The 62,765-nt window shown below is 43.2% G+C and overlaps 3 long non-coding RNA genes across 12 annotated transcripts in view; all 3 read right to left on the reverse strand.

Annotated features, from left to right (window-relative positions):
* The window catches only part of LOC135418595 (uncharacterized), a 50,841-nt gene extending 39,634 nt beyond the window's left edge, over positions 1-11,207 (reverse strand). Inside the window, exons 1-3 of one of the 6 annotated variants that reach the window (XR_010432560.1) lie at positions 10,950-11,207; positions 4,611-5,294; positions 1-208 (exon numbers count right to left, since the gene is read on the reverse strand). The exon at positions 1-208 is cut by the window's left edge and continues 1,823 nt beyond it. This is a non-coding gene — a long non-coding RNA (uncharacterized LOC135418595). Of the gene's footprint in view, positions 209-4,610 lie in introns of all 6 variants that reach the window. The other 5 variants (XR_010432556.1, XR_010432559.1, XR_010432558.1 and 2 more) reach the window with 5 other exon arrangements.
* A 16,031-nt stretch (positions 11,208-27,238) lies between these two features.
* On the reverse strand, positions 27,239-55,073 carry LOC135418596 (uncharacterized). Of its 5 annotated transcripts, none has more exons than XR_010432566.1 (5): positions 54,813-55,073; positions 47,717-47,827; positions 44,552-44,665; positions 32,947-33,028; positions 27,239-28,980 (listed from the first exon to the last, which is right to left on the reverse strand). It is a non-coding gene; the product is annotated as an uncharacterized LOC135418596 (long non-coding RNA). The 5 variants fall into 5 exon arrangements; XR_010432564.1 differs by having other exon boundaries at positions 31,323-33,028; XR_010432565.1 differs by lacking the exon at positions 27,239-28,980 and adding an exon at positions 28,987-31,554.
* Positions 55,074-57,060: 1,987 nt separating this feature from the next.
* On the reverse strand, positions 57,061-59,486 carry LOC135418546 (uncharacterized). The gene is made up of 2 exons (XR_010432510.1): positions 58,917-59,486; positions 57,061-57,359 (listed from the first exon to the last, which is right to left on the reverse strand). It is a non-coding gene; the product is annotated as an uncharacterized LOC135418546 (long non-coding RNA).
* Between the last annotated feature and the right edge of the window lie 3,279 nt (positions 59,487-62,765).

Below are 62,765 nucleotides of genomic sequence, written 5' to 3' on the forward strand. Positions count from 1 at the left end.
TCCAGCTTCTTTCCCTGCTGCAGGTGTTCTTCAGGAGCCTGGAATGATGCAGCTGGCATTTGATTTGGCTTTTTAAATATCACATGTCGCATTACTGTTGTTTGGATGTTTTTCATGTTAATGTTTTCATCTTTGTTTCAGATACTTTGAAGATTTTTTGAAGTACAATGCCCACAAGACAAGCTTTATCTCCAGCATAATTTTACTTCTGTCAGAAAAGAAAATATAAAATAATAAAACCAAATACAAATAAATCTTATGGGTTTGACTTCTGAGCTTAATATCCCCGAGGGAATGTGTGATTGAGGGTTTTTCACATATTGTAAGCCAGGGATTGGACTCAGCATCTGTGGTCAGCAACACAACTGTCTTAGAGGACAATTCTGGTAATTCCTTCTGTGGTGGGTGTAGTTCTAAGCTGATATGAAGAGCTGATTTATCAAAGACCTCTGAATTTTATACTTAGCATAATTCCCAAGGGAGTTTTTGTCGTGTAAAGGATCCCATTTCCACCCAGCTGTACATTCTCATCAGCAGTGAGAGTTCTAATGAGTCCACAGGTAAATAGGAACTCCCTCAAGGATGTCTCCAACCACAGTCTTGGACCTGCCACTTAATTCAAGACACACATCAAGATTTAGGCAACTCTCAGTGTTTTAGGATTCCATCATCTCCTTCTCTGACCTTCCTTCTGATGATGGTCTGGTACTCAAATGGCACAAAATTCTGTAGCATCAGACCTTTAAAATGGGCTTTAAAATAAATATTCATTGAAAAATCACATCTAGCAATAAAAGATTCTTCCCCCAGAGGGTGGGTGGGCACTGCCCAGGCTCCCCAGGGCAGTGGGCACAGCCCCAAGGCTGCCAGAGCTCCAGGAGGGTTTGGACAACGCTCTGAGGGACAGGGTGGGATTGTTGGGGTGTCTGTGCAGGGCCAGGAGCTGGATTGGCTGATCCTTGTGTGTCCCTTCCAGCTCAGGATATTCTGTGATTCTATGAATACAGAAAAGGAAGGCAGATGGTTTTGGTTTGGGTTTTTTTCCAAAATTTCTCTACAAGAATAGAGAAAATCAACAGTGATTCTAAATGTTGCAAATGGTTTTAAAGCCTATACTCGAAGGACAGCACAAAGAAATCTTTCCCTCTCCAGGAAATGCCTTACCTGGATGGCTCAGGATGCTTTACAGCCCCCAGTGAGCAGTGCTGAGGAGCAGGACGTGCTGAGGCTGCAGAGGAAAACAGCAAAGCAGCTCAAGGGTCAGAGGTGCCCAAACCACAGGCAGCCTGGGATCCTGAGCCGTGCTCTGACCTTCCCCAGGGGCACATCCTGCTCCTGAATATGTCCTTCATGGTAGTAATCTGCCTCAAAAAGCTTCAGTTGCACCTCCACACCCACCCCAAAAGCTGGATCCGAGCTGGGTGGGCACCATCCTCCCACCTCTGCCCAGAGAGCAGGAGCTCAACCCAACTCCCCATAACTCATCCCATCTCACCTGTCCAGAGCAAACCAGACCTCAGACAGGACTGGAAATATTTCCTGTATAGGGACCTACCCTTTAACAGAGAGCAGGGTTAGATGGGATATTGGGAAGGAATCTTTCCCTGGGAGGGTGGGGAGACCCTGGCACAGGTTCCCAGAGAAGCTGTGGCTGCCCCTGGATCCCTGGAAGTGTCCAAGGCCAGGATGGAGCAGCCTGGGCCAGTGGAAGGTGTCCCTGCTAGGAATTTCTTGGAAGGAGTAAAAATAGGCAACAGTTTCATTCTCTGCTCTCACGGTAGAAGAGGTTGCACAAAATCAATAGTTTTATTAAAAAGCACAAATAAACCTGCCACAAAAGCCTTCCCTTCCCCATCCAGGTAAATTGTAAGTCATGGAAGAGGGATGTTGCCTGGTGTTTCCCTAAGCCTACACTGATAATTGCTTAAATAAGAAGGAGCTAAAACTCTTTAGAAGAGGTTTTCTCTTCTCCTGATTTTAATTTTAAAGGGTAAATTAAAAGTCAATATTCACATCTAGCAGCACGACAAACATTTTGGTGTGTGCAGAGCCTGGAAAGATTCTCAGTGGGCTGCAGCACACAGGATTTGCCTTTCAGATGAGGATTTTGTGGTTGTTGGAATATATAGCCTTTAATAGAGTTAGAAACACTGCTTAAATTATTTGTCAGTCACGATTAGCCCTGACACAACCATGCAATCAACAAGCTAACAAGTTCAGCATCTTCAGAGCTGCATTATACTCAGGCTGTGTAAGCAATATAAGTAATACCTTGCCTGAATACCTTCATTAAAGGTGAAACAGTCAAACTTTCATTTTTATCTATTACAGACTCCATTTAGCCAAGCTCATTTACAAACCCACTTGTGTTACTTCTAATAACACCAGAAATAAGTTCATGTTCAGTAAAAGCCAGCAACCACTGCAGGCAAGTAACTGAGGGTGGGAAAAGTGGTTTTATTCTAATCTAAAGCCTTGTCTGAGGTTATAACAGTCCATTAAATCAATTAGGTCCCTCTTTGTCAAGAAAGATCTGAACTTAGGCCTGCTCTGGAGGGCAGCAAGAGCATCAGGCTTTGTGTGAATTCTGAGTGCTTTGGTCACCTGCACAGTGAGTGGCAAAAAATGAATTGCTGAAGGGACCCAACCTCTTAACTGTAACTACATAATACCTTCAGAGAAAAAAACAAATGAGAAAATAATAAAACAGCATTGTGAGCGCAGAGGAATCACACTCAGTTAGTCCTCACAAAGACTTATTAAGCAAAGAAGCAAGGTCAGGTGGGCTTTCACTGACCAGAACAATAGCAGGAAACTAAAATCCACCCAGCAGCAGAGCTCAAGGCTGGTGGCAACACAAAGACAGCATTATGTGCTAATAAATTGCCAGGGCAACCAATTATTTCCTGGCACAGAGAGGAGAGATTGCAGCGAGCTCTGAGATTTCAGGCCTCTTGAATTTCGTGATAAGAGCTAAACAAAGCTCCACAAGCAGTAAGTGCATGTGGAGAACTGCCAGTGATCCAGCAAAACCACCAACTTTGGGCTTCCCACGCTGAAGAAGCTGCAAACAACAATGCTGATATGCTGTGCCAAAATCATCACACTGGTCACTGTGTGGCCAGGGATGGATTTGGGGTTTCTGGAATAAAAGAGCTGCTCAGAGTCATTACAGAATCACAGAATCATGGAATGGTTTGGGTGAGAAGGGACATTAAAGCTCATCCAATCCCACCCCTGCCATGGGCAGGGACACCTTCCACTAGCCCAGGGTGCTCCAAGCCCCGTCCAGCCTGGCCTTGGACACTTCCAGGGATCCAGGGGCAGCCACAGCTTCTCTGGGCAACCTGTGCCAGGGCCTCCCTACCCTCACAGCCAACAATTCCCTCCCAATATCCCACCTAACTCTACTCTCTGTCAGTTTAAAACCATTCCCCTACTCCTACCACTCCATGACCTTGAATAAAATCCCTCTCCAGCCTCTTTGTTCTCTGTGCAGTGACTCTGCTTCCTGCACAGCACCAGGTGCCCCTTTGGAGTTGCTGGGACCTGCTGGTCTGAGCACCCACCACATCCCCTGCCACGAGCAGCTCTCCAAAAAGTCATCTACAGCACCCAAGGCATCTTCCAAGCCATCTGTGACCCTGAGCTGTTGGTTCCATCCAAGTCAAAGGGAGGTGATTGCCCCTGTTCAGTTGCCTCCCCCCAGCTCTCCATCGTATGAAACCCCCCACACCGTGGTGCTCCCTCTCCCAAGGGAACAGCTCCTCCCACAGCCAGGGACAACTGAGCCCTGCCAGAAGACAAGGCAGAAGTTACAGCTTGAAACTCCTTGGGGTCATCTCTGTCACAGCCTTCAGAAGTATTGCTGAGAAGGTTTATAAACCTGCTATTAAAGTGCTCTTTTCCTCTGCAAAGCAAATCTTCCAACGACACCCAGGGGTTCCACATCTCATGTTTCACGGAACGAGTTTGCTCAGTCTGCGAGCGAAAGAAACATTTTCACAGTGCTGGACACACAGAGCAGCAAAAAGTGATGAGCACTGCAGCTCTCTGCCTCCTGTCACTGTCAGAAAGCAGTTCTGTGCAGTACCAAAGCTCTGCCTTTCTGCACACTCTTCTGGTTTTTGTCCTTATCACCTTTCTACTTCCCTCTGTGGACGTAAAGACACAAAGGCTGCACTTGGTCCTGTGCTCTTCTGACAGGACATTGCCACAAAAATAGACTAAAGCTCCCCTCTCCCAGCCAGAAATAAAGGAATCTCCTAAAAAAAAAAAAAAAAAAAAAAAAAAAAAAAAAAAAAGACAACTAAAAAAACCCCAGTGACTTCTCAAGTACTTTTTATGTGGTTCTGTCTAGTTTCGTGCCTTGAAAATACTTCCAGCTCTGCCCATGCTTCCAGCATCCCTCAAGCCGCAAAGTGCACCCAGTTCTGGTGTAATTTTTCCCAGATGCATTTGGATTGTCCCTGTTTCTCCTCATTCCCCAAAACTGATGTGACAAATCCACTGCACCTTGCAGTGCCTCGGCTTTATTTGCATCTCAGTGGGTCTGCACAGCTCATAGTGGCCACCAGCCCTTTCAAGAGAGGCTGCAGAGTTGTGCTGACCTTTAAAAGTCTCAGCTGAACACAGCCCTGGATGTGATGAGACACAGGAAAACACTCCAGTCCTTCCTCTCCACCTTCTGGGTCCTCCTTGAGGTCATATGAAGCAACAACGAGTTACCAAAACACCTTCTCCTTTTTTACCCCCAAAGAGGGTCCTGAGTGCCATTAGAAGCAAAAGAAAGAAATCACTGTTTAATAGGCTGGAATTGCCTCCAAGACCCTAAATCAAAAGCTCTGTGGGACACAAATAACTTGGAGAGAGTCTCCAGGGACCTGCGGGGTGTTCCAGCTGGGAGCTCCTCTCCTTGCATCTCTGGCAGCCCTGGATGAAGGGGATCCAAGCCAAGAGCTACACTTGGAGCTCTGCAGAAAGCAGAGAAGAGCATCTTCCACACCAGCATTGAGGGACTGAGCCACCACAGCTGCTGAGGAGCCCTTGGGCTTCTCGGTGAGAAGGTTTGGTGCCTTGAAGGTGTTGAAAACCTTCTTTCCATCCCGGGGCTGTGGGCAGTGAGAGACACCACAGGTTTCCTTGCCCATGAATGCTGCTGCAAAGTGGAAGTGCTGAGAATTCCTCTTCATCCACCACACCCACATATCTTGGAGCTCTTTGGAAAATACATTTTTTTATTGGCTCGTCGGCGGGGAAAATAAAAGTTGCAGGCAGTAAGAACTTTACGTGCCCTAAAACCAAGAAATGCATTAGCATCTTTATTACAAATGTAATTGGGTTTTTTTTTTTAATTTGTGACTGGGGAAAGGGTCACCAGTTAAAATACACCACTGTAAAATTTGCAATTTAAATTTCATTTCACGCCGGAATGTAGAAACAGTTTACATAAATAGTACCCATTAATCATTAAAAAGAAAGGTTAGATGTAAATTAGGCTGCTATTATTTTTTTTCCCCTGTGATTATTTATGGGTTGGTGATGAAATTTGTTTTCACAAGGAAGAAGAATTAAAGCTTTTTTCGAAAGCAAAATCACATTCCTACAGAAAAGATAAACTTCAAGCAGGGAAAACAGAGTATTTATTGCTTTGACCCCCAAGAGCAACCACAAGAATGCAGAGTTTGCTCCTGTTTACCTTTGAGGCTGAAGGTTCTGTGTAGCACCTTTTGTACTGATTCCGCTCAGGCTGGCAGGTTTTGGCAATTCATTTTACATATCCCACTTCAAAGAAAAAGAATACAAAAGGAAATATCTGAGGGTAAAGAGTGTTAATTCATCAGCTGGCTGTTGGGTGAATTAAATGCCTCTGTGATCAGCAGAGATAACAACAATCAGCATTTTACCCCAGCCTTTCAGGACAGTTGGTTTGAAGGTCTCCAGCTCCAGAAGCAGGAACAATCCTTTTTTTTCCACTGGCAACCTCTAAGAACAAACCTGCACGTTCTTTCAGAGGAATATCTGCAGCCAGCAAAGAGCCAAGGTGCTCTGCATCCTCTGCGAAACCACTCACAGGGACCATCTTGGCACAAAACCCCAAGAAAAAGCACTTTTCCTTCGAAGATATCCATGTGCTGTGGAATATCATGGGAGGTGTGTCATGTCTGGTACCTTGGTTTTGGCAGGAATATGTTCTCCTGTGCCCTGAGACCTTCCCTGGGGAGCACGACAGGGGGTGGAATGAAACCATATCTAAGGTCCCTTCCAACCCAAACCATTCTGGGATTCTATGAGTATATTTAGATATTTTGCTGGAAAAGAACATAAGAAAAGAACCTAGTGTTACACAACCATTTATTCTGCTGTTTTAGGAGACCTTAGACCAGTTTAAACTCATTCACCTCATCACTCTTTTGGCACAACTGCTGCATCAATAAATGTTTTGCCCTGGCTGAAAGAGGAATCTTATCTGCTGCTCTGTTAGGAAAAAAATGGTGATCTTCAGATTATTTTTACATAGTTTTTTTCAAACTGTAGAGATCTCTAACAGATGGTGGTCAGCTGCATTTCCAGGCTTTGGGGGATAAATCTTTATTCAAGTTTGTATTAGTTATATTATTGATATTATATTTATATGTATTTTTAATAATAGATATTTAATTATATATATAAAATAAGTATTTTATATATATAAAATAAATATATTAGTTATAGTAGTGCTTTGGTTTGCACTAAAATTAAAACTTAGAACACACACACACCTGTTACACAAAGATGGGTTGAAAGTGGATGTCTTATTATTTAAGCTCACTCTACACAAGACATTCCTCTAAGGATCAGTGAATTGGATCAAGGTTCTCACATGGGTCAGAGATCCCAGAGAACCTGTCCATAAATCCTTCCTTTTTCTCAGAGAAAAATGACATGAGAAGAGTCTGTGGTTCAAGAGCTCTGGAATTCTGGACTCCATGGTGGGAGAACCCACAGCCAGAACGTTCCTTCCAGATGCACCAGGAGGAAGGAGGCAAAAAAGAGTCTCTGGTTTTAGGGCTGCAGCTTCCAGTTCCTATTACTGCTGGAAGTTTCCAGTACTGACACATAAAGATCTCACTAACCTTGAATCCACACTCCTAACTCACCCTGAAAAGTTGTGGTCCCATCCCAATTCCTCACGGATGAACTTAACCTTCCCCTAAATTAACCCCCATCAAAGAAAGGACTTTCCCAAACTCTCCAAAGAATTTTGAAACAGAATTTTGACTGAGAAAAACTGATTGTCCACGTGACTCACCATCACTGCCTTTTTATAATGCTTCTTTACCCATCAATACACAGACTGGGCTTTGGAGTCAAGTCTTTCTTTATGCACTGTTTGACTTCTTCTGGGGCCTTGGCTTGCAGCTGTAGCATTACTTAATTTATGATTTACAGGAGAGAGCCTGCTAACACTTGAAAAACAGCAGAAAAATAACAATTGCTGAAATTAAATAATTCAGCATTCAAAAAACGAAAGGGGCTTTTTCTTCTCTGCAATCTAATAGCTTCAAGGTTGATATTTTATCAGCTCACAAGTGCTCATGGTAAGGTTCTCAAGACACCATTCTGTCTTGCATTGTAAAGCTTACAATAGCACTTCTTCCAAGCCTGGCTCACTAAACTATTCCCATTTTCACCTCTGTTATTACATTAATTGTCACTGCTTTAATATGCGTTGTTGTATTAATCGTTTCAACCATAAAGGCTCATGAATGCATCTGCTGAGGCCCCCACAGGCAGCACAGAGCACCCCAGGGCTCTTTAGAGGGAAGCAATTTAAACATCAGCCTTTGCTCTGCATTCAAAAACCTCAGTCAAGGCCCCATCAGCAGAACCTTTTTGTTTCCTCTGTGCATATTGGTTATTTCACCCGAGGATTGAAACCAGGGAGGAGACAGAAAGGCTTAACAGCCTTTTGTAATCTCCTTGTAAATGTACACAGAAGGAGTGCTGAAGTTTCACTGTGTTATCAACTAGACCATTGGGCTGAACTTCTTCCCACTTATTTTTCTCTCCCCCTTCCCCGCTTCATTTGAAATGGAAAATGAGGTCACACCTTATTCTGCATCCCCAGCCGAACAGAAAAACACTAATAACTCACCCCATTTGCGGGGAAAGTGAATCATCTAATTTAGAGTTTCCAGAACGACTGGCAGACAGAACAGGTTTGTGATGTCGCTCCTGAAGGACGAGCAGCAGCCCTTGAACTCTGTGTGTGGTGTTCATTACGGAGCCCTGGCACGAGCCCAGGCACTGTCTCCTACAGGCACCTCTTAAAAAATGGATGAGGGCCTGGAGAGCACAGCAGGGCAGCAGAGACTCCTGAATTCTGCATATTAGCATATTCATTAGGCATAATCAATAATTAATATGTCACTTGGATGAAGCATATGGATTACATTATGTCTTGGCTGGGACTGCTCCAGAAAGATTCATCAGAGTTCAGGCCACTGTTTACTGGGCAGATTTCAGCTCCAAGTTCATCCTGGCAGGAACTTTTCATCCTTTATGTCGACTGGCAGCGCTGAGAACTTCCCCCTGGCAGGAGACATCCCCTGGGAGCAAAGCCAGGCCTGCTGATGGCAGGACTTGCTTTCCTCAGGTGTCTTTTGCAGCTCCTTCTGAGGTCTCTGAAGGTGTTCAAGGTGGGGGGTTATAGGGCAGAGTAGCCCAAGGGAGCACAGACAAATCAAGGATGTGAGCCCTGCTGATCATCACACCTCTGGCACCTCCAGGAGCATAAAGACATGGAGAAAAAAGGACTCCAACTAAAGAAAAATGACAGAACAACCTCTTTTTTAGCTATTAGAGCATATTATGACTCTCCTCCTGCTGAGGCAAGTGGGGGACTTTACTGCAAACTTCTCTACCAGAGCCTGAAAATACCATCAAACAGCATTGAACTGAGCCTGTTCCTTTCAAAAGGAGACATCTGAACACCTGCTTTACAATTAAATAATAATAATACAAATCTACTCTAGGTTAATTTTGAAATGGCCAATACATCTTTAAAGTGGTAAGTGTTATAAACACTTACTGGAACAAAAAAAATTCCAAAGCCAGCCTTTCCCCTTCCAAGTCCATCCTCTCCCTTCACCCAGGGTGCATGTCCTTCCTTTTCTCCCTCACTGCAGAGCCATGAGTTGTCTACTACCTAGAGCAGGAAAGCTAAAAATAAATAGGCTTTTAATGCATTTTCCATTCTCCATTAAGTTGTCACACCAAGTGGGAAGGGGAACAGAAGAGCAGATTGCACATTATTTTGTAAAAGTGGTTGGACACACGATTCTGCAGTGGAACAGGGGAGGGGAAAGATGAGATAAAAATGTCACTGTGAAAACCAGGATTTCCTGCCCTGTGTCTGTCGCTCCCTTTGTGTTTGTCTCTGTCTCAATCAGATTTTGGCTCTGTCTCAATCAGATTTAAGTGCTGTTCCCCCGAGTTCCCAAATGATATTATTATCATTTCAGAAACATTAAAGGACTGTGACACTCACAACAGCAGTGTAAACTATGTTTCAACAAATTCTGATTTCAAATGTGACAAGAAATGTTAATGTAGGAGACAGAGACCCCTACAGAAAGATTATGTAACACACTCAGGTTTTCCCCTCTAAAAATCCATTTCCATTGAATTATTAGCTTTTCAAAATGAAATATTTCTGAGAGATGATTTAATTTCCCCAAGAGCTATTGGCCTTTGCTTGAAATGAGATATTGGGTTCTGTCCCTGATGATTAATTTGGGATGTGATGAATAGAGTCAGATGCAGAAGTTGTGCCTTACACATATTAATAATATCAGAATTTAAGCATTTTTACCCATTTCAAAAGAATGTTATGACATCTAGAAAATAAGAAGAACACAAGTGCATTATTTAACAACATGATTTATGACAAAAATAAACAAATTAAGAGTCCAGTTGTGAAACTGCTAAACAAGGCTGGGCTGTACAATTCCTCTCCACTAAAACCTTTACACAGATAAACGTTTTGGGCCTGGATGTTGTTTGTCTTTTGCTTTCAGATTTTTATACCCTTCGTTTCTTATTAGCAAAAGCTTTTTAAAAGGCTAAAATGTAACTCCAAATAAAATTGGATGCTGCATTATGATAAATCATGACCAGAACCACAGCCTGCATTCCAAATTCTTAACTCAAAGAACGAGTCTTCAAATAAGGAAAATCATTGTTAAGCTAAAATTTCCTTTGTTTTTATTTAGCTGTAACTGACAGTGCTGAACACAGATTTTTTTTTACCCCAACACATTAATTATCTGATCACAAACACATTTCTAATTCTAGCTTTTCACCAGAAAATCAGGGGAAGAAAAATAAGAGCAATTCACAGACAGAGTTTTCTTCTCTCTGCCTTCTCCAGCACAATTCCTTCACCTCACTCTCTTGTTCTGCCTAACACATGCTCTGTGCATCAATGAAAGGCAAGAATTGGTCACAGAACCACGGAATTGCTGAGGCTGGAAACGACTTTTAAGACCATCAAGTCCAACCACCAACCCAGCACCACCACTGTGGGCACCCCTGAACCACGTCCTCGGGCTCGTGCCTCTGGTGGTGGCAGAATTACGGCTTTAAGACCAAAGTGGACACATTTTTACAACCCAAATGGTGCTTCCCACACCGTGGAGACCCCAGAATTTCAGTCTGCAGTTTCCTCTGTAACCTCATTCAACTCACATGTGCATTTATGTGTTAGTCACATATTCAGTTCTGATCTGAAGATGTGGCAGAAACTTCACCACATCCCAGGATCAGCTGTTCCCAAGGTAAACAGCCCTCAGGGGTAAGATCTTGGCACTTACTCTTAGCCTAAATTGCCTACTTCTTACTAGAAGTAAACAACTAGCAGTCCAAAGAAAGCTAAAAATTAGACTTTTCTCCATAAGATCCCTTACCTGGAGTTATCAGACTCCGTCAGAAAATGCAGGAGTCACAAGCCTGTGGGTGAAGAGCATCTTTGTCCCATTTTTAAGGTGATGAAAAGCCCAGGCAGGAGTTCAGCCCTCACCTAGGAGACACAGGCACTCCTGGATGGGCAGCTCGTTGCAGAGCCAGAGCTGTGTGGCACCAACCCACTTGGAACAAACCCATCATTCCAGAGGCTGTGCCACTGCAGAGCCCTGAGTGACCTTCTTCAGAAAGACTAAAGCTAATTACTTTTTTATTACATGATAAACTTATTTCCAAACCCCACAACTGTGCATTTTAAAAGCCTTGTTTTGAAGTAAAAAGCTGGAGGAAGCTGAAGGATTTATTGGATATTGGGAAGGAATTGTTCCCTGTGAGGGTGGGGAGGCCTGGCACAGGTTGCCCCTGTGGCTGCCCCTGGATCCCTGGAAGTGTCCAAGGCCAGGTTGGAGCAGCCTGGGACACTGGAAGGTGTCCCTGCCCATGGCAGGGGGTGGCACTGGGTGGGCTTTAAGGTCCCTTCCCACCCAAACCACTCTGTGGTTCTCTGATTGCTCGAAAATGTGGAAGAGTTGGTGCCTGCACGAGGCAGTTTTTTACCTGAAATGCTCCTTTTAACCTTCTTGTCTGCAAAAATCAGATGTTTGATATGAGCTCTGAGGTCCCTTCCAAGCCAAACCACTCTGGGGTTCTGTGATTCTGTGAAACAGAAATTTTTAGGCTTCTTCTTTTCCAGCCTTCCTGTTCAAATCTCGTGCCTACACACATTTCTACCTCACCTGCAGTGCCAGACAAGGTGTTTCACAATTCATAAGCTTTACTTAACCCCTAACAATTGAGAAATCAAGTTGGTATTACTAAATACAGACAATCACCAGCACTTCTGAGGAAAAGATACCTTTAGTTTGTGGAACAAGAGGTTTAATACTAAACATACTTTTTTTTTTTCATGGATTTTCATTACTTATTTCACTGTTTCAGACACATTAACCTTAAACACTTTGGCTGATCCCCACAGCATTTACAGAACTGTCCCTTAGTCATGAATAAGCCAAGTCTATTGACAAGTCTTTTGTGCTGTTCTGTCCATACAGGCACTTCTCCTTTTTCCATGTTAACCTCATATTCCCAGATAGAACACCTGGGAATTTTTGCTACTGATGCAGAGATTTGAAACTCTGATACCACAAAGTAATTTGGCTTTTTGTGTACTTTTAAAAATAAATATTGCCGGCATTCAAAAATATAAATTAGGGAAGTGCTCTTGGAATTCAATTTTAAAGCAGTAACTAGAAAAAATTATTAAATTAAACCTCTGCAATTTAGTTACTAATCCCAGTACACTTCTTTAACATAAACTTGATAGCTGTTTTCCAGTTGTATTTAAGTCTCTCTCTCCCCCTGATTAAACATTATGCAGCAATATAGAGCAGTGCAAAACTCTGAGTTGTAATGATAATTATAATTCATTAAATATTGATCAAATTAAATCTAAAATTGCTTGGATGTCATTCATTTGCTAAATATAAAATAAAATCCTGCAACATGCAAATAACTTAGTAGCTGTGTACATAAACTAATAAAATGAAAATGGGCATGGTAATATTCTCGGTAAGGAAAGAAGTTCTCCTTAAATTAAAAACTGTAATTTGATCAAGTTGATGATTCCTGTGACTGCCCTTGAAAGGCTGCTATTGGGCTGCTGTCACCAGCAGCATCATTCAGAATGCAATGTTACAGTTTTTCACAAAAAAAAAAAAGTCACGTGAAAGTTTCATCCGCACTTCGGAGCTCCCAAGTGCATATCAAACATCTGATTTTTGCAGACAAGAGGGTTACAAGGAACAATTCATATAAAAAACTGCCTCGTGCAGGCACCAACTCTTCCACATTTTCAAGCAATCAGAGAACCACAGAGTGGTTTGGGTGGGAAGGGACCTTAAAGTTCACCTCATCCCACCCCCTGCCATGGGCAGGGACACCTTCCACCAGCCCAGGTTGCTCCAAGCCCCGTCCAACCTGGCCTTGGACACTTCCAGGGATCCAGGGGCAGCCACAGCTTCTCTGGGCAACCTGGGCCAGGGCCTCCCCACCCTCCCAGGGAAGGATTCCTTCCTTCCCTCCTTCCTTCCCAACGCTGCCTTTGCTGCTTCCTGCACTCTTGGTACTCCCAGCCGTGGCATGAGGCCCCAGATACTCTGAGCCCAGACATTTCACCTTCACCTTTCCTTCACAGGCAGCTCAAATCCATGTTTCCTGAAAGCAGTTCCCGGGCTTCCAGCAGGGACCATCTGGGCTGCTGACACTGGGACCAGCCACTCCTGCCCTGCCTCCACGGTGTCCCAGCAGGCAGGAGCCTGCTCTCCAGCCCCACGTGGGAAGGACAAGATGTCCAATGGCATTTGGAAAGGAGAATGATACATGGAAGCTCTTAAGTGTCCCTGAAAATCTTGCTGCTGGCCATTTTTCTTCGGCCAGGCTCACTTGTTTCAGCCTTGGTTCAAGAGGTTTTGAAATTCATCCGTAACCTTAAGAAAATGCATCGCTTTTTTGGGTTGTTTCAGAGTTGTTGGTTTGGTTTTTTTCTGAACAAAGGTAAGTGTGAGATTTAAAGAAAAGGATTTTGAAGGGAGTCAGATGAGCAGGGAATGCTTGGGCAGCACCTGATGTAGAGGGAGATGAATTTTGTGAGAGACAGAAGCTTAAGAGTGGGAATGACAAGCACACACACAGTTACAGAGAGCTGGGAGAGCAAAATGCACAACCATTTGGCCAGAGAGTAGCTCTGGTGAGATCTCTTCCCTTACAGCCGGTGAAATTCAGCATTTTCCTGCATTTTCTCTGTGTTTCATCAAAAGACATTTCAAGAATCATCAGTTCTTGTCACCAACTCTGTGTGTCCAGCACAGCACAAACTGACCGACGAGACCCACAAACCTCCCACACCTGGGCCAAACTTGAGCATCCACAATGGATTTTAACTCTGAGTGAAGAGTGAACACCGGGGGAAGGAATAAGAGAACAGCAAGAAAGAAATGTTTACATGAGGAATTATTTCAACAACTAAATCAGTTGGTTATATCACAAAGTTTCACAGAGATTTGACACCAGAGGACAAGTGAGAGGGTAACACCAACACAGGCACCAGGGCAGAACCTGTTGAGCAAGACTGGTTTGCTTTTTAGATGGAAATTTCTGTGAACAAGCTGTTTGTCAGAAAAATAGTTTACAGCAACAGAAAACTGAGGATTTATTCTCCCTGAGGATTATTCTCTCTGATGGTTAATCCACCACAGCACTTTGGCAAAGCAGAGAGCAAAGCCATTGATGCTCCAAACACTTTGATTGATAATTAATATTGATAATATTAATATATTATCCTGTATTGATAATAGCCTACCCTATATTGATAGATGAATATGGTCCTCCCTATGGGCTCGTTCACTTGGAGGTAAAGCAGGATAAAAAGGATTACTGACCATGCCTGGCTAAGACAGAGTGAGAGACTAAGAGGAAATCTGTGTTACACTAATCAAAATCTAGTACTTGTTTGGAAGAAAAAGGTTTGTAAAACCTCTGAAAATCAAGATGAAATGTCTTTGACTTGGAATTCATCCTTGAAATCAGCACCTGTCTCCAATCCCCTGTTTATTTGCAACAGTAATCCACTATTTATATGTGAACAATAAAATTAAATCTAATTGTTCATCAACGTATATTTTATTAAACTGACTCCAGCTACAGTTTTTAGGACATCGTGGCATAAATCCAAATATTTCTAACATCTCAACTGAAGGCTCCATGGTATTTTCAGAGTGGTTTTCTTCATACTCTAAAGGTGCTGATTTCAACTCAAAATAAGTGTTCCCAGGCTTTTTTGGTAGGAGTTGGTGCCTCTCCCAGCCCTGGGATGTCTCTAAGTAAGTAAAAGAAAGTTTGGAGGTCCATCCATCCTGGTGGCAGTTGGCAGACAGGCAGTTTTATGGAGTGTTAAATTTTCACAACCCTGTTGTAATTCTTTTCCTCCCTCTGTGAAATAATGACACTCATAAAAGCTTGGATTGAAAGATTATCTAAAGTTATTGCTGAAAAATATAATTTAAGGGAAAAAAAGGAGTACTGGCAATGTGTAGGAAAACAAGCAGATGTTTTCACTGAGACTGCCAATTAATTTCTTACAATTAATTATTTCTCCGCATTCTTCTTAATTTTATAGATATTTGTAAATACTTAGAAATATTTAGATTTAAGCCACGATGTCCTGAAAACTGTATCTGGAGTCACTATAACAAAATATACCTTGATGAACAATTAAATTTAATTTTACTGCTCACATATAAATAGCAGATTATTATTACAAATAAATAGGGGATTGTTAATAAATTCAAGACTGCAGCTTGTCTTTGTTGTTACACATTATCGTCGCTGGACAATTATTTTTAAGTTTAATTATACACAATGGGAAATAAAATGCCTGACAGAAAATAAACTTCATTAAAGAAGATTATTTTAGTAGGTGAGTTACATGGTTTAACTCTTATTTACACCATGGTCTGTTCACGTTACACTGACAATGGATGCAATAAGTAGTATCAGATCCTGAAATATGATATAAATTATGAACTTACATGAACTAAAAGCCTGTTTGATGTGGGGGTAAATCATGATTCAAAATTTGAATACACTGAAGAAACTGAAAATCTCATTTGTGTTGAAAAGCCTTCAGATAACTGAGGGCCAGGCAGTGGTTTGGAATCAGTGAAATTATCATATTTTAATGGACAAAAGAGCAAACTTCAGCTGGCAGGATGTAATCAAGGAAAGGCACCACCTTTCCCAGCCTTGGTTAAGCAAATGACACAGCAAATACTGTGAAAGGAATACAAAAATCAGTACAAAAGGGAATATCCTTTACCAAAAATCCAGGCCAGCTTTTGCTGCCAAAACTCTTCATTAAAACAACTCAAACCTCCCGAGTGACAAAACCAAGGCTGTCACACCCCCCAAGGCCACCTCTGCCCACGTGTCCCAGGAACAAGCACAGCTCTGGCAGCTGGGGCCAAAACAGAGACTTTTAGGCGTTTTTTTAAAGGAATAGAAAATGGCCAGACTGAGATAGGAAGTTTCAGTCCCCAAAGTGAAAAGTTTTAAGAGCAGTTTTGAGCAATTCCATCTCCCCAAGCATCTGGAAGATTTGGGAGCTGAGTGAGGATGTCCCGGGAATGCACCAATGCACATAATTGGGATGATTGATCCACGTGCCACACAGATGGAGGAGCCCTAATTGCATGCCAATAAGGAAGGAAAGCCTGCTAATAGATGTTTCTAATAATAGTCCTTTGAATTTTCTATGTTACTTTGAAAACTATATCAAAAAATTGTCTATTACACTCTTTTAGACAAAGAATATATTTCTATGGGAGCCTATTCAAAGGTTATGGCTCACACTCTGTATTTAGTTTATTAGTTGTATAGCTATTAATTTTTTAGGGCTTTTTCAAATGATCTTATGACAAATATAAGATCTTGTCAGGTCATAAGACCTGTCTACTTCTACCTGTCTACAGAACTTGAGATCTCGATATATTTTCAGATGCATTTTCATCTCCTTATGCCCAACCTACTCCAACGTTCATTTTAGGATTTTAAATGCTACCAATTGCATAATTAATGCTGCACAATTCTCTCTGACTTCCTCTGTTTCTAGACAAGAGGGAAAACTAAAGAGGCCTCGGTGCAGAAACCTTTTTTTTAAAGGTCACCTTTTTTACAGCAGAGATTATCTCCCCAGGTTCTCAATGTTCAACATCCCAGTTTTGATTAAACATCATCCTAACATGCCAGGACTATAAAACAACCTTTCCCCAGCCATCTTGCCGTGGGTGATAGACAGAAATTCTTAAATGTAATTAATGGCTGGGTCCAACCATCTGTTTTGCCCGGATTTTCGGGAGCAAGAGGATTGTGACGTGCGGGTTGATACACGGCTGCCAGGGATGGTAAGTAATCATTTATGTCCTGGCAAAGCACTACTTTGTGTTTTTCACTCACTGCAGCCCAAGAATCTAAAGGCAGACAGGTAATCTAAGAGCCATTAAATGTGTAAATGATGCAGTCATTTCCAGGGTGGAAAGAGGAGACAAATCTGTGAAGCACTTTGGTGAGACCATCATTTGAAAGCCACGACATTATCAAACCTTTGCACAGCTAATGCATTCAAACCCAACACAGTAAATTTGTTAATGCTGTAGAATCCAGTTTATTCCACACTGCTTTATCTGTCAGGGGCAAATGTTTGCATTATCACTCCTTCTGAGACATCCCTTTATGTTGCCCTTGTAGCAGAGAACAGAAATATCGAGCATTTTAGCACTTTGCAAAAGAAGAAAAAACCCTCCAGTGAACAGATTGTTTGGTTTTAGTCTCCATTAGTGAGTTTCAAATTCTGACAGAGGAAAGCTCAGTGATTTAAATAACATTTCAATCATTAATCACTCAAAATTATGGCTGAGAGAGTTGAGAGTTGCAACAGAACGAACCAGGCTGTGGCTGAAGCTGCTCCACAATTAAGTAAAACCCTCATGAATCAAGAGGAACATTTGGGGGATTGTTGGTGCTTCCATTTTTACATGTTTCCCCCAGCCATTGTTTTAAATTCATGCCAGGATGAATTTAGCAAGGCTTCTAATCCTTATGTAAGCTGGAGAAATACAAGGATGTTTCCTGTTTAAAATCTAGTTCTTCAAATTATGCTGCATTTTCAGCAACTTTGACAAACCTAGAGGGTGATCCTTCCTTCCAGTGTATCACTGCAAGTTTGAAAAAAACCCCTAGTTATCTGGTTTATCTGGTGCAGGACTTGAGAGACAGGGAAAGATAATTCTGTGCCAAAAGGTTATTCAAAAGGTTGTTCGTCTTGTCCAGCCTGGGATGGATTTGTCTGTGTAAAGATCCCCAATTAAAGTGCCAGCTATGACTCTGCTCCTTCCCTCTCACCCACCACACAGGCTGTGTTCTGGTAGGTTATAATTTTCCCAATTAACTAAAATCCAGTTATTTTCAGCTCAGATTAGCAGCTGAGATCACATCCCTTGTGGTGGCTAAAGCAAATTCCCACTGTCTGATACTTCCAAGCACAGACCTCACAAACACATTGGTGTTGCCTTTGTAATCCTGTTCCAGCATCTTACAATCATCACCAACATCCACCATAAATGAACCCAATTAGCTCACAATCTCCACTTGACGTGGGCTCAAATGTGGCATTAATAGTTTAGGTGGTGCTGCTCCTGCATTAGGAGGTTTATCCAAGGTTTATCCAGGTACCTCCAAGCAATTCCAGAAGATTATGATGTCACAGTGACACGATTGGTTTCTTACTTACGTGTGGCATTTTCTGGGTTTGGGAGTTTTCTTCCTTCCCACTGAAAGGGAATAGGAGTAAGCAAATGCAGCTTCAGAACTGAATCTGGATCAGGATACAACTTTCTCCTGGGTGTTCACATCCAAGGCTTTCTCTCCCAGCCAAGGATCCTCTTTTGATGTGGTCTTTTTGGTGGAAAATGGTGCCAAATTCAGTATAAGCTCCCTACTATTAAATACATAAAAGGTATGTGTGCACACATGAAAAGGTAACAACACTCAGTGCAAGATCTGGAGCCTGAGCTGCTGGAAGTGTCACCAATGAGGTCACTTTGAGCCCTACACAGGGTTTGAGATGGCACAGAAAAAGGGCTCCTGCTGGGCATGACTTTCTCTACTGACTTCCAAGGACCCCTGAGAAGATCAGACATCCCCAGGACATTTCAGATCACATTTCAATCACTGTTCTTCACCCACTGGGACATGACAAGAGCTTCTTTCTCAGGATGTTTTCCAACGGTCTCACTTTGCTACAAACCTGATGTTCTTCCTCGTTTCCTGCTGTTTGAAAGTGACTGATACAAAACCAACTGACTAAACCCGTGAAGACCATCCTTGATTGTTGTCTAATAACAAAGATCCCTGGCAGATGTACTTCAAAACAAAAGCAAGTCTCCCTCATTAACCTGTACAGAAAGCACTCTCTAGGAGAACAGAAGCTTCTGCATTAGTGGGCAATTAAAGCCCTCAGATATGTTCCATACCACATTCCAGGCACGTGCCAATATTTAAGCATCTGCCAGATAGCAGGTGGTTTGGAAATCATTATCTTTTCAAATTATGGTGCTAATGGCATGTGTGAAATGACTGAAAAATTACATGTTTCCCCTTCTCCATCATTAAAATGAAATAAATTGCTGCAGTACATTATCTAAAGCTCGGGAAGCACAAAGCACAGGCAAAGCTGGTTTTCCCATTTTCCACCCTGCTCCATTACTGTGGCCTCTCCCATTAATGAGGGGCAATATTCCGTGATATTTGACTTTTGTGACTTCCCTCTACCTGGAATAACTAAAGAGGACCAAAAGCATCAGCATCAACGGGTTCTCAAATGGAACAGAGCTTGGTAATTAGGAGCAGTCAGCCAGCTCTTGGAGCAGCATTGACAGATAGCACAGTCTGGCCATAAAATAGTGGAGAATTCCTGTAAGAATATGGAGACATACATGGGAAAATAAACCCTTTTGAGAGGGGGACAAGGGAGAGAATTCAGCCCAGGGAGAAAGGAGGGGTGGGAGGATTTAAGGGGTTTTAAGGTTTGGGTTTGTCTCTCATGGACTCTGATTTGATGTTATTTCTCCAAGTCAAGTCTGGTTTGCCCATGGCAGTAATTTCTGAGGGATCTCTCCCTGTCCTCATCCCAACCCTGGGGTCTTTCCTCATCTTTCCTTCCTCCTGCCCAGCTGAGGAGGGGAGTGATGGAGTGGCTTTGGTGGGCACTGGGCATCGGGTGGGGTCAACCCACCACACCAAAACAGACAAATCCCTGGAGCTTTTTGGTCTTCTTTCGGTTCAGAGCTCACACTGAGGGAGTTCCTAGCTCTCAGAACAACTCAGTAAATTAGGAATTTAGTTTCTTTTCTGGAAGCTTGGTGTGGTTTGGGTGGAAGGGGCCTTAAAAATTATCTAGTTCTGACCCCTGCCCTGGGCAGGGACACCTTCCACTAGCCCAGGTTGTTCCAAGCCCCATCCAACAGCTGAAGTTTCTGAGGATAAAACACTTTTAAAGTCCTTGGTTTGGGTGCCCAGTTGCTGAGCATGGCAGTGTCTTTTCTGCTTTTCCAAACCATTCCTAACATCCTGCCAGGTGATATGGGCATTTGAAAGCAGGAAGGACACACCAAGGACTGTCCTGTTCCTCTTCATCCATTTGTCATAAAATGGCCTGGCTTGGAAGGGACCTTAAAGATCATTTTGTTCCAACCATGGCCACAGATGTCCTGGGTGAAACCAGCTGCTGGCTCAGAGGGAAAGGTGAGCTTTTGCTTCACCCAGTGAGCACGAGGCTTAGAAATTTGGTTTATACCCTATATAAACAAATGGAGAAACCTATGTAACCATCTCATTAGGAGATAACCTGAAAACAAGTGATGTTTAAGTATATGGCTTTCAGGTTCTCCCCATATAACAAATGACTGGAAGAAAGGACTCAGGCTCTATCACAAAATCAGGCAGCCAGTTAAGGATTTAGGCAACAGGCTGAGTTGATTTTTGGCTGGAAGTTTTCTGAAATAAATTAAGCAAGACAGTTCATCTCTCTCTCTCTCTTTTTTTTTTTTTTTTAAATTTTAAACCATCTCTATTAAATGAATAGTTGCTTCAAAAATTCCCCCTGTTTCCAGATCCTGAGCGCTGGGGGTGATTCGAGACTTCCAGATATTTTATATCAAGATAAGTGCCAGTTAAAATGATGCATGAGCAATGGGAAAGTGTTCCTAAGTATTGGAGGAGAGCTGTTATGTGCTTTAGCTCGGTAGCCTTCTGGCACAGCCCATAAAGACAAAACAATAGGGAAGATTTACTATAGGAAGGAGCTGTAAACAAGGCTCTAGTCAGTGCAAAAGCAAGCTGCAGTACAGACACAAACCCAAGTACCATGCAATTCAGGCACATTTCTATTTTGCTACCTAAAACAAACATATAAAAATCATAGCCCATTCAAAGTGGATTTTTTTTTTTCATTTTAGAGAGGATTGGTGCTTTGGAAAAGTCTCGCAGTTTCTAAGGTGAATTCTAACCGTGAATTAAAATACCATTGCAGCATCAATGATCACCATTATATTTTGTCTGTGCCCATCCTTTATTGCCTTTTCCATATTACCTGGTAGCATCAAAAGATCTGCTCCATTTACTTTAATCAAAAGTTCCCCACAAATATCTCTCATTAGAATTTAGTCTGGATGAAGCACCTCATCAAAATCTCCAATGATTCCACTGATCCCAGCCCGCCCAGCTGAAAGGCAAAGAGCAGCAAAGCCACGAAATTGGTGTCATAAATCACACAAAATGGGTTTTTCTCCTAAACATTTCCAGCTTCATTAATTAAGAGAGCATTACCAGGCCTGTGGAAGTCCTCAGTGAGTTTTAAGAGTAGAGTCTCAGGTGGTCTCAGGTCACCTGCATCACTTGGTGCACATTGAATTATTTACCTGGCAGACACAAAGCAGCTCAATAGCAAAGTGACCCGTTTGAGAGGTTCCTGCAACACTTGGATTGAAATTTCCTGACTGGAAACTCAAGTTAACTGGCTAAAGCTTTCTGGATTGTTTTCTTCATATTTTTACAGTAAAGGAGGTTGGATGGCCAATTCGGTTTTAGCACCACAACCAAAACAAGAGTCTGGAAATTGCAGGTTAGTTTTGATTCTTTTGTTTCCTTTCCCACAAGGAATGTGATGGATGATGGATGTGATGATGAGCAGTATATGTACACCTGGCATCAAGCATGAAGATAATCCATTTTAAGCCTGTGTGCATATGATCCAGCAATATCAACAGGGGCCACAATCCTTTCAAAACCCATAAACTAAAAAAAAAAATTGGAATTGTGAGTGGAAGCTTCAGGAGAAAATTGAAACAAAAATCATTAAGAAATCTTGCTACTGAGACAGCAAACATTGCAAATATTGATCGAGGGACTCCTGCTCTGCATTTCTGCTGTGCACAAAATTAACTTTAATTTCCCATCTAGGGCTCTGATTTATATCCTTGATTACATTAAGGAGCTGTCCTTCACAGTTAATGGCAGATACAAATATGCAGATAAAATACACAAATATTTTATGTCTACTACTTAATACTACATATTAAGTAGTTTTGCATCCAGGAAAACTCTTTCAAAAAAAACCTGTTTGCAGAAAACACTCACTTTAGAAGACTAGAGGCTAAAGGCCACATTTTTAGTGACATTTACCTAATGAAAGATATGGAGAGGATTTTAGGGGAGGAACCTGTTAGGATTTTCTAAATTTCCGTCATTATTCACGTAGAATATTCTCCTCTGTCATGTTTGAAAATGTAATTTCAACCCCTCATTTGCTCAGGCTTTGTGAAACAGGCCCCCACTGTGAAGAGGGCTCATAAAGCAGTTTAAAAGGTAGTTACAGTAAACAAAATGCATAAATGTTGTAACAACAAGTACACCAAGATTGCTATTTAAGCTGAGATCACTTTTTGCATTAATATTTTACGAATAGTTTCAAACCTCTGCACGTGGAAGGTGATGATTAAGGTTTTCCTATTCATCACTGCAGCAAGTGAGAGGCTGTTCTGTGAAGTGATTAATACATTTTGGTCCTGCTGGGGACACGTTGCAGTGGTTTCACCCCACAGCCTTCTCTGCTCCCTGTCTGAGATCTTCATACCAGAAGCAGAGAAAAGCACAAAGAGCACGGGAATAAAATCTCACCGTATCTACTCCAAAGTCCAATGGTGGGTGGCAGAAAAGGTGCAGGAGGCAGAGGGTGTTGGGCAGGGCATTCCAACACCACCCAGGAGCTGTCCATCTGCATCACCCTTCACTCCCTAAAAATTGCACTCCAGAAACCCAGGCAGCCCAAAGTGGGGCACCCCAAGCAAAGCTTAGTTCACATTTCCCAGATGGTGGTGTGCTCATTATTCCCGAGATCATGAACTTTGGAGATGACACCTGGTTTCTAACACTTTTCTTCAGCTCATCCTGCCAGAGTTCCCCCTAAATGCCTCCCAGAATTCATGCTGGGCACCCTTTTCATGGAGATGCACAAGAACTGGAGGAAACTGAAAAACTGAAAACGTTTTTTTTTTATGTTTTTATCCTTCCCCGTGAGGGTGGGGAGGCCCTGGCACAGGTTGCCCAGAGAAGCTGTGGCTGCCCCTGGGTCCCTGGGAGTGTCCAAGGCCAAGCTGGATGGGGCTTGGAGCAACCTGGGATTAGTGGAAGGTGTCCCTGCCCGTGGCAGGGGCTGAAAAACAATGATCTTTAAGGTCCCTCCCAAACCAAACCATCTGGGCTTCTGAATCAGGGCAGAGTTTGATCCTTGTGCTGCCAAAGGTACCATGTTTCAGAATTAAAACAGGACTTAGTAGAATCACATTTTTCATTACCAAGAAGTTGAGAAACTGGAGGGAATCTCAGTTTGGGTTTCTTTTTTAATTTTCATGGGTTGGAGAAGAGCTCTGAGCTCATCAAATCCAATCACTAACCTGTGGTTGCCAAGCTCACCACTAACCCGTGTCCCCAAGGGCCACATCTACACATCTTTTCAATCCCTCCAGGGATGGAGACTCCACCACTGCCCTGGGCAGCCCCTTCCAATGCCTGAGCACCCTTCTGGTGAAGAATTATTCCCCAATATCCAACCTAAACTTCTCCTGGTACAGCTTGGAGCCATTTCCTCTTGTCCTACTGCTGGTTACCTGAGAGCAGAGACAGATCCCCCCACCTGGCCACGATATTTAACTTCAGTAAATTAAATACTAGCATAAAATAATAATAATATACTAGCATAAAATAAATTAATAATTATATTCAATAACAGAACTTGAAGGCAAATCTGGAACCTCATCTAGAAGCTGGATTTTGCAAATGGAAGTGCTGAAGAATCATTTTTAAGTGCCCGATCTCGGTTGCCTTTAATATTGCACATTAATTACACATGGCTTAATAGAGTAATTCTTTTATTTATAATTAAAATCACTGTTAGGGAGCAATAGTGAAAGACTGCATAAATAACTTCAGCAAAGCAATGAGAAAATAAGTGAAAAAAAACCCAGTTCAAAAGATAGTGATGAATAGTAAAGAATCAGGGGTTTTGGTTTGGGTTTTTTTTGCAGATTTGACTATTTCATCTGAAATAACACCTCCTGAGCAGTGGGGTACAGAGAAAAAGAGCTCAATTGTAAATTCTCTTATTTTTTTAATGGAAAGCCAACTTGTCTCAAAATCCCCAATGGCTGAAACAAATGGTTATCCAAGTGAATGGGAGCCTAATCATGTACCACAGGTAGTAAATGTAATGTTGTGTTTCAATGATTTTATGGCTAAGGAGCTCATTTGTGTGCTATTTCCAATACGAGCTTTATGACTAACGCCAATAAATAGGAGGAAATATGTTCTGATTTTTAACAAAATGCAGTTTCTTATCACAGCAGTTTGTCTCAGTGAAAGCAGTGTCTCCTGTCTGGGGACAAGGTTAGGGCCAAGCTTAAAAAGCAAGGTGAGGTGTATTAATTCTGCTCCCCCCTGCACAAACACACGCTGCACTCTTTAATTGCTCACCACCACCAGCAGCCCTTTGCATAAAGTTAATCGGCAATAAACTTTCCACGAGAGCAAGATTAAAAAGGACTTAAAAAAAAAAAGAAAACAAAATAAAAAGGAAGAGGCAAAAGCTCCCAGTTGTTTGCCCCGTGCTTTTGCAGGAGTCACCTTTCCCCAGCAGCCACCAAACCACGATTAGCATACGACAGATCACAGCGGGGCCTCTCCTTTTTTAATTTCCTCCCTGGGAAGAAAGTTTCTGCCCTTTCCTTTACCTCCAAGTCGGCCTCTTAGGTTGCATAAATCAATACAGCAACATTAGCTTTGACAGAGCTAAGCCAGTTTGCCACAATTGATGATACAAGCCCTTGTCTGCACACCCAATTAAATATTAATTAAACACGAGCAAACAAACAGAATCTCTCGCCAGCAGAGGACAGGAAAAGCTCTGCTGTGTTAACTATTACCACTGCCAAGCAGGGCCTTACAGATGAAGGTCTGGAGCTTGCAAGGAGGCAACTGTGGTGGAGGAAGTGAATCCAAAATTTCTGTGCCAAGCTTTCCAAACGCTCTTGTGCTCGGAGGTTTAAGTCCCACGAGGGTGTATCGACATCCTGCCTCCTTGCTGAGGTCACACTCGTGTCCTGGTTCATGTCCTGGTTCATCCCAGGCCATGGAGGATGTGGATTTATCATGTTTTATAGGAGGGATGGGCTCCCCAGCCTCTCTGGAGAGAGTCAAGATCAGGAGGAATTTTACCTTGCCTGTAGTTTTACACTGCCTGTAGTTATTTCAAGATCTAGAGGTAATTCTGGGTATAATCTAGGGTTAAAACATGGGAGAGAAAGGTTCTCTAGACCAGAATTAACCAAGCCAGGCACTGACAGAGGGATCCACTTACTCCATAATTCAGTTCAAATCAACCTTTGGGACCAAAAAGCCCTCAAATCCACCTTTTAAAAGCAACGTCTCCTTGAAAGGGGAAAAACGGGAGGAGGATAACCAAAGGATTATAAAAATCCTCTTTCCTACCTGCTTGCCAGCTCCACAGACCTGAGTGGATGTCAGCCCATAATGAGCTTAATGTCCCAGCTAAATTCATCCCAATTATTTGCAGTTCACCACCGGAGTGGGCAATTTACAGCAGGAAGTCCTGAACACCATCGTTGTCACCCGTTCAGTCACAAGGGTCATAAATCCAGGATGATGGATCACTCCTTCCTTTTGCTGAGGAAGGCAACTGCCATTTTTTTTTTTTTTCCCACAGGCTCAAGGTTAAAATGTTCAAATATCTGTTTGCAAACTTCTCTGGGACACATGCAGAGGGCATTTGTTTGCCTGGCTACAAAGGCAGCAGAAGGTGACAAGAGCTTGTACCATTAAGATTAAACCACCTGAGAGAGGATTTGTTAGAAGAGAGTTGTCTTCAGCTTAAAACCAGCAATCAGATTTGCAGTTTTGGAGTCAGATTTTCTTTCTTGCAAATTACCAATTGCATAATCTGGATTTTTTTTTCATGTATTTCATTATTGGTTGGTACAACTAATCATTAGGCACAGAGGTTTGTAAGGAGAGGTGCTCGCTTGGGTCCAGATTTGATGCCCCCCCTCAGCTCAACATTCCCACTTGTACCCAAAAACTGCTGACAAAGTTTTGTCCCTAAAATAGATTTGCAGCCATGCCTTGGTGTCAGTTGTGCCTTTAGACAAAGAAGGACACAGATCTGGGCTCTCTGGAGACACAAATGGGGAAGGAGGTTTCTCTCTGCGTGGTTTGTGTTAACGGTATGACTGCCAACATTTCCCTTCTGTTCTATATTTATTTTCAAATTCACGTACAAGTGTGGAAATACATTTTCCACAGGTGTTTTTACCAAGATTCCTAGGCCCAGCTGCCTAGAATTCAAGATAGTAAAGGTATTATTGCACTGGTGGGAAGGAGATGGTTTTCTTTTCAGTTCTTCTTAAAAGGAGATTTCATTTCTTCCACTGAACACCTAGGATCAACAAACCCTTTCCAGTGCAAAACTCACAGATATTTGGCTTATTTTCTTCTGGAAATAAGGATTCTTGATGGAATTGGGGTTGTTTGTTGAGCCTGGAGAAGAGAAGGTTTCAGGGAGACCTCATGGCCTTCCTAAGGAGCTTATAAAAAAAAAGGGAGAGTGACTTTTTTACACAGGCAGAGGAGGAACAGTTTTAACCTGAAAGTGGAGAGACTTAGATTAGATATTGGGAAGAAACTCCTCCCTGTGAGGGTGGTGAGGCCCTGGCACAGGGATGGACAGAGAGGATGTACAGTCCTGATGGATCAAGGGATCTGCACAAGTCTCAGGGCTCCCTCCTGCTTAATCCCAGATTTAACAAAGTGCTTTGTGAGAATATGAAATTCTCAAGTTTAATACATGATATTAAACATCAGTCTCATCTGACATAAGACAACAACCTTTTTCCACCAGGTTGTCGTGTCCCCTGCAGACACTCACCTCTCACTCTGGCAATATTCAATATTCACCCCTTCACAGGGAGTTTGTAAACCACCCCCTTAACCACAGCACAGACCTCAAGCCTGTCTTTTTAAAAGCTGGTGCATTTTGTTAAAGCTGGTGCAAAGTTATTTTGCACTGTTGATTATGTATTCTGTGCCAGCAGCACATAAAGCTCTAAAGATCATCATTGTCAGTAAAAGTCTCATGCATGTAAACAAGGACTGAACTTGCCTGTTATTTAAGAACAGAGCTCAAGTCTGCTTTTTTGATCCAAGCCTTGCTGCTCTTACAATTTCTGAAGGTTAAGACAAGTCTGTTCTTAAACAGAAAAAAAGAGGTGACACGCACAAAATCAAATTCTGATTGCAGTCTGGCCTCCAAATCTGCAATTTAATTTAGTTGTTATTTTGTAAATGTCCTACTCGTACCACGACACACGGTAATGTCCTTGCATAATAAACAGCAGGGCATTTAAAAAGGAAAATGGTAAAGTGAAAAAGCAAATCACAAAAAACCCAAAGAAAGAAAATCCCAACAAATAAAACAAAAAACACACATCACACCACACCATTGCTGCTGCTGCTGCTGCCTTCGTCCTTCCATTCCAGTTGAAACCCATCCGAGGTTCACACAGACTGTTTAAAATTGCAATTTGCTCACAAGAAAGCCACCATTGATAAACAATGCAGAAAGGACAAATCCAGCTGTCCCTGACCCCCCCTCTGGGAGCTCATCCATGGCAGCTGCAGATTTAAGGCCCGAGATATTCAGTCCAACTCCTTCATCCATCAGCAGAAGACACGGAATGGACCCAAAAGCAGAGGACACAAACTGCAGGGTGGTCTCCTCTGTCCCCACCACGTCCACACCTGAGTGAAGAATTATTGTCCCAGCTTCAAGGAGTGGAAAGGGAAAAATATTTCTCGTGCCTGAGGGTGTTGCAAAAGTAAAGGATGGAAAAAACCAGCCCCAAATTACCTCCACAAAATCACACTGTGGTAGACACAGGAAGAGAACTGCAGATTTCTGCCTCATGAAGTGGCTCTAATGTGTGTTTTATTTGGGCCTGTTGGATTTCACTGGCACTTGGAGATTGGATCAGGCTCTAGGAAGCTTAAAATATGGAATTTAATATAGAAAGACAGACATCTATTTTCCTATTAGTTCCAAATTCAATAACTAAACCCAGCTCCTATAAAAATCTTGAATTCCAGCTGTAGCCAGACTTTTTCTCCTGTCTGCAAAGAGCAGCAGAACTGAAAATACCCAAACACACCATTCAGGAATAAAATAGGGAATGATTGTTTAAACTTAAAGATCAAATTATGTCTATGGAGCTGTACTGGGTTTTCAGGGTGAGGTTTTGGTAGGGGAGGAGGCTACAGGGGTGGCTGTAAAGCTTCTCCCACGTCCAGTGGAGCCAATTCCAGGCAGCTCCAGGATGGACCCACCACTGCCAAGGCCAAGCCCATCAGGGCAGTGGGAGCATCTCTGGGATAAAATAATTAAGAAGAGGGAAAAGTTATTTTGCAGGAGCAGCAACTTTGGAGAGAGGAGTGAGAAATGGGAGAGGAACAGCCATGCAGACCCCAAGGTCAGGGAAGAAGGAGGGAACCAGAGCTGAGGTTCTCCTGCTGCCCATGGTGCAGCCCATGGGGAGGCAGCTGTGCCCCTGTGATAATTCAAATTATTAAATAGATTGACAAAATTATTAACTTAGATTAAATCCAAGCTAAAGCCTATTCTTGTCTTCATAAGTATTTTACCCTTCTGCAGCAGTTCTCACAGCTGTGTCAAACCTGGGAGTTCTGCAGTCTTGCAGCACTGATGAAATGGTTTTGCAGCTAATATATTCACGGGCTGAGTGGCTGTAGGGTTTAAAAAAAAAAAAAAAGGGGAAAAAAAAAGGTCACCTCCATCTTTTCAGCATTAATCCATGACTGAGCACATGAGAAACAACTCGGTCATCGAGGTTAAAAGTAGATGTGTTCAGATGAACTGCAAGCAAACTTCCCAGTGTAGTGCTAATTATAGCAGGCGTGTGAACAGCTAGTAAAAAAGGGCTTTTTTTTTATGCCTTTGTTATAAAATATCTTCCTGCCATAATTAGGAGTCTGCCCAGCAAGTGGAGGAGCAGAGACATCGCTCTGCCCCGCTAGAGCTCCTGACACTGCTTTACCAGCTTCTTTCTGGCTGGAGGAAATTTAAAGGAGATTTAAAAATGAAATACTGAGTGAGGGAATGGAAAGAAACAAGAATATCTGATTTTATTTTTTTTTTAGTTTTTTTAATTTTTTGCTGAGTGATTACTCAGAGACACAAAGGCTGACAAACCATAAACCATAAAGTTTAAGCACTTTAGTGGTTGCTTTTACCTATATGAAGTGTAACTCTGTGGCCAGTTGCCCACACTAGTAACTCACCTTAGTTAAGAGCAAATTTAAGCACTTCTTTTAACCTAAAATGTCATTTTTTCGGCCCCAAAATGGGGAGGTTTGGGGTGAAAATTCCTAAGTTTGGGGGTTAATCATTTTTAATGGAGGACTTCGGGACATGGGGGGATATTTGGGGATATTTGGGGATTCAGGGGGGGGGGGAATTGGGGATATTTTGGTGCATTTGGGGCAGTTTTTGATAGGATTTTGGGAGGGTTTGTGTGATTTTGGGAAAATTTGTGGCATTTAAGGGGCATTTGTGGAAATTTTGATGGGATTTTGTGGGTATTTAAAGTGGATTTGGGGGGAGCTTGGGGGGATTTTGCTGAAATTTTGAGTGGAATCTTGATACAATTTTGCCATATTTCAATGGGACTTTGGGAGATTTGGGGAGGGGGAGGTTTCAATGGGATTTGGGGAGGTTTGGGTGGATTTGGGGACAACTTTGATGGATTTTGAGGGATTCTGCTGGCTTTTTGCCCCTGGGGACACACCGACACTATTTCCCTGATTCCACAGGAGCTGTGGACAAATGGGAACAACTCCAGGCCCTCAACCCAACCCTCTCCAGCAGTGGAAAGTTTCTGTGCTGATATCTGGGGGCACAGGGCTGATCTTTTTGTTCCATGACAAGAACAGTGTCCTGTGATTTGTGATTGCACAGGGACCCCAACACTCCATTTCCCTACAAAAACACATAAATTTCCTCCAGAAACCTGAGACCTTCTGCCTCTTAAATCAGTTCATCATCCCCTCACACAGAAGGCATTAAAAATCTGACATTTTATATTGCAACCTAATTAAAAATTTTACATATTTCAAGACTGTTTATGATATTTTGCACAAAACCACTTGTAAAACATCATGTTGGGAAGTTTCTTTATAGATGTCAATGGGTATTTTAATAAAGCATGTGATTTAATGAAGCATTTACTCTCTTTTTCCATGAAAGAGTAATTGAAATGTTAATTCAAATTGGATTGGACAGATGCAAAACCTGAGTAATTGAATGCAAACAAAAGAAGAGGAGGAGGACGACGACGATGCCAAGTTGAAATCTTCTGCAGAAACAAGGGAATTGTGGTTATCATTCCCACTCTCTAATATTTTCCTAAAGGACCTGGAAGGCTGAGAAATAATTATATTAAGAAAGCTGGTAAATTAATCTGTTTTGGGAAACATGGCTAGCACCAGAAAGGCAAACAGAGTGGAGAAATGGGGAGAGGGAACAAATCAAAAAGGCCTAATTTGGACACATCTGAGGTTGTGGCAACATCTTAAATAATACAGATGGAGGAAAATTATCTAAAACATTTGAATAAAGGAGAAAATAAGGAAGGAACAATCAGCTGGCAGTGATGGAAACCCAATTAGAGATAGGTGGAAAAACAGGGTTGAGCACTAACACGTATAGAGCAGCACATCCACGCTCCTGCTCAGCAGAGGAATTGCTCCAGCAGGAATTCTTTTCTCCAAGAAGCCTCCTGGAGCGAATTTCCAGGAGCACTATGGAGGAATTCCAGCCAAGAGAAAGTGGGAACACGTGGGAGATGGATGAGATGAGATGAGATGGGTAAAGGTGATCAGACACTTGAGTGCTTTGTTAAAAGGGGCCTCAAGGACTAAAAGATCTGTGGGAAGAGAGAAGAATTAGTTTACAGCACCTTATGTATGTTTTTTTTTTTTTTTACATTAACCAGCAGCTGAACTTCCCTTAGTCTTTATTGCAAGGTGGGGGTTATTATACAAAATGTTATCCCAAAAATGGAACAAACCTGGATCTCTGAAGGAAAAATGAGCGATTCCTCGTGGGCAGCTGAACCGTGGCATTATTGGATAAAGAGGGAAAAAATGAGCAGAGATTAATGGACTGAACTGCCATAAAACTCCCGTGAAAGTCTTCTCAAGGAGTGCTGGAAGCTTAAAGGAGCCTTGAAGAGGTGCTGGGAAGTGGAGAGTCCTTTTGCTGGCAGTTGGGCTTGCTTACATCATAAATCTGCTTCCCAGCTACGAATTACTGCTTGGTGTTAGATAATTTGAAGCAGAAAACTCAAACATCTTCCCTTATTTTTGTGTATGTAACTGGCATCTCAATCAACAAATGTAATTGCTTGTTTTAAAGAACATTATAAATCACTCTCCCCTCTCACTGCAGTTTTCAGAAGAAGTATCAATTTCTGCTCCTGATTTTTGAAGCTGACACGTTATTAGCGTCATACATTATGTCTAAAACAATCGGAGGAAACAGAATTGATAAAACAGAAATAGAAAGCATCCAGAAATGAAAAAAAAAACTAACCCAATAACACGCTCTGAAACATTCATCAAAGCATATTAGCAATAAATTTTAATCAGCAGCGTGTCACTTCCCATTGAGGGAAAGCAGAGAGGCTCTGCTGTTCCCACTTACTGACATCATATAATCAGCATTACAGAAAAACTGGTTATCAGGTGAACTCTCAACTTAAATCAGAAGAAAGTAACAGGATAAAATGAAAAGTGAAATGGGGAATATCAGTGCAGAGGAATGGGTGGCCAAGAAGCAAATTGCACCAAGCAGGTACAGCTACCAAAGAGGCATTAAAGAGCTGGAGTGATGGTTCAGCCCTATGGAGTCAATGGAATTCCTCCCAGCAGCAAAAGGCTGCTGGAGTGTCCCTGAGGATGTTTAAGGAGCCAGGCAGGCAGCCAAGGGTGCAGTTTGGAGCTGATTTGCCTTTGCAAGGCTTCCTGAAAATGGGCCCAGGCAGTGACTCGGGAGAAGTGAAGCATCCCGAAGATTTCCCCAGGTCAGCACTGACCTTCCCACCTTGGGATCGACTGGGAAGCTGAGCCTTTGGCTGGAAACCCGTCCCAAAAATGAGGGCTCTGGGATGCCATGATGCCATTCACAGCCAGGCTTCCCAGCTGAAAGCAAATCGTGGTTACAAAAAAAATCCCACGGTAAAAACACCAATTAATCTGCAGAGTGCTGCTGGTTTGTAACAGCACTGCAGGCAGAATGGGAGCTCCAGACAAAGGGCTGTTAGGGAGACCCTCCTGTTGAGCTACAAGGTGAAGAAAGGACCCCCTGGCTTTCCAAAATCCTTCTCAGAGAACAGTCTGGGCTCAGCTGGATCCAATCCTGGTCCCATAGTTGTCTAAAAGAGTCTATAGTGTAATTTAAGCTTTATGCTTAAAGGGTTAAGGATGGAAACCCAAATACATTTATGTGAATAAAATAAATTATTTATTTATTTAAATTGATGATGATGATAATGATTAGACTAAGAGATCTTCATCAGAATTATTTACTACACAGTACAGGGAGCTCTAACTATGAGTATAATGCATTATTTATTAAAGCAATGATATTAAAGCCAGAAAAACAATTATCAAGTAGAGATTGATGTCACTCACCCATCCCAATGGACAAATAGGAATTGTTGGAGCTCCCTCCACTCCAGAACAGTAAAGCAAAGGGTAGTTTGCCCTTTCCCACCTAAAGCCAATATTTCAAGGATGATAACTGAGCAGGACAGGTATCACCAGCACAGATATTCTCAGCAGAAGGAAACCATTTTTCACAACTCCATTTTCTGCCATTTGAGGAACAGAAACATTTAATTTTACAACTCATGGCAAAGTTTTGACTCCACGAACCTGACTTTGAGAGTCAAAAGATCTGCATGCAAGAGATTCAGCCCTTGGAGAAATGCTCATTATCTTTCACCTTAGCACTGCTATGAATTATTAGCAGTCTGTCAGTAAAGCGTGTTCTGCCATAATCCAACTTTATGATACACACAGAGAAGGTTCTGAATTATGTCTGTACAGCCAAGCCAAGTATCATGTAAGATCAAATATTCACATTTTAAAATCCATTCTCTTATTGAATACTCACAGCATTCACGCAGGAAAACACTGACTTTTCCAAAAACATAGAGCCCAAACTAATTACTTGATTAAAATTGTACACTCACAAGCAAAAATCAATTTATATGGTCGAGTGCCTCACTGCCATTTAACAACTTTGCTTTGTTTCTTATGCTATAAGTGATAATGCTTTACTGATTGAAAGAAATTACCTGCTTTGGATCATTAAAACATCTCAACATTAAAATGCAGAGATCTGATTGAGAGCTCTGCATTTTTCTTTTGCTGAAAGAGTCAGAAAACCCTCTGCTCTGTCAGACTTCATCATACACTGCTTGCATCGTTCCCTCTGTGTGCCCCACCTATGGCTATAATCTTTAATGAATGGAAGGACTTAAAAGAAAAGTTACTAATAGCATTCTGAAACTATCAATTAAAACCTGAAGTGTCCCTCCTCGCACTGAATGTCTGCCTATATTTCTGAAGGCAGGTAGTGATGGTGAGATCCAAAGTAATCCATCCTCAACGACTGCCACTCCTTGGCATTTGATTGCTCCGACACAGCAGATAAATTCCAGTGGCTTCCCTCCAATTTGAGGCACACGAGTGTGAAGAGCACGGGAATAATAAACCCAATTGCCCTGGAATGGCTGCAGGTGATGCCTCTTTTTGGGCTGTTAACACGGGCAAGTGGGTCCCACCTTTGCACCGAGGCCTCTGTGATCACAAAAGAATTTAAAATAATCCACAGACACCTAGAAACAGAGCTTAACATCAGGGCTAGGCAAATAGCCAAATATATGTGCTATAAGCTGATTAGCCACGGGCTTCCCTGAAAGGCAGTTTTAATCGAGGGTACAAAGGAGCTTTCAGACATCCCCACCTTCGTGTTCACTGACTCCACCTTGCTGAAGAAGCTGGCACAGTTTTCTCCTCGCCTAAAAAACATGTCTAAAAAACATAACTGAGAGGAATGCAAACCAAAACCAAGGACAAAAGGCAGAGAGGACGTGAAAATATTTGCCGAGAGCAAAAACCGAAGAGAACAGAGAAACGATGCAAAACAAAAGAACTCGTTAACAGAATCACCCCCAAATAAAGGTTAAGCAACAGTGAAAAGCTTTTATCTTCACCCTACATGGAAATCAACTCTAAAACCCCTTTTGCTACAGGAAGTGCCAATCCCCCTCCACATGAAACTAAAGGCCCTTTTTTGAAATTCCCTGCTCCCCAAGGGAACTGATCCCAGGGAGGCAATCTTAGACTACGGCTAATGTAAAAGTCAATGGATTTGCAAGGGGACATTCTCTTCTCATCAGGATAAATCAAAGATATGGTTTCAAAGGGGAAAAAAAAGATCCTACCTGCTGCATATGAAAAGACCTCATGCGTATTTAAGTCTGTGCTGCATCACAGCTCACACTGTCCTGGGCCTGCCAGCTCTTCCCTGTGCTTGTCTTTGGAACAGCCACAATTCCTTCTGTATTTCAGTCTTTTCCCAGGCCCAGGATTCAAAGCTAAAAGAAGAATCATGAGAAATTATCCCCCCAGCTTCTCAGCCGAGGATGCTTTAACTTCAGCTTGAGGCTTTCAGCCTCAAAATCAGCATTTTGGTGTTTCCAGAGGTGTGAGCACACCCTGGGGTTCCCTGGACATCCATATGGACAGGGGGCCAGGCCACTTTAGAGATCCCACCTACTGCAGGTCCAAACCTGTAAAGCAAAGCCAGGGAAGTGTCTCCTCTTGACCCCCTGTAGGGGAGCAGCGTGGAATCCTCAGGGCACACAAAATCAGTGTCACCCCACTTTAAAACCCGAATGCTTTTCAAGTCTGAATTGTTGGAAAATGAGCTCTAAGCCCCTGGAATGCAGCTTGGATTCCCAAACCCTAATGAGGCTTCATGGTATTAGTTCCAGTACCCTAGTGTACATTTTATCTCAGATACACCTATTCCTTTTCTCCACAGCCCTGCAGTTGTAGCTGAACCCAGGATTTCAACTCACTCTGTGTCAGAATCTACCAGGAATCGCTTTTTCCTCTCATAGTCCCTCTGCCACATTCCACTTCCAGAGGGATGCAAATTAATTTGGGATTAAAGCTATTATAAGACCCAGTACTGCTGCATAAACCCACAACCTACTGAATAGACAGCAGGTTTGCAAATTATTTATCATCATTTTCAGTCTCCTGGGAGCAGGAAACAGGCTCATTTTATGCACAGAAGGTAAAAGTTCCTATTTATTCCCCTTTCATTTTTCCTCCTGTTAGCCAAGCTCTCTTATTGAAAGCCTAAACCGAAGTTTTTACCCTTTCTGATGCTCCGATATGCCAGTGTCCCGGGGTGAAAACTTCTCCCAAGCCTGACAAATGATTTTACTCAGTGACTTTTTCCCTGTGCAGGCTGAGAGCTGAGAGGACCTGGGCCAATTAGGGCACTGCAGAGAAGTGCTCTTTGCCAGGAGCAGAGAGGAGAGGTCAGATGCCACGGTGGAACTCTGAGCATCCCTCCACCAGGTCAGCTGGAGCTGCCCTCCTTACCTCCACAAACCTTTTCTAAAGGCTCCTCTTTCTTCTTTTAGCAGCTGAAACGGGCACAGAGCAGGTGCCCCCCAGATGTCACAGGACTCCTGTGGTTGCCCCATTTGGAAATGTCAACCCTCTTCCCTCTGGCACAAAAACACCCAACTGAGTGACCCCAAGGACACACCAAGCTAATTCTGCCATTTATTAGCCTCATAAATATTTCTGAATACTCTGCTCCTTGCATGTACCACTTTCCATGCATTACTGCCTGTGGGAATTTAATGAGCTCTCCATTAAGCCCTGAATTCCCTTCCCTTCCAAGCTGGGATATCCATCACACTTTGCCACAGCTCCCCTGGTTGGCTTAGGAAAATATTTAAACCTCTGACCTGTGTCTGTTTTCAGTGACATCAATAAAACCCTGCTTAACTAATTCAGTGGAATGTCACAGAACCACAGAGCCATGGAATGGTGTGGGTTGGAAGAGACCTTAAAGCTCATCTCGTTCCAACCCCTGCCATGGGCAGGGGACACCTTCAACCAGCCCAAGAGAATGACACCACCAGAGTTTCATTCTTGTCAAACTTGATCTCAGTCACTCATTAGGGCATGTGAATTTTTATTTAAAAGACAGACAACCATATCAGACAGAGATAAGGAGCAAATCCCATCAAATTTCTGAACACAGTCGGAAATAAAAACTAGTAAATTATGGTAACCTTTCAAACAAACAGGCACTGCTTAATGAAGTTACTCAAAAAACCCAAGGGAGATAATATGGGAACCATGACAAAAATACCAGCACTGTTTAAAATCAAATCTGCATCACATCACTTGCATTAGATCAGATGTCAACTAGAAGTGTATCAAGCACAAAAAGTGATAATTTTTTTACTTATTAATTAGCATTACTTGTTTCCTTTTCCTTTCACTGCTGCCCAGTGTTGAGAGAGGGCTGCTCATTTCATAAGATCATCAAATCATCAAATGGTTTGGGTTGGAAAGGGTCTTAAATCCCAGCTAGTGCCACCCCCTGCCATGGGCAGGGACACCTTCCACCAGCCCAGGTTGCTCCAAGCCCCGTCCAACCTGGCCTTGGACACTTCCAGGGATCCAGGGGCAGCCACAGCTCCTCTGGGCACCCTGTGCCAGGGCCTCCCCACCCTCCCACCCAACAATTCCTTCCCAATATCCCAATATCCCAATCTAAACCTACTCTCCTCTCCTCTGAAATGAAACAGCTGAAGGGCAGAAAATGCCAAGTAAAGAAATCCCCTTAGGCAACACCTTCACACAACATTTTGAGTTCCTTTTAAGGGGAAAAAACCCCCAGAAAACAAAGTGTCACGGGCAGATTTCCAGACCTGAGGGGGAAGGAAGAAGAGATGCTGGTATTTTATCTGTTCCATGGAGGTAACATAAGTAGGTTGAATGCCTTACTCTGCCTAGGTCTGAATCCTGACTCCTCTAAAGGCAAGAACCCCTTGGCACAGCCTCAGACACATTTATATGCAAGGAAGCTCCTGCTAACACTGCTTAACTTTACATAATAACCATCTACTGCAGGAAAGAACTGGAGTATGGGCAAGTATTCCTCCCCTAGGCAAGAAAATCAGCATTTCAGATCCATTTTAAGTACATTTTCGAGCCTTCAAAACGAAAATGTTCCATTTTTCCCAGTCGTGGGGCTGGGGAGAGGCACCTCCAGTAGTTCTACCCACGTCCCCTGGGAGCACAAGTTCACAAACTGTGGGCAGGAACTTCAGGGGATGGAAAAGATAATTAGAAAGTGTTATTGTCCTTTGTATTGTTTTCACAGCTGAGGTGTATATATATATATATATAAAACCATACATATTAAACCAGGGACTTAATTTACTCACAAAGAGAGTAATCTCTTCTTTTTGTCAGAGAACTCACTAGATTACAAATTTCCCATCAGCTTCCCTGGCATCTGCAGTTGTTCTCTGCTTTCATGGACCAAGCAGAGCGAGATGGTATTTTGAAGGAATTCCACATTTATTTTGAGAGATGAAAGGGAAATGTCACTGGAGGAGTGAAACATTAATCTATGAAGAGCTTTAATGGGAAAACCCAGGGCTTTGGAAAGAAAATGGTGGGAAAGAAACCAGGTGGGAAAAAGGAGCTAAAATCCTAATATTACCACAGGGTCAGCCTTCAGAAACACATCTGAAATAGGGCAGCAGGGCAGGCTGGGAAGACTGAATTCCCTAGGAAACTGTTCTGGAATATGCTGGCATTGGATACAGAGGCTAGAAGAAAGAACACACATCAAATAACTCCAGGATCTGTGGCTGCAAGAAAGAGTACATACTTTTAAGAGTTCCTTGATTTTTAATTCCAGCCTAGGGAAGCCCATCTGAAGGAGCTCAGCTGACCCTGCTCAGGCTGCAGGTTTTCACTTGGATCCACTTCCAAACTCCAGACTCGAGGCAGGTCCCAACCTGAGGGTGAGTTTCACCCACTGGAAAGTAAAAGTTAAACCTGCAAGAGAGAAATCACAGGTGGGAAAACCACATTATTCCATGGCCTTTGATCCAAATGTGGTGAGGCTCAGAGATGAGCACTGAGAGAGAGAGAGAGAGATCTAGAGAGAGAAATTCAGGATGTCTCCATGAAATGGAATCAAAGGAAATCAAGAACAATAAATACATCTTATACACTCATGTATGATAAGGGAAAATTACCTCACTCTTGGGGGCTTTTCTGATTCAATAATTCAGATTTATTCGGGTTTATTCTTTAGTAGCAGGACATCAGAAGAATATCTGTGATTTAATCTGTCTGTGTGCAGTTTACAGGTGGTTTGTGATGCTGGAAACCAGAAAAAAAGGGAAAAGAAGGGAAAAGAAAGGACTCATCCACCATGAGCTAATGTAGGAGTCATGGATTTGCTACATTTCAACCTCTGAAAGTTGTGCAGTCTCATTATATTCAAAGAGTTCAATCCGCTGATGAGACATGAAATAAAAGGATTTTTTTTGTATTGTTTCCCTTGTTATTATCACTCTCCCACTCTCAGGCCCACAAGCTAAAAACCACAAAAAACCAACACAGTCGGGGAAAGGACAGGAATACTTTGAACATCTGTTCTTGCCCACAGAGGAGAATTTATCTAAGAAAAAGGTAAAATAAATTGTACCGTGTTTCTATTTCCACTTGAAGAAGAGTTTCTGCAGATCCCAGATTCTGCACTAGTTTGTAACTCTCCATATTTGCAAAGAAATCCCTTGCTCTGGGTTTGCTTGGAACTGATTTTTCTCTTTCTTTTTTCCTTGAAATACCTCCCCTTACACACAATAAATGGGGCTGAGCTTGAAATTCAGGTCAGATATTTGAAGCCAAACCCTCTGTGTGAATCCCAAACTTTTTTGATTAACATTCCTCAAATTCTCACTATATGTAGTCAGACACATAACTAGAGAGGGGGGCTGGGGAGAACCTCTCAAACTTTCTCCTCCAAGCCCTAAAAGCCTCGTTCATGCCAAAAGAGCAGCTCTTCAAACATTTTCCTGCCCTTTTCCCTGCAAACCTTTCATTTTTGGGCTCAGTGGATCACACAGTGATTAGAGAAGCTGCAACAGTGCTCTGGGTCTCCTCTGCCCCTGCCTTTGCACCCCCAGTGAGATATAACATTTGATATTTAAAAAGCTGGTTATGAGCACATTCTGGGAAAATTCTGCTAGAAAAGGGTCACATTTGGCTCTTTGCTGTTGATATTTTGATTCTCTGTTTGGTTTTTGATAAAATGCTGCTGCTGGATGATTGGAATGCCAGGGGTTAGCTGAGCACATGATCCTCTGCCCACCTCAATCCAGACACTGCAGCACCACACCAGAAAAATTGCCTTGTTTAGGAAAGCGTGATAGATTCTATTTCCAGAGTTTGGCTGCCTTGTTTGGGTGGTTTGGGGGGGTTGGTTGGTTGGTTTCTGCAGGTTCTATTTAATCCCCTCAGTTTGTTATTGATGAGCTCCACTGCCCACAGGCTCAATCAGCAAACCATTTATGCACCTTTAACTTCTCTTGACTCCCGTGGACCCTTCAGGATGAGGAACTCACTCAGATGTTCCTCCAAATTGGAGCCAGGCCTTTTTTTTTCCTTCAGCAGGGGCAGCTGGAACAGCTCTGAACCTCATTCCTCAGTCTGAAGAGGAATGGACTGATTTCCAATTAAACCACTTTATCAAATCTTAAAATATTCAATAAAGCCACTCACCAGGTTCACAAGTACAAAACCAACATTGTTGCTTTGCCCTGATTTCCTCAATAATAAGAAGATGTGATGCAACACCAAGGGAAGCACTGTTTGAAATGGCCACAAAGCACAAATGTGGAACCCTTGGCTATTATATTTTCCATTTTACATCCTTGTTCTGTGCTTTGTCAGAGACATTTCTGTCAAATGCTTTTCTGAAACGATATTTTTCAACTACATGCAATTAATAAGAATTTAGAATGCTGGCTGTTCCTGAGACACAACATAACTTTTACAGTGATTTCCTTTCGATACTACTCCAAAATTAAATCCCTGGAATTTGAGAGACAAAGGTTATTATCAAAGCTCTCAGACAGAATAATAAGCTGATACCATTAACCACCTTTTCTGCAAAGTGGAAACAACAATTTTTTGTAGGAATTTCACATTTACATACAACTAGTCTGAACTAAATGTTGATCCCTTAATAAGTAAAATCTGCTCACTGGGGTTGCAGAAAATGAGGGTCTTCAGGGAAACTCTTAAGCATGGAAGCAAAGTACAGCAAAAAGAATCTATGGCACTGTTACAGGGGTCCCCAGTTAAGTAAAAAACTGTCCAGTCCACATTGGCCAGACTGGAAAAACCATAAAAGCTCTTACACTGTGCTACACATCTCAGTAACCTCAGTGAAACCCACAGGAATTCTTATATCCTTCAAAATTTCTGCCTAAAATGGATTATCTTCAATAAATGGATCATATTAGAACCAGTGCCTGGGAAATTAGAGGGTTTATGACATTTTGTGCACGAGTTCCCTCACTCCCAAATTGTCCTTCATTCTCCCTCAATTCCTGCTCTATTGACCAACAACTGTGCTTCCCAGAAAACCAGCTGGATTTCCCCACTGTCAGAAGTGCTCTGGAAACAGCCCTTGAGACTTTCTAAACCATCTCCCATAAATGATCTGCTGTGCTCGAGTCATTGCACAAAGAGCTTGAGAGGGTTATTGTCTCCTCAGCACCTCCAATAATCACTTTAATGGGAAATACAGGGAAAGGTGTTCAAGTGATGAGGGTTTTTACTCCAGGCATTTGCTCCTGGAGTGGGAGAGCTGGCTCTGAATGCAGCAGGTTTTCCTCTGCTTCTCTACAAGGGATGTAAAATCTGAAGAAGCAGATTGTAACAAACAGCACTCAGGAACAGGGGATGTGACACAGGCAGGAAAATAATGCCAAAGGACACGTGCAAACCCCAATTTTCTGTGAGTCTTTGTGATTCTGGAGTAAATAACATTGTGTTTCTGCTTGAAGCAATAAACACCAGGAGGAACTGTCCAACACAAGGGAGCAGTTGGTTGTTTATGGGGCCTGAGTTGATCCTCACTGTATGATCTGTGACCGTGACACACCACTGACAGTCACTGAGGGGATGAAAACACCACTCCCCTCTTCCCCCCCCCCAAAAAAAAATAAATTCCAAGCCTTAATGATTTTTAAAAGTACAAAAACTTGCTTCTCATTTCAATTTTTCATAGAAACCAAGGCCAGATAAACCTATAACAAAATAGGTAAATGTTATGAGGCTGGAAATCACAGAATCCCAGAATGGTTTGAGTTGGAAGGGACCTTAAAGCCCATCCATTTCCATGCCCTGCCATGGCCAGGGACACCTTCCACTAGCCCAGGTTGCTCCAACCTGGCCTTGGACACTTCCAGGGATCCAGGGGCAGCCACAGCTTCTCTGGGCAACCTGAGCCAGGGCCTCCCCACCCTCCCAGGGAAGGATTTCTTCCAGATATCTCACCTAATTTTCCCCTCTGTCAGTTTGAACCCATCACTCCTTGTCCTGTCACTACAATTCCTGGTGAAATCTTGTGGTCAACTAAAGGCTCAGTTCAGGTTTCCTGAGGAGTTCATGGTCCCACTGTGAAAAGCCTCACTGTGCTCCCAAAATTCCCTCTTCATGAACCCCAAGAACTATTTTATGTTCATTACCCAACTCACGATAAAGCAGCAGAGAGCGGGGAGTTATTTGGGTGTTCTCTAGAATTATGGCATCATTAAGGTGGGAAAAGACCTTTCAGATCCCCAAATCAGATGCTCAATGCAGGCCCACAACCATGTTCTCCACTGAACCACAGCCCAAGCGCCACAGACATCTAATCTGTCCCCACCCCACTGCAGGATGAGCTCAGTTTAATTTTGGAGGCTGTAAAAGAAATCCAGGCAAGTAATAAGAAGCAGAAATCCCAGGCAGGTTCCCCCCCTTGCCAATGCTTTTCCACACAGTTTATTTCCACACCTAAGTACCACAAAAAAATCCTAATTTCTCAATGGCTCTGCTGTAAAGAACTGCCAGGAGTCAACTGGTTTTGCTATTTTTTTGTTAAAGACACAGAAAAATAGTCCCAGAGCAGAAAGCAGGACAGCACAGAGGTCACACTGTCTCCCTTCCACATGGAATACTAAACCATGAAAAAATTTAGATAATTTATGCTCGTGACAAAGGTTGTAACGAGAACAAGAAATGGAAGAAACTAATTCTTCATATGGGAAACAGTAAAATTATAATTCACTGTAATTGCTGCCTTAGATTTTAATTTTCTGGTTCCCCTGGGCTCCATAGCAGGAGAAGCTGAAGGACCTCCCAGAAAAATTAAAAAGGAATTTATATCCATGAAAAAAATTGACTCATAAATAGTTACAGATTGTATTGCGAGTTCTCATCAGACCTGATAAAAGCAAAGCAGGAAGTCTAATTTAGCTTGTCAGAGCTTTTTAATAACGGTCCTTTCAATTAAAAATCTGAGAAATGCATAATTGAAAACTCCTATTGTTTCCAGTAAACAAAATTGTGGAAAGAGCTGCTGGAAAACAACACCCCAACCAAATCTATTCTTCCCTCTGATCTGTTTTCTCTCCAACTTTACGCAGTTTCGAGCTCAAAGACTGAAATAAAAAGCAACCCATCATTAGCCCAGAGAGTGCAGCACGTGGAGCAAAATACAGATAACAGGAGCCTTGTCCTGCCAGTGCCCAGCAGGGACACCACACAAAGCTCACACATTCTGCTTTTGTCTCCAAAAATGTGTTCACTGTGATGACAACAGAGAGCTGGGAACTGGGAAGCTGCTGGAACTGGCCCCCTGCTATTTTAGGGCAGCATTTCTGGGCTCACACAGGTCTCACTTGGTCTGCAATCAATGAAGGGAAGGAAGGGAAGAGGAATCAGTGAGACAACACCCACACCCAGCCAACTTTCAAATCCCACCAGTCAGAAAGCCTCAGCTTTTCCACTCTCTTCCCCACAGCAAAAAAAAAAAAAAAATCCCCCACAACTGTTTAACAAAAGCTGTTGGGGTTGTTCAAACCCCTTTCCCAAACACAGGGAATTCCGAGGTGGAATGAAGCACCTCGAGGAACACTCCTTCTTTCACTTGCTGCCTGTCAAAGAGCAGCTTGGCAGCATCCCAAGGAAATTCAAAGGAGGCACATCCCACATTTCACAAGTGCTCTGCCACAAAATGCTGCTTTGCCCACTTCTTCAGGGCCTTGGTTTCAGCAGCAAGGAAAAAATAAAAAGGAGAAAAATAATAAGAAAATTATAACTGAGAAATGACAAAGTTTGGGTTTTTTTCTTAAAAGGAACCAGATTCCTTGGCATTTTTAGCAGGAAGTAATTTGATTTTAATGAAAATTCATGTCATTTATCTATTCATTAGTGAAAGACGATTAGAGGGATGGAACAGCTCTCCTGTGAGGGCAGGCTGGGAGAATTGGGATTGTTCAGCCTGGAGAAGAAAAGGCTCTGGGGAGACCTTATAAGAACTTTCAGTGCCTAAAGGGGCTCCAAAGGAGCTGGGAAGGGACTCTGGACAAGGGCTTGGACTGACTGGACAAGGGGGAATGGCTTCCCACTGCCAGAGGGCAGGGCTAGATGGGATATTGGGAAGGAATTGTTGGCTGTGAGGGTGGGGAGGCCCTGGCACAGGGTGCCCAGAGAAGCTGTGGCTGCCCCTGGATCCCTGCAAGTGTCCAAGGCCAGGTTGGAGCAACCTGGGCTAGTGGAAGGTGTCCCTGCCCAGGGCAGGGGGTGGGATGGGATGAGCTTTAAGGTCCCTTCCCACCCAACCCATCCTGGGATTCTGAGGGTAACATGACTCTTCACCTCCATCCAGCTCTGAACACCCATGAAAAAGGATGGAACACTCTGGGGACAGGGAGTGCTGCTCTCCCAGGCTGAACAACAGCTCTGCCATTCCAGAGCTGCTCCTGCCCCATCCCATCAGGAACAGAGCTGCCAGTCCTACAGGAGGAGCAGCTGACAGCAAAAATGCCTCCTTAAGGATGCAAAAAGCTTTCCTCTTCTGCCCATCCTCCTCCTTGGAGGCCATCAGAAAACCAACCTGAGAAAATCGTAGAAAACTGGTTTATTTCTTGCACAAAGAGAATGAAGATTGTTGGCAGGAGCACAGATTTCTGGATAAAAATGTGGTTTTTCTCTCTCACACTCTAGCTGGCTGGGAAAATAGAAAAAAGAGACTCATTTAGCTCTACCTTTACTAAATATTTTTTTTGGTTTTGCCTGAGGTTCCTGGTTGTGCCTCTGTTTCTTATCATGCCTTTCTAATAAACTGCATAGTTTACATTGTGTTTTTTCTGTGTGCTGGATAAACCTACAGTTTGTGAGGTTTCAAACCACCTCACAAAGTTGAACCCATACTTTTGTACCTTATTTCACAGCACCTCATATGCATTTAAGGCATGTTTTTCTTATGCCTCAGCCCCATAATTGGGCCAAAATAGGGTTTGTGACCAAACAGGGTTTGGCCACAGCAGTTCCCTGCAGATTTCTCTGTCTCTCTCCAAGCAAACACAGAGTTCATCTCCCTCTTCCCACCAAAAACTGCAGCAAATCCTAATTTGGAGCCACCCAGTGCAGCAGAAAAATGTGCTTTCTGCAATAATGACACACTTAAAACATTTGAGAATTGATCATAAGTAAAATAGAATAAAGAAAGGACACCAATTCAAAGCTAAGGAATTATATCCACAATTTTTCCCAAAATACTGTGGCATGTTTGGCTCAGCCAGAACATGGTACCTTTAGGGTCAGTTCTCCCCAGCTGCAAAGTGTGTCAGTTGGAGTTGTGGGCAATAGCTTTAGTATTTTATTTTTTTATTTTATTTTTTATTCCAAAGAGGATGGTTTGCCTCCAGCTGTGAACTTCATCCAGAAGGCTAAGTATCAGTGGCAAAGAAAAGAATAAAACTGATGCACAGGACTAAACCCCTTCTCACAAGAAACAACCTGATTAGGCCTTTATTTACTACAGCATGTAGATAGATTGGAATTATTTTCTGTAATATTTTACTTTAGAAAAAAGTTCCTTTTTCGTGTTTCAATTTGCACTGATATAAGAATACATTTTTTTTTTTTTTTTAAATACCCAACACCTTAAAAGTATTTTCCTACTTCCAACAAATCCTTTTATCTAAGGGTGAGACCAGGTTGTTACTTGAGATTGTTTGCATAAAATCTCATTAGCCTACTGATTCTACTTCTAACACCTTAGGTAGTACTTCATTACCATGCAAATAAAGACAGGCTTTTCACATGTAGCTTGATGCAGGACTGATTGTTCTCTTTTAGGTAGCACCAGCAACAAAACCCTATTAATGAAAGTCATCAATAATTGTTCAACAGGTGAAAGGGATTAGATTCAAACAGAGCCTCTCTCATCACCAGAAATCTCCTTTACCCCTCCAAAACATAAATTCTGTTGAATACCATCCTCAGGAAGCTGAAAGGCACCGAGTTTCATGCTTTTCTCCCACAGAGGGACACAACACATTCAGGGGGAAATATTCTGAAATTCAGAGTGAAATCCTGAACACAACAAAAGCAGTGGGGTTTTCAGTGCTGGCTCCTTCCCCCACATCCCAGCCCTGTGCCTGTCAGCCAGTCCCAGTGATGGCACCACCTTAATTTAAACACTTCTCACATGGAAGGTCAATGCTTGAATGTGGCACACAGAGTTATGGAATGGTCTGGGTTAGAAGGGACCTCAAAGCCCATCTCCACCCCCTGCCATGGGCAGGGACACCTTCCACCAGCCCAGGTTGCTCCAAGCCCTGTCCAGCCTGGCCTTGGACACTTCCAGGGATCCAGGGGCAGCCACAGCTTCTCTGGGCTAGATGACCTTTAGGGTCCCATCCAACCCAAACTGTGCTATGATTCTATAAAATCCTACTTGGACTCCAGCAGGCTCCAAAGCTGTGTTGTTTTAACCATAACTGCCCTCCAGAAATTAAGCAGAGCATCACTGGGACTCCCCCTGGGACAGACACCCCAACAACCCCCCCTGTGCCCCAGAGGATCATCCAAACCTTCCCTGAGCTCTGGCAGCCTTGGGGCTGTGCCCACTGCCCTGGGGAGCCTGGGCAGTGCCAACCACCCTCTGGGGGAAGAACCTTTCCCTGAGATCCAACCTGAGCCTGCCCTGGCACAGCTCCAGCCATTCCCTGGGTGCTGTCCCTGCTCACACAGAGCAGAGATCAGCACTTGCACCTCTGCCTGATGACCTTATTCATGAGCAGGTTTTGCACCATCGTCCCAGCAGGTTGGGAATCAGCCACCCTTAATTCCTTGCGCAGACTGGGAGTTGAAGAAGATGAGAATTTTGGTTTGGGGGAGGCTTTGCACAAATTTCACCCCATTAATAGTGTTGCCTCTATTAACATGTCTGTGGGGTCTGAAATGGCAGCACTTGGGTGTGACCACACCAAATGCAAAGCAATAAAATCACTGCTCAGTCAGGCCCAGGGGGTTTCATACTTCATGCTGGGTTTTCTCTCAAGGTATTTTTGCTCCAGTGAAGCCAGCTGCATTTTGCTGCCTTTTAAATCTGCTTTGCGGATTTATTTTTTCCCCTCTCCTATCTGTTTCTTTTCCTGTTACTTCCCAGATCTCTGCTGAGCTCTTTCTGAAGAACACAGGGCAAGAATTCCTGCAGGGACACCTTCATCATCCCCACCTTTGAGGCAGCAGATCTCTGCTCTGTGTGAGCAGGGACAGGACCCTGGAGCAGCTGGAGCTGGATCAGGGCAGGGTCAGGTTGGATCTCAGGAAAAGGTTCTTCCCCCAGAGGGTGGTTGGCACTGCCCAGGCTCCCCAGGGCAGTGGGCACAGCCCCAAGGCTGCCAGAGCTCCAGGAGGGTTTGGACAACGCTCTGAGGGACAGGGTGGGATTGTTGGGGTGTCTGTGCAGGGCCAGAGGTTGGACTGGATGGTCCTCGTGGGTCTCTTCCAGCTCAGGATGTTCTGTGATCCCATGAACCGGGAGCAGAGATGTGCAGAGAAGAAATACAGGGATGCAACAAAAACGCTGGAAGGAGCTTCCAGCACATTTTTCATAACATGTGCAAACACAGGCACAGAGCAGCAGCAGCACTGGAAACGTGGCTGTGAGAGACAGTAAGAGACACACCTCTTTGAGCAGAGTGCCAAGTGAGGGGAAAAAAAATAAATTAAAAAGCCCCCTAAGATTTTAAGTGAAGAAAACTCTTACCCATTCATCACAAAGTTAGGATCAATGGAGCCTTTGTGTAAGCAGACAGGACTTGGCTATGAATTTCTCCTGCCCAAAAAAGAACCTGGAATAAAGAAAACATCAAGAAACCTGTCAGGTAAAAAAGAGAAAACCATTTTGATCACACAGTAAAAAGCATGTGCACTGCATTTTTGGATTTTTTTTTTCCTAACAGCTCTAGCAAGTCCATTTATTGTTCACTTTGTCTGCTCCTTGTTGGCAGTGAAAATAGAAGGAGGAGCAGCAAGATGTGTGTGGCTACTGTATTTATTGGTGTCCTCAGCTAGTTTTGCCATCTTCTGCAGCCCAGAGAACTTCTAATAATTGCTGAGTTTCAAGGTTGAGCTTTTCCCTGAATTAATGAGAAGAAATACACAGTATTTGGGGAACATGTTTGTGAAAAGAGGAAGGAAATTTCATTTACATGGAATGAATTGGGCCCAATTTCTGCAGCAATTGGGAGCTGAAAGGCAGAGCTTTGCTATAATGCAGTTTGATTACCATTGTTGGCTTCCTTTTCATTACTTTATCCAAGAAGCAGCAGAAAAAGCTAAGAATATATTATCAAAAACTCCAGCAAGGTGAGGGGGAGAAGGACTGAATACATGAAATAAAAAAAATTTAGGTGTTTTGAGAAAAATCTCCTGCTTAGAAGTAAAGGGTTTACTGTTGCTTAATCACCAAGAAATAAACATGTAAGAAATTCTGTTCTGTCTCGTAAAAGCAAAGCAAATTAATTCTGTAAGTATATCTATAATAATGGTGATATTACACAACTCAAGCAAAACCAGCTAATGAATCCCACTGACTAAAAACACCTTGTTCAGTTCTTAACATTCCAGTCACAACTGCCAGAATTTCCAGTTCTGCTGTCAGAAGACAGAGATGGCATAAAAGGAAAAGCAAAACTCCTAGAAAGTCACGTGTAATATTTGCTAATCACTACAAATCGAGAAAGATTTAAGAATTCTCGTGCCTTCAGCTGCCAAATATCATCTGAGAGGTATTAATGCTTTCTAAGACCCTCATTGCCCTTTCACTTGCAAATTTTAGACAGGATTACATTTCCTTGGTTGGTTTCTTTGCACAGAAATTGTGCTCTAAGCAAGTAATCAGTATTAAATGATTAACACAGACAAGAAACAAACAATACAGACAACTTTCTCTGTGTTCTCTTCTTTGATGCACTTCAGAAAACAAGAAAAATTAAGAAAGCTGATGGGAAAAAGCAGTGCCAGAGCTTACCCTGAAAATCTGTGGCTCTTTCCTTTGGGATTTTTTGTTTGTTTTCCATTTTTTTAAAGCACTATAAACCAGGTATCAAAATTTGTATTTGACAAGTCAAACCCAAACCATTATTTTGTGAATATCAGGGACAGGGAGGGGAACAGGTAGGAGACAGAGAGAGAGAGAAGAGAGAGGGAAAGGGGAAAGTTTCGGAAAGGGAAAAGGAGAAAGAAATCAGCCCATTGGTTCTGAAAGGGTTACTTTTGGACAGGTCAGTGTTAATAAACATAAATACCACCTGGTACCCCCTTGATCCCAAGCTAATATATGTTAATACGCAATTGGGTCTGTGTCCAGGTGAGTTGTTCCTATTCCAATTCACTCTGAAAGCTATTAAGTTAAATTGGACATTTGCAAAACTGTGAGACAATTTGCATTCCTGCCTAGAAAAATCTATAGTCTGAGTAAATCACCCTCAAAGCCTCCTCTCTGTTAAACTAAAATACAAGGCTGAATATTAAAAAGCAAAACTCACCTGTTGCCAGCAGTGATGGACTATCTTTGCTTAAAAGACATTGCTTAATTAAAAACAAATGGGGTTAACATGAATTAAAGCAAGGAGCTCAAGTGCAATCAACAGTCAAGTCAATCTGAGAGCGGTGTGACCTTTAAAGGAGAATGTTTTCACTTGTTAAACACATTTTGGGAAAGAAATATAAGGTTAGAAAGAAAAAAAAAAAAGAAAAGACAAGGGGCTGTTAATAGGCTGTGAGAAAAGACTCTCTAGAAAAGCAATCTTGCACCTGGCAAGTAAGGCAAGGACTTATATTTTTAATGAATATTTTCTGTGCACTTTCATTTCTCCTCTCTATATTGTTGTGCCCAACTGCCTAAAGTTAAATCAAAAGAGGCACTCACCGGGGACAAATAACCCAAACGAGCCTAACAACAACAAAAGCACTGTTATCCACAGGAATAGCAAAACTTCTAAGGAAAAAACAAAATCAGGGGGCCATTAATTAGAAAATTAGTTCAAAGCAAGCCAGCAAGGTTTATTTTTATGTGTAAAATGGGAATGTTGCTGTTTACATCTCTCGGAGGTCTTTAGTGATGCCGACTGTGAAGAAAGTCAGAAATGCTCAAAAATAAAGGGATTTTTTCCACACTTCAAGGCTCAGTGGCAGAAGAACCAACAAATTCCCTCTGAACTTCTCCACCAGCACATGAATAATGGGGTTTACTGGGGAAAGGGGTATGAGAGAACAGCTGGGTGTGCATCTGGCAGCCAGCCAGGAGTCACCTCAACCCACTGTTTACCCATAAAGGTTCCTAAAAGCTTGGGAGAGGTGTCTTTCCATTCTGAAAATTCCCAATAAAGGAGGCTTTGGAGGATGCCACGCTGCCAGCCCTGTCCCCTGGGGAATTTCCATAGGGCAGGAACACAGGCCTGTGAGGAACTTCCCAGGGAATGAGTGAGATGAGAAGTTTTATAGCAGAAAACTTATTTCGTCTCTCACAACTCGCTTGATTGCTTTTTCCATTATTATTGGAAAGTCATTCCAGAACCTCATTTCCTCTATCTGTGAGCAAACTTCTGAAGTCCAGCCTGAATTTATGAGCAGACTATTTGAAACCACTCATTCTTATGCTAACATTTCCCTATAACTTTCTCCATTGATTACTTTTCTCTCTCAAGTGCCTCTCAAGAGAAAGTCTATCGCTGTCAACCTTAATTTCACGAGGTATCATCATATAAAATAGGTCTCCATTTCTTTGGTCAATCTAATCATTTTAGAAAAATATGGGACATTTTTCAAGACGAATGTTGGAGAGTTAGGATTTAACATGAGTAATTGCACTTTGAGTCAGAGAGCACCTTGAGGCAGGGGCAGCCTTTTGTTTCCATCCCTCCTGCTCCCTTCTTAAAAGGGACTCCTCCAAAAGATGCTTTAACGAGTCTGAACCGGGCAATAAAACCTTAGAAACACGTATCATCAACAAACAAAATAAACCAGGAGCTGTCCTCTGTAATACAGCAATTTTCAAGGGTTGAAGCACGCGACTCTTCCCTTTCTTTCCAAAACAAGGTTTATGCACATCTTTCTTTTCTCAGTCTCAATTTAAGACTCTCTTCCAGGGAATAAAAAAGGTTACAAAGACTAACAGTCATTTTCTCAGGAAAGTTTTCAGAATTCCAGATGGAAGGTTGAAAGGTGGAGATCAGGTGTGTCACGCACAGTTCCCAAAGCCAGGAGAAGGACTGGCACAAGGAGTGCTCTGTCTGCACACTGAAGGAAGAAAATACAGAGGCCTTCATTTACTTCACAAAATAATCTTTAAAGAGAAGAGTTTCCCACTATACAAAGTGTTCTGGTGACACCTGCAGATTCCAAAATACCAGTGGGTTTTAGACAAGTCACAGATATTTTTTGTGTCTACTCTCTGTGTCTTTTCTGTGTGTGGTTTCCACGGGTCATGTTTAGACTAAAAAACAATCATAATTTTTCAGGTGTTTGCAGGATCCTGCCTTTGGGCCTGGAAGACCCTCAGGTAACTGCACCCACCCCACCCCACTGATGGGAACTTGCTGGCCCTATGGAATGCTGTCCTGGGATAGGATGACACCGTGAGTGAGTGGGAATGGTAAGAAGGGCAATGCCACACAATTTGATCTGCTCTGGGAAACCACAGACACTTCAACTGAAGCTAAACTAGCAAAAAAAAAAAAAATAGTCTTCATGAGCATTTTAGAGCTGCTATAAAACAGGGGAAGACAAAAGCTGAGCTAATTTAGTGCTTTGCGAAAGGTCACATAAGGTTTGTGTCAGACAAGAACACAACCCATTTCTTCCACAACCACAAACACGAGGCCATTCTTTCCTTCTCCAGACCAAGGTGATTTGTCTGTCCAGGTCCTAATTTACGGAGAGAGATCACCCATTTCCACTCCTTCTTTTCAAAATTAGATAAAAGTTGGAAATCAGGTTGCACGTGGTGTCCCCACAGAGATTCACTGTCATCTGAAGTCTCCCTGATGTGAGGAGCTCAAATTAATTTACTGTCTTTCCTGGTGTAGGCAAACTATAAACAACATCATTTACTGTGACCCGAGGTGCTGCTTCCCCTTCTTATTCTTCAGACATGTTTTAATAAGCTTCAGAGAAATCCAAATGCAGGAGGAGACACTGAGTGACAAGAATAATTTACTGAGACTTGGAGATTCACATCCCTCTTGATTTTAACACAATGGCAGCTTTCACTGCCTTTAAAAAGGAAACTGAGGAGCTCTGCACTCTGCAGTAGCCAGGCTTAAAACTCTCTCCAGGCACTTTCAGCTCCTCTGAAGTGGTTCTGTGAGAGGCAAACACGAGGTTGCAGAGCCAGGAGCACCACAGTCAGCACTGGGACCAGGAGTGGATTTAACACAAACTGCCAAAAGGGGTAAATGAGCCCCAAATCCCCCTGTGTGGAGTCAGAGGTGAAATAAGGAATGTAACAGAAGCACTTGCTGCCAACAGGATCCACAAACCTGGCAGAGCAGCTGCTCTGTACCTGGGCTTCAGGGAGACTTTGGGGAGCCAAGAAGAAAGTCCAAGCCTTAAAAGCCAAGCTGTCCATCCCCACCCCAAACCTTTCCTCCCTCAAGTGTTTTGAGAGCATTTACTTCACTCAGGATGTCTGGCTCTGAGTTGCAGCCCTTCCCCACAGCTTTGGAAGGTTTTGAGAGTCTTTCTGAGGTTACAACAGGAGCTCATTAACCTTCTCCCTGTCGGGAGAGGAGAAGGAGAGCAAGTCACCTCCGAGGAGGATCTTCAGTTCGGTCCTCTTATTAAACTGATGTCTGGCAAGTCAGGAGAGGAGATCCCACCTTCACACAGAGAGGGTTGTGGAAGATCATCCTTTGAAGGCACGGCAGGATGTTCTCAGGTCATACATGTGCCGTGAGCCCCACTGAGGAATGAAAATGTCAGCAACAGCAGCCTCCTGGAACACTCCCGGAGCAGAGAAAATGTGATATTGTTTATTGGCATCATTGCTTTTGCCCAGAGCACCGACAAAAAACTTAGTTTGGACAAAATACCAGTAAATGAAACATGAGAGAAATAAAATGTTTTATTTTTATTATCATTGCTGTTCTTATTTCAGAAGGAAGTCACGAGGGGGATTTGCCATGAAACACTGGTTTTCTTAAAGACCTTCTAATATCAGACTGAAACTACAGCCAGCCGCCACCACCACGGGAAGAAAAAGAAAGCCAAGGCTCTAAGGAAATTGCAGCACTTAAGGACACTTCGGTTTTATCACCAGGCAGGGGGGAAATGCCTGATTTCCTGGTGGCTGCTCTCTCAGCCTGATCACAGTGAAGGATACTCACCCTCCGACCACCCTGCTCAGCATCCCTTTTGACTCACTCCTTCCAGCTATTAGCAAATCCCCAGGGAGTGTTAATTGCTGGCTAATTCCAGGCTGGCTGCCACTGGCAACGCTGAGATGCCAAAAACATTTAGGAGCACTGATGTCCAGGATATTTTGGAACAAAAAAAAATAAAATGCTTTAGAGCCTTGTCTATCACATGGCATTACTTTTCCCTTCAGCAACTTTAAATGCAGTTTCTGATCCTGAAAGGACACAAACCTGGCACCTCCAATCTGCCAATCTGTGTGTATTTTGCTGGCTCAATTTATCAATAATACCAGAGTGTGAATCAAAACAGCCAGGGCACAAATGCCTGTTCCCTTCTGCCACTCAAGAACAGGGAGAATAAAATCCATTCAAGGGGTAAAGTGCACAGTTAAGGCTCAAACCTGCTACACCAAGAGGTCCCAAAGCCTTGCCTAATGCAAACCCCCTTCAAAAATACAGAGAAAAGTACAAAAGAATTTTAAATTAAGAGAGAAATACTGAGTTTAAAGCACACTCACGCATTAGTAACAGGGTTTTGTGGGGGAGTAGCCATAGCAAAATAATGCTCTAGTGGCTTTAAAAGAAAAACAAGGTGAAATCCCACACGGGTCCAGTAAAATCTGGCACTTTATTAAAGAGTGGGCTCTGAATTCACCCTCTGAGTACATCCCACCTGAAAAGCCCAGACACACAGCTATGTGTCTGCTCAAACACACATCTTAATTCCAAGTTTAAATACTTGCCATGCAAATACCAATTTAATGCCTGTAAAGCAGTTAAAATCCAACTCAGAAGCCTGTGCACAGAGTAAGCTTTATGTCTCACATATGAGGCAAATAATTGACAAGCTGCTTCCTTTCTGTAAGACAAAATGTTTATCACAGTGTTTCCCAAATCAATACCAGGGAGCTGCAGCCAACTGAGAGGCCTCTGATACTTAGACCAAGTGGTGGAAAGTACTTTTGCTCGTAGGAGGCACCCAGCAAAACTTGTGACCAAAAGGGCAAGAGAATCACAAGGGACTGCTTATAGACTGCCAAAAACACTGGAAAGGTGGCTGGCAAAATAAAAGAAACCAAGTTAAGCAGCATCATCACCATTTCCTTTTCGGGAGGAGCACAAGAGCATAAAAACATCAGGTATCAGCAAGGAAAATGGGAGAAGAGAGGTGTAGTGGGTTGACCCTGGATGCCAGGAACCCACCAAAGCCTCTCTATCCACCAGCCTTCTCGGCTGGACAGGGCAGGAAAAATATAACAAAGGTTCATAATTTGAAATAAGGCCCAGGGGAGATCCCTCACCAAACACCGTCACGGGCAAAACAGACTCAACATGTGGAAATCAACTGGATTTGTTATGAATCAAAGGCAGAGCAGGGGAATGAGAAGTAAAACTAATCTTAAAAACACCTTGTCCCCACTCTCCCTGCTTCCCAAGTCATACCTCCTGTCCCCCAGTGGTGCAGGGAGATGGGAATGGGGGTCACAGTCAGTTCATCCCAGGTTGTTCCTGCTGCTGCTCAGGGAGAGGAGTTGGAGTCCTTCTCCTGCTCCCTTGGGGTCCTTCCCACAGGGGACAGTCCTTCACCAGCTTCTCCAGTGTGAGTCCATGCCATGGCAACAGTTCTCCAGGAGCTGCTCTCACTTTTCCACGGGGTCAGTCCTTCAGGCACAGCTCCAGGACCACAAGTCCTTCCAGCAAACCTGCTCCAGTGTGGGCTCCTCTGTCCAGGGGCTGCAGTCCCTGCCAGAAGCCTCCTCCAGAAAGAGTTTCCTACAGGGTCACAGCCCCCTTTGGGCATCCCCCTGCTCCCTGGGGGCTCCTCCCTGGGCTGCAGGTGGGTCTCTGCTCCATCATGGGCTGCAGTGGGGTCTCTGCACCCTGCTGCTCCTCCCTGGGCTGCAGGTGGGTCTCTGCTCCATCACAGCCCTCCCTGGGCTGCAGGTGGGTCTCTGCTCCACCACAGCCCTCCCTGGGCTGCAGGTGGGTCTCTCTCTGCTCCTCCCTGGGCTGCAGGCACAGCTCCTCACCGTGGGCTTTTCCACGGGCTGCAGGGGAACCTCAGCTCTGGCTCCTGGAGCACCTCCTGCCCCTCCTTCTGCCCCAACCTTGGGGTCTGCAGGGCTGTTCCTCTCACATATTCTCACTCTGCTCTTCTCTGGACCCAATTACCTCTGCACAGTGATTTATTTTTTCCTTCTTAAACGTGTTATCCCATAGGCATTGTCATCATTCCTGCTGGGCTCGGCCTTGGCCGGTGGTGGGTCCATCCAGAGCCAGCTGGAATTGGCTCTGCAGGACATGGAGGAAGCTTCTGGCAGCTTCTCCCTGTACTCCCCCACTACCAAAACCTGACCACACAAACCCAATGCACACCACCCACCTCAGGGTGGTCTTTTCTCATGGATGAGCTCCCACCCTTGTTCACCTGGACCTCAGGCTCCAGGAACACCCAGCCCAGGGCCACCAGCACAAGGAGGCATCACCTCCCCGTGTACAATGAGCTGGCCACTCACAGCCCATTTAGGGCCTTAGTGAGAGAGAATAAAGGCTTTGTGTCCCCAGCACTGGTGATTAGCACCGTGTGAGAGCTGCCAAGAGCATGTTGTTAGGGAATGAATTTAGGCCCGTCCTGCTTTTTCAGTCTTTGAAGCCCCCCCATCCCAGCAGTCTCCACATCCCTAATTTATGTGTATATACACACAGTCGGTTCCAACAAAAGCTGCCTGTCTATTTATTAGAATATTATACTCAAGGAACCTGACTTCAGTTTTGAAGCTGAGCTCTCCAGAGTTTTCTTGTGTCACTCCATCCATCCCCACCTCCTTCCTCCTCTGCAACACAGGGAATAAAGAAGACTCATTTTCCCTCTTCTTCTTGCACATCTCATCCATTTGATTTAAACTGTCCTTTACAAGCTGTGTAGCTTTTATATACCAAAACGTGCAAATGAACTGGGATCTCCTACATGAATACAGATGGGTCCTACAGAGTAGAAGATATTTTTCCAAGGGTGTTATATGAGCTCCTGCTCCCATCTCCCAACACATTGCTGCTGTGCACCCACAGCACTCTCAAACTGGATGTTCAAAAGCCTCCAACTGAAATAGCAGCCCCATATAATTTTGGCATAGCACTGAAATCAGAGTTCTCAGACAGTAGGAGCCTTTCTCAGGCATGTTTGAAACTCCTTCAAAGGAAAGACAATGGGATATTGTGAATATATTATCTCTTAGTAAAGAGAAAAGCTGGAGTCCTGCCGTGGTCATCAGAAAACCTTTCACTCCATTAGTTTCTGATGTTATTCTGCATTTTCACAAAGGAAATTTCTAACAGTTTGTCTTTTCTCAATAAATCTCTCCTTCGGTTTCTTCTCTGAGTTTTTATTTATCTAAATTTTATCAGGGAGAGACACAGCTGACATTCCTACCCGACTACCAATCTTTCTGGAGATGTGCTGCCAGATACATGAACACATAAATGCTCTTCCTGGAGCTGCTGGAAATCAGAGAGAATTCCTCAGGGGTAACACGTGTCAGCCAGTGACAGATGCAGTGGAGGCACAGCCACAGCAGCGTTTGGGGACAACACAGGCACTGGGAGCCCCCCTGCACAGACAAACAGGGGCATCTTCTGTCTCTTTCAGTGAAAAAGGTGTGTTTGTTTTATCCAGAATAATCTGAAAACCTACAGCAGAATGACACCAGTTTACTACAGCAAAGTAGGACTAAGAACAGTCACAGCCCCCAGGTCCATTCATTAAATGGATTGCACTTTGCATAAAATAATATATGAATTTTAAAACCTAAAAACCCTATATATTAAAATATATAAATTTAAAAACAACAAACAGTTGAAATGTTTGAAGATCATCACATGTCTTCTTGCACCACTACTCTGAAATTCCAGCAGCTTCAGGAGCATATTTCTTTTGGCTGCAATGCCCCACTGTGCAATTCTCCCTGCATGGCCTGCTGGGAAACATCCTTCCTGTGCAAGCCAGAGAAAGCTTCAATTAACTCCTGTACAGAAAATTATGCTTATAATCACCTTTTCTTTTAAGGAGATGGAAGTTTGGGGAGCAGACTGTGGTCAAAGATGAACCCGCTTGACAAGGTCAGGTGGATTCTGAAGAGAAAATTGTTGCCTGTGTAAAAGTAATTAAGCTGCACTAAAGAGAAGCTGTCAAAGCTACAGCAGCCTCAACTGGGGTAAGCCAGAGCAACTAAAGCAGTTTTAATGCCTATTTACACCAGCAAAGAGTCTGGCTCTAACACTGAATGTCAAAAAAATAAGGTAGAGTTGGTGAAATTACGTAGTTTCATAAAAAGCTATTACTTAATAGTGAGGTGCTGGTGCTGAAATACCCAATTATCCCCGGGTTTATTAACCTCTGTGCTCACAAATGTCCAAGAGTGAAGCAGAAGCAGTGAATTCAGTGCAATCACACATTCCCAGAACCCTTTACCAACACAGAAAACCAGGAGCTGCTGCCAGCAGAGGAGTTCAGGTTTGGATTCCCTGCAAAGCTCCAGCTCGTTGTTCTGCTCCACAACCCCCCCAAAAGGGTCAGGCCAAGCTTCCTGCAGCAAAACCAAAAGCATGGACAGAAAGCCTTTGGGGCAAGGGAAAAGCAAAAAGAGGTTTAACAGCTGAAGCACAAGTTGGATTATCTGAAACACAAGTTTTCCAGGCTGAGTTGAGGATGCCTGAGCTCAGCTCAGCTCTCCCAAACCCAGACTATGCTATTCTGGGACTTAAACACTATTTCTCTTCCTATATTTCCTGGGAAAGAATTTGCAGTTAAGATCTAAATACCACCCACAGCAACCACAGATAACCTTAACTGGTGAAGAGATAAGACTTAATAATTCCTTAACTATTCCCGATGTTTCCACGATTCCCATATGCTTTGGAGGTTTGAGGGGCAGGGGTTGTTTTTCTTTTTTTTTGTTGTTTCTTTTAATTAAGCAAAGCAGGCAATTTGTACTTGCTCTGCAATTTTCCCCCTGCCCACAGAAGGCCTTTGAACAACTGTTTCGTCCAGCTCTCTCCATTCTACCTGAGAACTCAAAGCAGACTTTCCTCTCTGCTGACAAAGTGAACCTGAGCAGTGGGAAGCCAGTAAATCTCAAGCAGCAGAGGTGCTTTATGCGCCTTAAGTACTGTAAGATTAAAAATGTGGTTTTATCACAGTGTGATGCCAACATTAATAACTAGTCTGGAGCAGGAATTCAAAGCTTTCACTGTTCTATAATTGAAAGTAGCCCAGTTGCACATGGACTCATCCAGCAACAGAGGAGCTCAGATCATCTTAGCGAGTGTTTCACTCGAACAGGAGCCTGAGAAGGGCAGTGAAGCATCACTCAGTCAGGCATTACCAACAGTGGGATGTGCATTAGCAAATGAAGCCACATGCAAGTCACAATCCAACGCCATCTGATTGCAAAGAAGGTCAGGCAAGCAGAAAAATTCATTTGTGGCACTCGCTGGGAGCAGAGCGAACATTTAAATTCGAGATTTCCAGCCCATCAACAATAGTCCTACCTGCTGCTACAGTTTCAGTTGTCCCAGCAACAACCAGTTCTTTCTTTCAGCTTTATTATTGCTTCTCCTTCTCAATGGGCTTTTGTAAGGCAATTATGTCACAAATCTTAATTATTGTTTCATGTGATGTTTGGACTAACAATGGCTAATAACTACATCATGTAACAACCCAGCTGTCCCTCCGGAGCACGGGTACAGGGGCTGCAGCCACCACAGCTCTCCCTGCAGGCGCTCCCAGATCAGAAGGATGCAGAGCAGCAGGAGCAGGAGAGGCTGGAGGAGCCACAGAGCAGGGCAAAGGGCCACCTGCCTCGAGGAGCTGCAGCTCCACGTGTGGTCACGGAGCTCCAGCAGCTCTGGAGCGACAGCCAGGGTGGGACAGGGCACACCTGGAGTGAGGGAAGGGCACGGCTCACCGGGAGAGCAGGCAGGGACCACGGGGAGGGAGGGGGGACTTCACACGGCAGAGCTCTGAGAAGGGATGGAGGAGAGCGGGGTGGGAGCTGGGGCAGGGGAACAACTGAGGGGACACTGTGGGAAAGGGAAAGGGAAAGGGAAAGGGAAAGGGAAAGGGAAAGGGAAAGGGAAAAGGAAAGGGGAAGGGGAAGGGGAAAAGGGAAAAGGGAAGGAGAAGGGGAAGAGGAAGGGGAAGGGGAAAAGGGAAGGGAAAGAGGAAGGGGAAGAAAAGGGAAAGGAAAGGGGAAGGAAAGGGAAAAGGAAAGGGAAAGAGGAAGGGGAAGGGGAAAAGGGAAGGGGAAGGGGAAGAAAAGGAAAAGAAAGGGGAAGGAAAGGGAAAAGGAAAGGGGAAGGGAAGGAAAAGAGGAAGAGGAAGAAGAAGGGGAAGAGAAAGGGGAAAAGGGAAGGGGAAGAAAAGGGAAAGGAAAGGGGAAAGAAAGGGAAAAGGAAAGGGAAAGAGGAAGGGAAAGAGGAAGGGAAAGGGGAAGGGGAAGGGAAAAGGGAAGGGAAAGGGGAAGTGGAAGAAAAGGGAAAGGAAAGGGGAAGGAAAGGGAAAAGGAACCTTTCCTAAATAACGTGAAGAAGACTTTGACTTCCCAGGATCACAGAATCACAAAATATGCTGAGTTGGAAGGGACCCACAAGGATCATCAAATCCCACTCCTGACTTCCATCTCCTGGACATCACTCTTTCCAGTGAGCTCTCCCAGTAGGGTGGGGAAGACAAACCTTCTAGGTTTGCTAAGCAGAACAAACATCTGTATACCAATAATCCCTTTAAAATCTCTGCACCCCGTACTTTTCACTTCAGAACAGGGAGAAGAGGAAAAGAAAAGGAGGAGAAGAAGCCAAACAAGCCCCAGCAAGAGCAATTTGGAAGCCACACCACATTCACCTGGCTGGCAGTGCTAGTTCACATCTCCTTTTTAGCTACTGTCAGCATCAAACTCTGCACAAAAGGCAGAATCTGAAATGATTTCCAACAAAAGCAGCCCTTCCATATCTGCTCTGGAGCTCCATTAAACTGGGGCCACTTGGAGTGATGGAAAAGCAAGTTAACTTTTTTATTTTCCTTAATTCCTTGATCGATTGCAGGTAGCTGTGCTGTTCCTAAAACATTATCGTGCCCCAACACGTGGCTCATCCCTGGACCTCTCTGGGGTTCACATGGCTCTCACATACTTTGCTGTTCCCTTATCCTCTAGTTCTTGCATTCCATCAGGAGAAGTGCATCTCCTTTCACTTCTAAGGATTAACTACAACAGAAAACACTGGAAATGGGAATGCTGCTCCTTCCCAGCTGCAACCAGCTGGAAGTTGTTGATTCTGTCCATAAAGCAAACCTGTTTGCAGTTGGCTGGAACCGAGAGCAGCTGATTTTCTCTATTAGGAGACATCAGGAAGCAGAACAGCAATGAACTGTAGCTAATATGGATTATATACAGTGCATTAATAGGAGGAACTGAATCATAAAATCCCCTGAGCTGGAAGGGACCCACAAGGACCATCCAGTCCAACTCCAGGCCCTGCAGAGACACCCCAACAATCCCACCCTGTCCCTCAGAGCGTTGTCCAAACCCTCCTGGAGCTCTGGCTGCCTTGGGGCTGTGCCCACTGCCCTGGTATATTTGTGTCTGATAAAAATGTCAGATCATTGTAAGAGCTTTGGGATCCTATTCCATCCCCTTCTCTCCCAGTGCACACATCTGCACCTGACCTTAAAAGATCATAAAAATTCCAAGGACACAAAAAGGCTCTCTCTGTGTCCACAGTTACGGGTCTAAATCAGCTCCACAGTTACAATTATTTCTGAACAACAGCAAAAGTCTCTTGGCACCAACTGTCACCATTTTTATTTTCTAAGTCAGCTCAAACCCAGTCTAACACAGAGGACTCAGTGCTGCCTGTAAGCCCGTGCAAATGGCTCTCTGTGCATATACATTGCTCATTTCCCACCTGGATTTTCCGGGGTTCCATCTCATTTGTGCAAAGCAGCCCAAGCACGTGTTCCTGTTCCACATCAGGCTGCAGAGGAGCAGGAGGCAGCCAGGGGAGCTTCAGCACACAGGGGAAAGAAAAAAAGCAATTCACTCCTCCCTTATAAATCATAAAGAAACTAGGTAGGCATAACACAGCACAAACTCAGGCAAATTCCAGCATTTCTGATGAGAGAAACCTAAAGGTAACAACCAGAAACTTGTTAGAGACCCACAGGGATTTAAAAAGAAAAAAAATAAAAATAACCTTATGCACACAATTTTATTTTTATTTTTACTTTCTTCACAAAAGTAAGAATGGAATTGCAGGAGTTTTATTCAGCCATAATTTCATTTGAAAAGTCTAATAACACCTCTGGATTTAAATTCCATACATCATTCTGCTTTCGTTTTGCAGTTGCTGGAAATACCATCACAAGAAAATACTGTACCCCATTTCTAGCAGTGCATATTTAGAGCTGTTGGCTTCTTTATCCCAACAAATTGCCATATGCATTAAAAAAAAATCAATCTTTCCAATTTCCAAACTGGTTTAGAATTTATGTTCATTTTCTATTATAAGCATTTGACCTTGTCTATGAAAAGTCAGATGGAAAAGTTTCTTCCCTTTCCAGTCAGGAAAAACCTGCTCTTGAGTATTTTTAGACTTTGCAATGTGCAAGTTTAAAAACCTGAGCTATCCCTTCACATTGAATTTTCTGGTGTTTAATATCTTTTCTGTTGCCCATTTGTGGTAACAATTCCTGTGGGGCAATAATGAGGAAAAGCCAAAGCTTGTTCCACACAAATTCTCCCCTCCATTAATAACCCTGTCAGGGATGTAGATGGTAAAGGCACTTTCTGTGCATTCAACAAAAACCTGATATGAAGCTGAAGAAGCATTTTTAGTTATATTTATCATCGGATGTTACAATTAGAGATGGACATGTCTGCAAAGCTAACAAAACAGAAATAACCACAGAAGGAAAGTAGAAGTCAGGGTGTAAAACCATCACTCCTGAACCTGGTCAGCTTGGTTTAACACAGAGATTTGCAGGAAAATGTAGATATGTGATATATGGGTAATAATTTAGGTCAAATGTATCTGTTTTGCTAAATACATAGAACTGCTCTGAGGCCAGAAATCTCAAACAGTTGTGAGTCACTTCCACAAAACAGCTCAGTTTACACTGTTTGACCACTTTGCACCCTTAAAAGTCAAAACAATTCAAGACTGTTTGTTCTTCCCTTTCAAAAATGCAACTATTAATTAAAACCAAGCAAATAACCAAGCAAAAAAATAGAATCATGCTGCCAAATCTTTTAAAACTGGCTCATAATTTTTAATTCTGTTTAGTTCGTGACCAGCTGGGGGAGTTACACACCTGCTGAGGAGCAGGGACCAGGAGATCCTGAA

This window comes from Pseudopipra pipra, chromosome 9 (assembly GCF_036250125.1).
Source record: "Pseudopipra pipra isolate bDixPip1 chromosome 9, bDixPip1.hap1, whole genome shotgun sequence".
NCBI classification, from domain to species: domain Eukaryota; kingdom Metazoa; phylum Chordata; class Aves; order Passeriformes; family Pipridae; genus Pseudopipra; species Pseudopipra pipra.